Source organism: Salvelinus namaycush, chromosome 19 (assembly GCF_016432855.1).
Source record: "Salvelinus namaycush isolate Seneca chromosome 19, SaNama_1.0, whole genome shotgun sequence".
Taxonomy (NCBI): domain Eukaryota; kingdom Metazoa; phylum Chordata; class Actinopteri; order Salmoniformes; family Salmonidae; genus Salvelinus; species Salvelinus namaycush.
In genome coordinates, this window is record NC_052325.1 from 9,546,299 (window position 1) to 9,618,387 (window position 72,089).

The window sequence follows — 72,089 nt, forward strand, 5'->3', positions numbered from 1 at the left end:
AGGTCTCTGTTTTCACATCTCAATGTTAAGCCACACCCTCCACATCAACCTGGACTCAGGGGTAGATGTAACATAGTACATTTGAGTATGATATGTTACGAATTGCCATTCGTACATTATGTCACTAATAGCAATTTGTACAATATGTTACGAATTTACAAAACGCATGATATGTTATGAATTCCAATTTGTTGTGGCTAACATTAGCTTGGTGGCTAACACTAACGTTAGCTAGGTGGTTAATGTTAGCTAGGCTAGGGGCTAGCTTTAGGGGTTAAGGTTAGGGTTAAGGTTAGGTTTAGGGTTAGGGTTAGCTAACATGCTAAGTAGTTGCAAAGTAACTAAAGAGTAGTAAGTAGTTCCAAAGTTGCTAATGAGAAAAAATGCTAAAGTCATCCGCGATGAGATCTGAACATGCAGCCTTTGGGAAGCTAGACGTTCATGTTATATGCTGACCATCCATCCAAACCAATCACCCTACTTTCCTTTTTGCCTTAAGGATCTTCCCCTTTTTAAAATGTTCACCTAAAATGACATACCCAATTCTAACTGCCTGTAGCAACATGGTGTTCCAGGTAGACATCCTCTGGGCTTGGCTGTCAACATGGTGTCCCAGGTAGACATCCTCTGGGCTTGGCTGTCACCATGGTTGTTCCGGGGAGACATCTTCTGGTCTTGGCTGTCACCATGGTTGTTCCGGGGAGACATCTTCTGGTCTTGGCTGTCACCATGGTGTCCCGGGGAGACATCCTCTGGGCTTGGCTGTCACCATGGTGTCCCGCGGAGACATCCTCTGGGCTTGGCTGTCACCATGGTGTCCCGGGGGGACATCCTCTGGGCTTGGCTGTCACCATGGTGTCCCGGGGGGACATCCTCTGGGCTTGGCTGTCAACATGGTGTCCCAGGGAGACATCCTCTGGGCTTGGCTGTCACCATGGTTGTCCCGGGGAGACAGCCAGGAGGGAGGTTTCATGGTGAATAAAGATGGTTATGGCCCACCATTGGCAGACAGTGGCTCACAGAGATCATTACTGCCAGAGAAGGCTGCCTCTGTCCGGCAAGTCACAATGACAAACCCAAGGCTGAGGAGCCTTCCTATTGTCAGCTCAGCAGCCAGGATAGTCCTGGCCAAGCCATGGCATTGTACTGCTTCTTACTCAATACCTCTGGAAACACAATTCCTCTGCTTCAAAATGTTATCACTATTTATTGTAGGGAAATTAATTCAACTAAAGCATGGTTTTCAGAACCGACAACACTAGTATCCCACATCATAATATATTTCAAGTGAAAAAGATAATAATTCTGGTTTCAGTAAACAAGCTAGCATCTTATCTATATTTGAGGTATAGGGTTAGATGTGCACCTGATGAAGATAATTAAACTACAGGGAACATAACATTTACTTGGAGGCGATTCATGTAAAAACATTTAAACTTCAAAAAAGAGAAGATTGATGTTCTCAGGACTTACTGAAAGTCCTTAACCACACACGATTAAATCCAACCCATTTGCCAAAACCTGGTGAATCTTTCTAATGAAGTATATAGGCCTACCTTGAGGGTGGCAGGCAGCCTGGAGGGTTGCTGGATCAAGTCCCCGAGCTGACAAGGTAAAAATCTGTCGTTCTGCCCCTGAGAAAGGCAGTTAACCCCAAACAAGGCAGTTAACACGTTGTTGACGTGAATGTTGATTAAAGCAGCCCCCTGCACCTTTTCTGATTCAGAGGGGTTGGGTTAAATGGGGAAGACACATTTCAGTTGAAGGCATTCAGTTGTACAACTGACTAGGTATCCCCCCTTTCCCTTAACGCATATCACACAATCATAATATAGCTCTTCATAATCATTTAACTTATATAATTTACTTTAAATGTATATTTGTCCTTAAAAGCAAAAGCTCAAGAAGAGTAAAGACCTCCTTACATTCCTTTGGTTTGAGATGTTAATAGCTCTTCCTGAGTAAGCAGCCACAGAGGCAGGGCTCCAGTGAGACTGGATGCTAGTCCCTGGACAGGACCTTCCTCCCCACACCCAGCCTCCTAGTCTACCACACCCAGCCTCCCCCACACCCAGCCACCCAGCCTATCACACCCAGTCTACCACACCCACCTAGCCACCCAGTCTACCACACCCCACACCCAGCCACCCAGCCACCCAGCCTCCCCCACACCCAGCCACCCAGCCTACCCCAAAGCAGCCACCCAGCCTCCCCTACATCCACACCCCTGATACCCCCACATCCTCCATGTGGGCAGCTGCTTCTGCTCCTCATTAACACCATCATAATGAGGCGTTGCAGGTGAGGTAAATAAAACCCTGGGTCTGGATCTGGAGTCTACTGCTCTGCTCTCTACTCTGTCCCTCTCTCTCCTCCCTCTGAGAGAGAGGACATTAAATGTGGTCTGTGGAGAAGCTGCTGGCTACACAGGTTCCCTTTTCAGAAGCAAGGCCACAAAGCTGATAATGACTTCCATAAAACCGTCAGGAGGGAACAATAAATGTGCGTCAGATACGCTGCCCATAATTCAGATGTGCCCCTTAAGTAGCTGGAAGAATGATAAGAAACGGTTTTCTATGGCATTGATCAGACGAGCGTGCAGAAATACGAACGTGTTAAAAACATGGTAAGAGCCTGCAGTAACTCTCTATCCTGGTTCCACCGTGGCCTGCAGTAACTCTCTATCCTGGTTCCACCGTGGCCTGCAGTAACTCTCTATCCTGGTTCCACCGTGGCCTGCAGTAACTCTCTATCCTGGTTCCACCGTGGCCTGCAGTAACTCTCTATCCTGGTTCCACCGTGGCCTGCAGTAACTCTCTATCCTGGTTCCACCGTGGCCTGCAGTAACTCTCTATCCTGGTTCCACCGTGGCCTGCAGTAACTCTCTATCCTGGTTCCACCGTGGCCTGCAGTAACTCTCTATCCTGGTTCCACCGTGGCCTGCAGTAACTCTCTATCCTGGTTCCACTGTGGCCTGCAGTAACTCTCTATCCTGGTTCCACCGTGGCCTGCAGTAACTCTCTATCCTGGTTCCACCGTGGCCTGCAGTAACTCTCTATCCTGGTTCCACCGTGGCCTGCAGTAACTCTCTATCCTGGTTCCACCGTGGCCTGCAGTAACTCTCTATCCTGGTTCCACCGTGGCCTGCAGTAACTCTCTATCCTGGTTCCACCGTGGCCTGCAGTAACTCTCTATCCTGGTTCCACCGTGGCCTGCAGTAACTCTCTATCCTGGTTCCACTGTGGCCTGCAGTAACTCTCTATCCTGGTTCCACCGTGGCCTGCAGTTTGGAGCCAGGCCAAAGCCCAGCTTTCTTTATGTGCAGAAGTTAAGCTCTCTTTAAAGATTGAGGTAGTTTCACTGGATTCATCTTTTCTTTGGCAAGTGTTATGGAATATGATACGACTGCAACAAAGGCTATGTCTACAGTAGTTGTGTTAGCAATAACATATCTTATATGGAATATGGCTTTTAATTAACATTACTGACATTGACTTAAACATTTCTATTGAATGTATCTGAATGCAACTGCTGTTTTTCAAAATAACAAACGGTAAGACATAAGGGCTCACATTTGGTCAAGACGTAGGTAAATGAGATTTACAATTTCACACAATTGTATGAGTCTAATATTACCATAAATATGAAGTCAAAATAAAAAATAGACCCAAATGTGATTTACTTTGATCTGAAACAGTAGGCATCTCTGAACAGGTCTGTTTTGACAAATTAAAGTGATATGCAGAGGGGACATAATCTGACAGATGACAAATGAAGAGGAGAGATAGAATCTGAAATGCTGGACACCTGAAATATGACTAACTCCATTAAAATCATTCACTGAGGATATTGAATACGAGCTGAAAGACCTTAAATATCTGACACGATTTCCTGTAATTTGACAAAATAATTTTGATGATGATTAAATTAAAGACAAATCTTGGCAACAGGAGACAAATGTTTCCAACTACTATTTTGCTTGGCTGTTTGTCTTCTAAGCAGTACTTGTTATAGTGTTGTAAACATACTAGCCTAGCTACATGGCTTGCTACCTAAAGATCAGCTTGCTGCTAGATTCTATTCAGAATATGTACAGAGGAATGAAATAGCATATAAATGACAAGTACATATACTGTTCTGAGGCGCAGCACTGGACTTTTGTAGCGGGTAATGTCAAATAACAATAACGTAGTTGTGTAATATGGGCTGAGAACATGAGTTACTCTGAACATGTGAATATAATTGGATGATAGGGAGACGTTTCTATGAAAACTATATCATGTTATTCATTATAATACAATCTACCCAACACGTTTGAATTGACGTGATGGGGGCATTGGTATTTCTCCATGTTGCCGGAGATGTACAACTTGCAATGTATTTGAGGTTTAAAAAGGCTTCTGAAGTTTGTAATTTCCACTGAGAAAATTCAGACTGTATCAACTCCTACAAAAATGTCCATTAATTATAATCCACATAATAATTCAAGTTTTCTGTTGATGCAGGATTCTTTGTTTGCTGTAGCAAACTGGCCCAAAATTAAGATCCTGCATCTCTATCTACATGGTATGATATTAGATCCTGCATCTCTATCTACATGGTATAATATTAGATCCTGCATCTCTATCTACATGGTATGATATTAGATCCTGCATCTCTATCTACATGGTATAATATTAGATCCTGCATCTCTATCTACATGGTATGATATTAGATCCTGCATCTCTATCTACATGGTATGATATTAGATCCTTCATCTCTATCTACATGGTATGATATTAGATCCTGCATCTCTATCTACATGGTATGATATTAGATCCTGCATCTCTATCTACATGGTATGATATTAGATCCTGCATCTCTATCTACATGGTATGATATTAGATCCTGCATCTCTATCTACATGGTATAATATTAGATCCTGCATCTCTATCTACATGGTATGATATATGATCCTGCATCTCTATCTACATGGTATGATATTAGATCCTGCATCTCTATCTACATGGTATGATATTAGATCCTGCATCTCTATCTACATGGTATAATATTAGATCCTGCATCTCTATCTACATGGTATGATATATGATCCTGCATCTCTATCTACATGGTATGATATTAGATCCTGCATCTCTATCTACATGGTATAATATTAGATCCTGCATCTCTATCTACATGGTATGATATTAGATCCTGCATCTCTATCTACATGGTATGATATTAGATCCTGCAGCTCTATCTACATGGTATGATATTAGATCCTGCATCTCTATCTACATGGTATGATATATGATCCTGCATCTCTATCTACATGGTATGATATTAGATCCTGCATCTCTATCTACATGGTATGATATTAGATCCTGCATCTCTATCTACATGGTATGATATTAGATCCTGCATCTCTATCTACATGGTATAATATTAGATCCTGCATCTCTATCTACATGGTATGATATATGATCCTGCATCTCTATCTACATGGTATGATATTAGATCCTGCATCTCTATCTACATGGTATGATATTAGATCCTGCATCTCTATCTACATGGTATAATATTAGATCCTGCATCTCTATCTACATGGTATGATATATGATCCTGCATCTCTATCTACATGGTATGATATTAGATCCTGCATCTCTATCTACATGGTATAATATTAGATCCTGCATCTCTATCTACATGGTATGATATTAGATCCTGCATCTCTATCTACATGGTATGATATTAGATCCTGCAGCTCTATCTACATGGTATGATATTAGATCCTGCATCTCTATCTACATGGTATGATATATGATCCTGCATCTCTATCTACATGGTATGATATTAGATCCTGCATCTCTATCTACATGGTATGATATTAGATCCTGCATCTCTATCTACATGGTATGATATTAGATCCTGCATCTCTATCTACATGGTATAATATTAGATCCTGCATCTCTATCTACATGGTATGATATTAGATCCTGCATCTCTATCTACATGGTATGATATTAGATCCTGCATCTCTATCTACATGGTATGATATTAGATCCTGCATCTCTATCTACATGGTATGATATTAGATCCTGCATCTCTATCTACATGGTATAATATTAGATCCTGCATCTCTATCTACATGGTATGATATTAGATCCTGCATCTCTATCTACATGGTATGATATTAGATCCTGCATCTCTATCTACATGGTATGATATTAGATCCTTCATCTCTATCTACATGGTATGATATATGATCCTGCATCTCTATCTACATGGTATGATATTAGATCCTGCATCTCTATCTACATGGTATAATATTAGATCCTGCATCTCTATCTACATGGTATGATATTAGATCCTGCATCTCTATCTACATGGTATGATATTAGATCCTGCATCTCTATCTACATGGTATGATATTAGCTTGAATGCATATGCATGTTGTGTTTGAGGGTTTTAATTAATGAAGGGAGCATGTTTACTCTGGCCACTAGCGAGATTCCAGCTGTTGGCCATTCTTCCGCCCATATATAGTAGACCAGCACCAGGGTTAAAGGATGCCTAGTTCAACTCTGTGCAGACCTTATGACAAGATGCTGAAACACCAACCAAAGAGGCTAGAGCTTTAACTCCAAGAACTACAGTTTTCTAAGTCCATCTTAGAACTGCGGTGTGATGTTGCAATTATACAAGCGCAACTTGATCTGTAAAATGGCACTTTAACGTTTTTTATGAAACCTTCAATGAAACCTTGCTTTCCCCGATCAATGATCTCTGACAGCGCTATCAAATGAAGGACAACTTGTCTGTCTCTCTCTCGTGGACAGATCTACGTCGACATAACTGGTACCATATCATCTGTCAGGAAGGACTGGGATACGTGGGCTAACTAACAGCAGCAGTAGTTACGGTGTTTTGGGTTCCGTCAATGGTTATTTGGACAAATCATGATTTTCGCAGGGGTTAGTATCTTTCTAATTTCGGACGGAGAGGGGGACACTTGGCCCATAACCTGTAGAGATGGTGACGCTCCTGGTTCTACAGTCAGAGAGAGGGTTCTACAGTCAGAGAGAGGGTTCTACAGTCAGAGAGATGGTTCTACAGTCAGAGAGAGGGTTCTACAGTCAGAGAGTTGGTTCTACAGTCAGAGAGAGGGTTCTACAGTCAGAGAGATGGTGGCGCTCCTGGTTCTACAGTCACAGAGATGGTTCTAGAGTCAGAGAGAGGGTTCTAAAGTCAGAGAGAGGGAGGGTTCTAGAGTCCGAGAGAGGGTTCTATAGTCAGAGAGAGGGTTCGAGAGTCACGTATGGACCCAGAACTTAATCGAGCAGCTTACCACTTACGCAACACTTTAGTCTAAGGGATAACAGAGATGAATTTGTCTGTGTCACCGTAAGAGGATGTCTGACCTGTGGGGCCCAGGCCCAGACTGGAATCTTGCTTGGCAGACCTCTGCCTTTCAGCATGGGTTCTGAATGGGTTCTGATGAGCATGTTGCCCACTGTCAGGAAAAAGATCCTGTGTGCTGATAGACAGAACGTAAAGATGCACCTCCTCACCGTGTTACTCACATGGGAACATGAACATGAGTTTGTTAACCAACAGAACACCTCTACTAACCATTTTTATTTTGCAACTTTTCAACCTTTTTTCTGAAGCCCATAAGACTCAGGATAAGACCCAGGTGCAGACTCAGGATAAGACCCAGGTGCAGACTCAGGATAAGACCCAGGTGCAGACACAGGAGGCAGACCCAGGTGCAGACTCAGGATAAGACCCAGGTGCAGACTCAGGAGGCAGACCCAGATGCAGACTCAGGATAAGACCCAGGTGCAGACCCAGGAGGCAGACCCAGGTGCAGACTCAGGATAAGACCCAGGTGCAGACTCAGGATAAGACCCAGGTGCAGACTCAGGAGGCAGACCCAGGTGCAGACTCAGGATAAGACCCAGGTGCAGACTCAGGATAAGACCCAGGTGCAGACTCAGGATAAGACCCAGGTGCAGACTCAGGAGGCAGACCCAGGTGCAGACTCAGGATAAGACCCAGGTGCAGACTCAGGAGGCAGACCCAGGTGCAGACTCAGGAGGCAGACCCAGGTGCAGACTCAGGAGGCAGACCCAGGTGCAGACACAGGAGGCAGACAGTTCAGATCTCAGATGTTTATTACAGAAAAGGGGGCAGGCAGAGGTCAGTAATCCAAGGCAGAGTCAATCAGGGACAGAACGGCAGGCAGGGTCAGGGCTGGCAGAATGGTCAGAACCAGGAGGACTAGGAAACAGAAACTAGATATACTGGAAAATGGGAAAACACGCTGGTAAAACTTGACAAGACAAACTGGCAACAGACCAACAGAAAACACAGGGGATAATGGGGGAAATGGAAGACACCTGGTGGGGGGGGGTGGAGACAAGCACAATACAGGTGAAACAGATCAGGGTTTGTCAGCTCACCCTCAATCACTGCTGGTTTCTTGGTGAATCTGAAAGATTGAAAGATCAAAATAGTCATCATTCCTACTTTACAGAAGTAAAAACACTCGACCAAGAGACGCGCTAAAATACAGCTAGTTAAAGTTCTTGATGTGGTACTGTACGTAGTTTACTTGCATGTTTTCATAACAGCATCTCACATGAACAGCATGTCCCTTTTTTTCCTGAGCTGTATTGAAATAAAATGCATGATTTATGTCTGACTACGTGGTTGGTGGGCTATGTGTGGTAGGCGGGCTCTACAGAGCTGTGCTTGCTTTGATTGGACTATGCTACAGATTCCATCACACTCAGGGTTGACAACGTAGTCTTGACCACTCAGCTCAGCTAGGTTGGAATTTAAATATTTCAAATGTCCTTTTCAGCTGCATGTTACAGGATTGACAAAACTAACCTGTGAATTACTCCAACTTCAATAAACAGCTGGCATATAATTTACCTTTTGCCAAGTATATGACTTTTTGAGGTAATTTTCACGGCACACGTCTGCAACCCCCAAAATAAATGTGGGTAGAAATAAATGCGAAGGAATATGGAAGCAAAAATGTTGAATAGTTACATATGTTCACACATTCTAATTATCTTTTATGCATTGCTTTGTTTTCTCACTTTTGTTGTTTTTCAGATTCCCATGATTTACTCGTCGTGAATTTATGCAATAAGGGGGAAAGCAGGCTGGCTTGGAGGACATAACTCACAGGTATAAAGTCTGCCTGATTTACATTTGATATAATATAAACCTGATTTCTCCTTCTGTTTTATGCCTGCTGTGTAAGGGCTGTTTTCAGTCCGTAGCGCTGAAGATCTGTGCGACTGACAATTAAAGGCAATGTTCCCGTTGCATGTCGGCTCAATCGGAAATTACCTTAACATTTTAACACGGATCTTACGCGATACTTCAGCGAAATAGATTAAAACATGTGACATCTATCTTTCAGTTTTGAACAGCGGTTGAACTGTGTCCATTGTGTTTATAGCAACGTCCATATCAGCAATTCTTATAACAATATCATCATGGCAGACCTCTATACCAGGCGGTGTGAAAGTAAGGCCCGGAAAATCGTTAAAGACTCCAGCCACCCAAGCCATAGACTGTTCTCTCTGCTTCCGCATGACAAGTGGTACCGGTGCATCAAGTCGGACACCAATAAACCCCCGAAGAGCTTCCATCCCCAAGCCATGAGACTGCTAAATAGCTAATAAAATGGCTACACGGAATACCTGAGTTTTAAAAATTATTATTCTCTCACTTTATACACTCACGCACATACACACATGTTTATACTGACTCTACACACACACACTCACACACACACACACACATACACTCACACACACTCACATACAATCATCAGTTATGCTGCTGCTCAGTTTACATAATTTACATATTTTATCTACCTGTATCACTCCAGTATCCCTGCACATTGTTAATATGGAACTGACCCTGTATATAGTCACCTTACCCCTATACATATCTACCTGTATCACTCCAGTATCCCTGCACATTGTTAATAAGGTACTGACCCTGTATATAGTCACCTTACCCCTATACATATCTACCTGTATCACTCCAGTATCCCTGCACATTGTTAATATGGAACTGACCCTGTATATAGTCACCTTACCCCTATACATATCTACCTCCATCACTCCAGTATCTCTGCACATTGTTAATATGGTACTGACCCTGTATATAGTCACCTTACCCCTTTACATATCTACCTCCATCAATCCAGTATCCCTGTACATTGTTAATATGGAACTGACCCTGTATGTAGCTTCTTCCTTCTTATGTGTTTTTGTTCTACCTTGTTATATTTTAGTGATATATTGATTACTGCATTGTTGGGTTTAAAGCTTCAAGAAAGGCATTTCACTGTACTTGTGAGCGTGACATTAAAACTAGAAACCTTCACAATGTGATGAAAGTATCTGTAAAGACATAATGTGATGAAGGTATCTGTAAAGACACAATGTGATGAAGGTATGTGTAAAGACACAATGTGATGAAGGTATGTGTAAAGACACAATGTGATGAAGGTATCTGTAAAGACACAATGTGATGAAGGTATGTGTAAAGACACAATGTGATGAAGGTATGTGTAAAGACACAATGTGATGAAGGTATGTGTAAAGACATAATGTGATGAATGTATCTGTAAAGACACAATGTGATGAAGGTATCTGTAAAGACACAATGTGATGAAGGTATGTGTAAAGACATAATGTGATGAATGTATCTGTAAAGACACAATGTGATGAAGGTATCTGTAAAGACACAATGTGATGAAGGTATCTGTAAAGACACAATGTGATGAAGGTATGTGTAAAGACACAATGTGATGAAGGTATCTGTAAAGACATAATGTGATGAAGGTATGTGTAAAGACACAATGTGATGAAGGTATGTGTAAAGACACAATGTGATGAAGGTATCTGTAAAGACATAATGTGATGAATGTATCTGTAAAGACACAATGTGATGAAGGTATGTGTAAAGACACAATGTGATGAAGGTATGTGTAAAGACATATTGTGATGAAGGTATGTGTAAAGACACAATGTGATGAAGGTATGTGTAAAGACATAATGTGATGAAGGTATCTGTAAAGACATAATGTGATGAAGGTATGTGTAAAGACAATGTGATGAATGTATCTGTAAAGACACAATGTGATGAAGGTATGTGTAAAGACATAATGTGATGAATGTATCTGTAAAGACACAATGTGATGAAGGTATGTGTAAAGACACAATGTGATGAAGGTATCTGTAAAGACATAATGTGATGAAGGTATCTGTAAAGACATAATGTGATGAAGGTATGTGTAAAGAAATAATGTGATGAAGGTATGTGTAAAGACACAATGTGATGAAGGTATCTGTAAAGACACAATGTGATGAAGGTATCTGTAAAGACACAATGTGATGAAGGTATGTGTAAAGACATAATGTGATGAATGTATCTGTAAAGACACAATGTGATGAAGGTATCTATAAAGACACAATGTGATGAAGGTATCTGTAAAGACACAATGTGATGAAGGTATCTGTAAAGACACAATGTGATGAAGGTATGTGTAAAGACACAATGTGATGAATGTATCTGTAAAGACACAATGTGATGAAGGTATCTATAAAGACACAATGTGATGAAGGTATCTGTAAAGACACAATGTGATGAAGGTATCTGTAAAGACACAATGTGATGAAGGTATGTGTAAAGACACAATGTGATGAATGTATCTGTAAAGACACAATGTGATGAATGTCTCTGTAAAGACACAATGTGATGAATGTATCTGTAAAGACACAATGTGATGAAGGTATCTGTAAAGACATAATGTGATGAAGGTATCTGTAAAGACATGATGTGATGAAGGTATCTGTAAAGACATAATGTGATGAAGGTATCTGTAAAGACATAATGTGATGAAGGTATCTGTAAAGACACAATGTGATGAAGGTATGTGTAAAGACATAATGTGATGAAGGTATCTGTAAAGACATAATGTGATGAAGGTATGTGTAAAGACACAATGTGATGAAGATATCTGTAAAGACATAATGTGATGAAGGTATCTGTAAAGACACAATGTGATGAAGGTATGTGTAAAGACAATGTGATGAATGTATCTGTAAAGACACAATGTGATGAAGGTATGTGTAAAGACAATGTGATGAATGTATCTGTAAAGACACAATGTGATGAAGGTATGTGTAAAGACACAATGTGATGAAGGTATCTGTAAAGACACAATGTGATGAAGGTATGTGTAAAGACACAATGTGATGAAGGTATCTGTAAAGACATAATGTGATGAAGGTATCTGTAAAGACACAATGTGATGAAGGTATGTGTAAAGACATAATGTGATGAAGGTATCTGTAAAGACATAATGTGATGAAGGTATGTGTAAAGACACTTTGCTACACTTAACGGGTGAGCAAATGGTCCATCTGATCCAAATGTCATTTTAATATCTGATTTTGGCAGGCAGCCTTTAGTTTCATTAGGCCACATCTTCATTATTAATGCATTGATGGGAAGGCAGGGTTTTTGGGTAGGAGACATTGATTGATGGGAAGGCAGGGTTTTTGGGTAGGAGACATTGATTGATGGGAAGGCAGGGTTTTTGGGTAGGAGACATTGATTGATGGGAAGGCAGGGTTTTTGGGTAGGAGACATTGATTGATGGGAAGGCAGGGTTTTTGGGTAGGAGACATTGATTGATGGGAAGGCAGGTTTTTGGGTAGGAGACGTTGATCGATGGGAAGGCAGGGTTTTTGGGTAGGAGACGTTCATTGATGGGAAGGCAGGGTTTTTGGGTAGGAGACGTTGATTGATGGGAAGACAGGGTTTTTGGGTAGGAGACGTTGATCGATGGGAAGGCAAGGTTTTTGGGTAGAAGACGCCCATTGATGGGAAGGCAGGGTTTTTGGGTAGGAGACGTTCATTGATGGGAAGACAGGGTTTTTGGGTAGGAGACGTTGATCGATGGGAAGGCAAGGTTTTTGGTTAGAAGACGCCCATTGATGGGAAGGCAAGGTTTTTGGGTAGGAGACGTTCATTGATGGGAAGACAGGGTTTTTGGGTAGGAGACGTTCATCGTTAACATGGTGTGTTAGTCAGTCAGCCACAGGGGCAATGCAGAGCTAATGGATTCTAATGAAGAAGTCTTCTAAATGAGTTTGAAAAGGTGAGAAATCCAAGTTTGGTTTGAGATGGTGTGTGTAAATATTAAAGGCATTATATATTAATTGATAACAATAACATTTGATCTGTATCAATCATTCTCAAGAAGAATATTGATGATTTCATTTATTTGTTTGTGTTTCCATTTGTAATGAAAGGGATTCCTCAGGCTACGTACGGATCTCTTATTGATTGTTAATTCAATCGCAAACATATCCTCACTTTGATGGAGCAGACTCTTTTTTAGAATCATTGACAGAAAACAGGAAAGACAAAAAATAACTGACCATTTTAAACTCCCGCAACCAACAAAGAAGTACACGCTAAAATACTTTCTGTGATACTTCTAGAGGAAGACCATAAATGTTGTCAAAGACTCCAGCCACCCTAGCCATAGACTGTTCTCTCTGCTACCGCACGGCAAGCGGTACCGGAGTGCCAAGTCTAGGTCCAAGAGGCTTCTAAACAGCTTCTACCCCCAAGCCATAAGACTCCTGAACAGCTAATCAAATGGCTACCCAGACTATTTGCATTGTCCCCCCCCCCCCCCCCCCCCTTTTAATGCTGCTGCTACTCTCTGGATATTATCTATGCATAGCCACTTTAACTCGACCTACATGTACATATTACCTCAATTCCCCTGTATATAGCCTCAATATTGTTATTTTACTGCTGCTCTTTAACTATTTATTTAAAATCTTTATTATCTATTTTTTACTTAATTAACACTTATTTTTTCTTAAAACTGCATTGTTATTTAAGGGCTTGTAAGTAAGCATTTCACTGTAAGGACCTGTTGTATTCGGCGCATGTCACAAATAAAAATAGATTTTTAAAATGTTTGTTTTATTTATTTGTATTTAACCTTTATTTTGACTACGCAAGTCATTTAAGAACAAATTCTTATTTACAATGACGGCCAAACCTGAACAACGCTGGGCCCATTGTCCCTATGGGACTCCCAATCACAGCCGGATGTGATACAGCCTGGATTCGATTTGATGTGTATTCTAACTATAGCTATGTCAAGGCTATTCAAAGACACATAGCGAACACACACTACCATAACTGAACCAATATATGACCATTGAAATATGTTTCAAACTTGACACAATCTCTTGACCTTGACATATCCTGTTCATCCTGATACTCTGATATAGGGTCAGTAACCTCTGCCTGGTGTTTATCCACGGCAGAGAGGTGGAGTGGTTCTACCCAGCCAGAACAGAAATCTGTATACCAGATGTGGTGTGTTTGAGCCTGCCTCTCTCCCTCATGGAACTGGCTCACTGTGTGCCTGCAGGTCCACTCACATCTATTTGGTGTCCCCCTCGGGGTCCTCTAATTCCATCTTTTTATTTCAGCCACCATGAGGGACACCATCTGTCCTCCTGCTTTCTCCTCCCCCAACCCTCTGAGGGCAGGTTCTTCCCAGTCCACACACACAGACGTACACAGACGCGCGCGCACACACACACACACACACACACACACACACACACACACACACACACACACACACACACACACACACACACACACACACACACACACACACACACACACACACACACACACACACACACAGTTGAAAGAGCTGAAGATAGGAATGTTTGTCTGCAACTCCAGACAGGGATAACTCTCCACTAGGCTCAGCTACATCCTTCCAGACAGGGATAACTCTCCACTAGGCTCTGCTACATCCTTCCAGACAGGGATAACTCTCCACAAGGCTCAGCTACATCCTTCCAGACAGGGATAACTCTCCACTAGGCTCAGCTACATCCTTCCAGACAGGGATAACCCTCCACAAGGCTCAGCTACATCCTTCCAGACAGGGATAACTCTCCACAAGGCTCAGCTACATCCTTCTAGACAGGGATAGCTCTCCACTAGGCTCAGCTACATCCTTCCAGACAGGGATAACTCTCCACTAGGCTCAGCTACATCCTTCCAGACAGGGATAACTCTCCACTAGGCTCAGCTACATCCTTCCAGACAGGGGTAACTCTCCACTAGGCTCTGCTACATCCTTCCAGACAGGGATAACTCTCCACTAGGCTCAGCTACATCCTTCCAGACAGGGATAACTCTCCTCTAGGCTCAGCTACATCCTTCCAGACAGGGAAAACTCTCCACAAGGCTCAGCTACATCCTTCCAGACAGGGATAACTCTCCACTAGGCTCAGCTACATCCTTCCAGACAGGGATAACGCTCCTCTAGGCTCAGCTACATCCTTCCAGACAGGGATAACTCTCCACTAGGCTCAGCTACATCCTTCCAGACAGGGATAACTCTCCTCTAGGCTCAGCTACATCCTTCCAGACAGGGATAACTCTCCACAAGGCTCAGCTACATCCTTCCAGACAGGGATAACTCTCCACAAGGCTCAGCTACATCCTTCCGGACAGGGATAACTCTCCACTAGGCTCTGCTACATCCTTCCAGACAGGGATAACTCTCCACTAGACTCAGCTACATCCTTCCAGACAGGGATAACTCTCCACAAGGCTCAGCTACATCCTTCCAGACAGGGATAACTCACCACTAGGCTCTGCTACATCCTTCCAGACAGGGATAACTCTCCACAAGGCTCAGCTACATCCTTCCAGACAGGGATAACTCTCCACTAGGCTCAGCTACATCCTTCCAGACAGGGGTAACTCTCCACAAGGCTCTGCTACATACTTCCAGACAGGGATAACTCTCCACTAGGCTCAGCTACATCCTTCCAGACAGGGATAACTCTCCACTAGGCTCAGCTACATCCTTCCAGACAGGGATAACTCTTCACAACGCTCAGCTACATCCTTCCAGACAGGGATAACTCTCCACTAGGCTCAGCTACATCCTTCCAGACAGGGATAACCCTCCACAAGGCTCAGCTACATCCTTCCAGACAGGGATAACTCTCCACTAGGCTCAGCTACATCCTTCCAGACAGGGATAACTCTCCTCTAGGCTCAGCTACATCCTTCCAGACAGGGATAACTCTCCACTAGGCTCAGCTACATCCTTCCAGACAGGGATAACGCTCCTCTAGGCTCAGCTACATCCTTCCAGACAGGGATAACTCTCCACAAGGCTCAGCTACATCCTTCCAGACAGGGATAACTCTCCACAAGGCTCAGCTACATCCTTCCAGACAGGGATAACTCTCCACTAGGCTCTGCTACATCCTTCCAGACAGGGATAACTCTCCACTAGACTCAGCTACATCCTTCCAGACAGGGATAACTCTCCACAAGGCTCAGCTACATCCTTCCAGACAGGGATAACTCACCACTAGGCTCTGCTACATCCTTCCAGACAGGGATAACTCTCCACTAGGCTCAGCTACATCCTTCCAGACAGGGATAACTCTCCACTAGGCTCAGCTACATCCTTCCAGACAGGGATAACTCTCCACTAGGCTCAGCTACATCCTTCCAGACAGGGATAACTCCTTGCAAATTAGTAGATTTTTATTTATTGTTATTTATTTATTATTTTATAGGAGTCGTGATGATGTCCATGGTGCCATCAGTAAAAGGTACAATCTGAAGTACTTCTGACAATTCCATCTGCAGCAATCACTCTGCGCTGCAACAATTTTGAGATGGGATATTTTATAAAATGTTTACCAACCTAAGAGAATTACAGTACGTAGGTCACAATTGAATAGGGAACACAGTGATGTTCTCCATGTGTGTAGTAATCTCTGCTTGTCCATCTGCAGGTTGGTATCCCCCCCTTTAAGAGCAAAGCTTTATTGGTGCTATGTTTCCTACAGCCCCTGGGGAGGCCAGAGCCAAGCTGTTGGCAGCCAACATTGCCATGTGTTTTCTCCTGAGGTGGCCGTAAACTGTTGTGGAGACTGCAGCTTTGTTCCAGGGGACTACTGTCAGCTAGGGACGCTCCCGGTCGGCAGGACAGGTGCTGTGCAGGTTCCATTCCACCTCTCTTCCTGGAACCTCTGTTACTCACAGACTGACTACTCGACATGCAGGGTCTAAATGCCAAGACCTACCAAACAAATTACATCAACACTAATTTCCATCAACACAGTCAACACAGTCAAGGTCACTCAAACATGCCAACGTCAAAATGTTGTACAACAACATAACATGCCAACGTTAAAATGATGTACAACAACATAACATGCCAACGTTAAAATGATGTACAACAACATAACATGCCAACGTTAAAATGATGTACAACAACATAACATGCCAACGTTAAAATGATGTACAACAACATAACATGCCAAATAAAAAATGGAATTAAGCTCTGGTATTATTAGAGAATAACATTTTCGGACTTTATTTATTTGTGTGTGAGGGGACACCTTCCTTGTTGCTATATTCTAGACTGCAGCACCAGTGTGTGTGGCACCTGATTTAAATACCAGCCCATCTCATTAACATGCACAGATAGAGCTGCGAGGGCCAATTACATTCATCTTGTCATGTGGCGGTGCCTCTGAGTCATTAATATTTTATGGCAACACGCTCCCCTAGCCGCAGCCGTCACGCCGCCACAGCAGCAGCACGCTAGTGCTCTTACATTATTCTACAGCGTAGGACATCAAAAACATCCCCCCTGCAAACACAGATTTCTGGGTCTTCACAGCAGAAGCATGACAAATGAGGAGAGAGGGAACTTAATGGAAATTCTCTTCATGGTAATGCAACTTGTATGGTAACCCATCATGAACTACTGTCAACAGTATCAATGGAATCACTGAATGATTAACCGTCAACTAATCTCTTATTTATTTCAAAAGTCAGAACAGTCTAAACACAGGAAGTAATCCATGAAAATGAAAAGATGAGAAGGGACTTGCATCTGTTATAGGATCTTCCAGGCATTCCAATAATGCTGAGTGGGCTGAACCAAACCTGGGATAAAAATATTAATTAAAACTCCAAGTGAATTGAGATATCATGACAATTAACGCAAAGCAGTCGGAGGAGGAATTATGGGTCCTCTAGAATGGATGAGTGCATTCACTGCATCAGCAGCTCTAACGGCGAATAAGAGTCGACAACGGATGCCAGGCTGCAGAATCAAATCAAATGTTATTTGTCACATGTGCCGAATACAACAGTGTACAGTGAAATGCTTACTTACAAGCCTTTAACTTCTTATGGCTGCAGGGGCAGTATTGAGTAGCTTGGATGAAAGGTGCCCAGTGGTGCCCAGAGTAAACGGCCTGCTCCTCAGTCCCAGATGCTAATATATGCATATTATTATTAGTATTGGATAGAAAACACTCTGAAGTTTCTAAAACTGTTTGAATGATGTCTGTGAGTATAACAGAACTCATATGGCAGGCAAAAAGCTGAGAAGAAATCCAAACAGGAAGTGAGAATTCTGAGGCTGGTCGATTTTCAACTCATCGCCTATTGAAATCCCAGTGGGATATGGATTTGTTTGCACTTCCTACGGCTTCCACTAGATGTCAACAGTCTGTAGAACCTTGAATGAGGCTTCTACTGTGATGTGGAGCCGGAAGGGAGCTGTTTGAGTCAGTGGTCTGGCAGAGAGCCAGGTCCTGGTCATGCGCATTTCACATGATAGCGACATGTGTTCCATTGCTTCTCTACAGACAAGGAATTCTCAGGTTGGAACGTTATTGAATATTTATGATAACAACATCCTAAAGATTGATTCTATACTTAGTTTGACAAGTTTCTTCGACCTGTAATATAACTTTTTAAGGTTTTCGTCCGACGTTATGCGGGACCTGCACGAGCGTTTGGATTTGTGTACTAAACGCGCTAACAAAAGTAGCTACTTGGACATAAATAATGGACATTATCGAACAAAACAAACAGTTATTGTGGAACTAGGATTCCTGGGAGTGCATTCTGATGAAGATCATCAAAGGTAAGGGAATATTTATAATGTTATTTCTGATTTCTGTTGACTACAACATGGCGGATAATTTTTTTCTTCTTCTGAGTGCCGTCTCAGATTATTGCATGGTTTGCATTTTTCTGTAAAGTTTTTTTGAAATCTGACACAGCGGTTGCATTAAGAACAAGTGTATCTTTAATTCTATGTAAAACATGTATCTTTCATCAAAGTTTATGATGAGTATTTATGTTATTTGACGTGGCTCTCTGTAATTTCTCCGGATATTTTGGAGGCATTTCTGAACATGGCGCCAATGTAAACTGAGGTTTTTGGATATATATATATTAACTTTATCGAACAAAACATATATGTATTTTCTAACATGAAGTCCTATGAGTGTCATCTGATGAAGATCATCAAAGGTTAGTGATTAATTTTATCTCTATTTCTGCTTTTTGTGACTCCTGTCTTTGGCTGAAAAATTGCTGTGTTTTTCTGTGATTTTGCGGTGACCTAACATAATCGTTTGTGGCGCTTTCGCTGTAGAGCCTATTTGAAATCGGACACTTTGGTGGGATTAACAACAAGATTACCTTTAAAATGGTATAAGATACATGTATGTTTGAGGAATTGTAATTATGAGATTTCTGTTGTTTGAATTTGGCGCCCTGCATTTTCACTGGCTGTTGTCATATCATCCCGTTAACGGGATTGCAGCCATAAGAAGTTTTAACCAACAATGCAGTTTTTCTGGAAATACCTAAAAAAATAAAGTAAGAGATAAGAATAACAAATAATTAAAGAGCAGCAGTAAATAACAATAGCGGGGCTATATACAGGGGGTACCGGTACAGAGTCAATGTGCGGGGGCACCGGTGTCGAGGTAATTTAGGTAATATATAAATGTAGGTAGAGTTATTAAAGTGACAATGCATAGATAATAACAGAGAGTAGCAGCAGCGTAGAAGAGGGTGGGTGGGGGGTGGGGGGGGGGGGGGCAATGCAAATAGTCCAGGTTGCCATTTTATTAGCTGTTCAGGAGTCTTATGGCTTAGACCTAGACTTGGCGTTCCGGTACCGCTTGCCGTGCGGTAGCAGAGAGAACAGTCTATGACTGGGGTGGCTGGAGTCTTTGACCATTTTTAGGGACTTCCTCTGTCACCACCTGGTACAGAGGTCCTGGATGGCAGGAAGCTTGGCCCCGGTGATGTACTGGGCCGTACACACTACCCTCTGTAATGCCTTACGGTCGGAGGCCGAGCAGGTGCCATACCAGGCAGTGATGCAACCCGTCAGGATGCTCTCGATGGTGCAGCTGTAAAACCTTTTGAGGATTTGAGGACCCATGCCAAATCTTTTTAGTCTCCTGAGGGGAAATAGGTTTCACGACTGTCTTGGTGTGTTTGGACCATGATAGTTTGTTGGTGATGTGGAAGCCAAAGAATTGAAGCTCTCAACCTGCTCCAGTATAGCCCCATCGATGAGAATGGGGGCGTGCTCGGTCCTTTTCCTGTAGTCCACGATCATCTCCTTTGTCTTGATTACTTTGAGGGAGAGGCTGTTGTCCTTGCACCACACAGTCAGGTCTCTGACCTCCTCTCTATAGGCTGTCTCATCGTTGTCGGTGATCACTGTTGTGTCATCAGCAAACTTAATGATGATGTTGGAGTCGTGTCTGGCCGTGCAGTCATGAGTGAACAGGGAGTACAGGAGGGGACTGAGCACGCACCCCTGAGGCCCCCCCCGTGTTGAGGATCAGTGTGGCGGATGTGTTGTTACCTACCCTCACCACCTGGGGGCAGCCCGTCAGGATGTCCAGGATCCATTTGCAGAGGGAGGTGTTTAGTCCCAGGGTCCTTAACTCGGTGATGAGCTTTGAGGGCACTATGGTGTTGAACGCTGAGCTGTAGTCAATGAATAGCATTCTCACATTGGTGTTCCTTCTGTCCAGGTGGGAAAGGGCAGTGTGGAGTGCAATAGAGATTGCATCATCTGTGGATCTGTTTGGGCGTTATGCAAATTGGAGTGGGTCTAGGGTTTCTGTGATAATGGTGTTGATATGAGCCATGACCAGCCTTTCTAAGCATTTCATGGCTACAGACGTGAGTGCTACAGGTCGGTAGTTATTTAGGCAGGTTACCTTAGTGTTCTTGGGCACAGGGACTATGGTGGTCTGCTTGAAACATGTTGGTATTACAGACTCAGACAAGGAGAGTACGAGAAGGTCTCACTAGCTAGCAGTCAGAGAGAGAGAGAACAGGAGAGAGGAGAGGAGAACAGAGGAGCTGAGGCCTAAAGAGACGGAGCTTTCTGCTGTAATTATCATTACACACATCTATAAACCGATGACATCACATCTATCAACCCGATGACATCACTCCCATCAAGAGACAAAGCTCAAGTTTCCCATGTGCCTTTCTATCACTGACCCTGGTGCACCCTGGGAAACATGCATGGGAAACAGCTGATTGGACACAAACTTGATTGGTGCGAGGTGAGGGTTTTTTCTTCAATTGCGTTTTCATATGTGTGTCAAACGGTATTTAGGAGGTTGTTTAGGAAGTTAAACAATTTAAAGGCAATGCTACCAAATACTAATTGAGTGTACGTAAACTTCTGACCCACTGGGAATGTGATGTAAGAAATAACAGCTGAAATAAATCATTCTCTCTACTATTATTCTGACATTTCACATTCTTAAAATAAAGTGGTGATCCTAACTGACCTAAGACAGGGAAATTTTACTAGGATTAAATGTCAGGAATTGTGAAATACTGAGTTTAAATGTATTTGGCTTAGGTGTATGTAAACTTCCGACTTCAACTGTATATTGCGAAAGACAACAGTTCCTCTCTCAATTGAAAACATCTTTCCACCACTCCCCCTCGACAACCATCAAACCTCGTGTGAAATAGAACATTGTCATGCTCTGATCCCATATCTCCACATAGTTTTGCGAACAGGGGGCCGCGATGTAGTTTACAATCGAAGTTACCTGCTGCATATCTCCCAGTTCTGCACTCTGCACACAGTTCTGCTATTTTGCCGACAGTGTTCTCGGAGTATCCATTATTGCACAGTGGGTGTATCATAGAATGTGTCCATATGGCAGAGGGAGACACATTCATAACTAGAGTGTAGAGGCCAGCCCGTCATCCTTTGATAGATGGAGCCCCATCTGTGCAAAGCCCAACGTTCAATCCCATGGAATCTGTATTTCATCAATATAGCCACACAGCACACTGAACATCCCCTGAGCCGTTTCACAGTTGGGAATCGTGAGACAGAACAATATGTCCTCGTGAATAACATCCCCCGACACGTAGCAAACAAAAGTCAATGCATGGGCATCTCGGCCCTCACAGCTAACGTCCATTTGGAGAATTTAAGGTGGGGAGTTTTTTAGTCTTTCAGAGTCAGAGTTTCCTCTCGATTCAAATGAAATCAAATGTTATTTGTCACACACATGGTTAGCAGATGTTAATGTGAGTGTAGCGAAATGCTTGTGCTTCTAGTTCCGACAGTGCAGTAATATCTAACAAGTAATCTAACAATCTAACAAAGTGGCATTATTTAGAGTGCATTGTATAAAGTGACTAGTGATCCATTTATTAAAGTGGCCAGTGATTGGGTCTCAATGTAGGCAGCAGCCTCTCTGAGTTAGTGAATGCTGTTTAGCAGTCTGATCGCCTTGAGATAGAAACTGTTTTTCAGTCACTTTGTCTCAGCTTTGATGCACCTGTACTGACCTCGCATTCTAGATGGTAATGGTGTGAACAGACAGTGGCTCGTGTGGTTGATGTCCTTGATGATCTTTTTGGCCTTCCTGTGACATCGGGTGGTGTAGGTGTCATGGAGGGCAGGTAGTTTGCCCCGGTGATGCATTGTGCAGACCGCACCACCCTCTGGAGAGCCTTGCAGTTGAGGGTGGTGCTGTTGCCGTACCAGGCAGTGATACATCCCGGCAAATTTCTTCTGCCTCCTGAGGTTGAAGAGGCACTGTTGCGTCTTCTTCACCACACTGTCTGTGTGGGTGGAACATTTCAGTTTGTCTGTGATGTGTACACCGAGGAACTTAAAGCGTTCCACCTTATCCACTGCTGTCCCTTCGATGTGGATAGGGAGGTGTTCCCTCTGCTGTTTCCTGAAGTCCACGATCATCTCCTTTGTTTTGTTGACGTTGAGTGAGAGGTTGTTTTTTGACACCACACTCTGAGGGCCCTCACCTCCTCCCTGTAGGTTGTCTCGACGTTGTTGGTAATCAAGCCCACTACTGTTGTGTCGTCTGCAAACTTGATGATTGAGTTGGAGGCGTGCATAGCCACGCAGTCATGGGTGAACAGGGAGTACAGGAGGGGGCTGAGCATGCACCCTTTTGGGGCCCCAGTGGGGCGGCCCGTCAGAAAGTCCAGGACTCACTTGCACAGGGTGGAGTTGAGACCCAGGGCCTCCAGCTTGATGATGAGCTTGGAGGGTACTATGGTGTTGAATGCTGAGCTGTATTCAATGAACAGCATTCTTACATAGGTATTATTTTTGTCCAGATGTGATATGGCAGTGTGCAGTGTGATGGCGATTGCGTCGTATGTGGACCTGTTGGGGCGGTATGCAAACTGTGGTGGGTTTTGGGTGGCCGGTAAGGTGGAGGTGATATGATCCTTGACTAGTCTCTCAAAGCACTTCATGATGACAGAAGTGAGTGCTACAGGGCGGTAGTAATTTAGTTCAGTTAGCTTTGCCTTTTTTGGTACAGGATCAATGGTAGCCATCTTGAAGCATGTGGGGACAACAGACTGGGATAGGGAGCGATTGAATATGTCAATAAACACACCGGCCAGCTGGTCTGCGCATGCTTTGAGGATGCGGCTTGGGATCCCATCTGGGCCAGCAGCCTTGCGATTGTTAACATGTTTAAATGTGTAACGCTCGTCGTTAGGTGGAAGAGAGGAGGACCAAAGCGCAGCGTGGTAAGTGTTCATGTCTTTTTAATAAGCAACACGGAACACTGAAACAAAACAATAAACGAAGAATAACGAACGAAACAGTACCGTGTGGCGAACAAACACTGACACGGCAACAAACACCCACAAACCAAAAGTGAAACCCAGGCTGCCTAAGTATGATTCTCAATCAGGGACAACGATTGACAGCTGCCTCTGATTGAGAATCATACCAGGCCGAACACAAAACCCCAACATAGAAAAACACACATAGACAGCCCACCCCAACTCACGCCCTGACCATACTAAATAAAGACAAAACAAAGGAAATAAAGGTCAGAACGTGACAAAATGTTTTACTCATGTCAGCCACGGAGAAGGGGGGAGGGGGCGCAGTCCTTGTTAGCGGGCGGTGACGGTGGCACTGTATTATCCTCAAAGCGGGCAAAGAAGGTGTTTAGTTTGTCTGGAAGCGTGACGTCGGTGTCCGTAATTTCCTGGAGACCCTGCCACATATGTCTCGTGTCTGAGCCGTTGAATTGCGACTCCACGTTGTCCCTGTACTGGAATTTCGCTTGTTTGAATGCCTTGTTCGTCAAAAGAGAGATCAGGGTCCAGAGTAACGCCGAGGTCCTTCACAGTTTTATTTGAGACGACTGTACAACCATCAAGATTGTCTGTCAGATTCAACAGAAGATCTCTTTGTTTCTTGGGACCTAGAACAAGCATCATCTGTTTTGTCCGAGTTTAAAAGTAGAAAGTTTTCAGCCTTCCACTTCCTTATGTCTGAAACACAGGCTTCTAGCGAGGGCAATTTTGGGGCTTCACCATGTTTCATTGAAATGTACAGCTGTGTGTCATCCGCATAGCAGTGAAAGTTAACATTATGTTTTCGAATGACATCCCCAAGAGGTAAAATATAGAGTGAAAACAATAGTGGTCCTAAAACGGAACCTTGAGGAACACCGAATTTTACAGTTGATTTGTCAGAGGAAAAACCATTCACAGAGACAAATTGATATCTTTCCGACAGATAAGATCTAAACCAGCCCAGAACTTGTCCGTGTAGACCAATTTGGGTTTCCAATCTCTCCAAAAGAATGTGGTGATCGATGGTATCAAAAGCAGCACTAAGGTCTAGGAGCACGAGGACAGATGCAGAGCCTCGGTCTGACGCCATTAAAAGGTCATTTACCACCTTCACAAGTGCAGTCTCAGTGCTATGATGGGGTCTAAAACCAGACTAAAGCATTTCGTATGCATTGTTTGTCTTCAGGAAGGCAGTGAGTTGCTGCGCAACAGCTTTTTCAAAATGTTTTGAGAGGAATGGAAGATTCGATATAGGCCGATAGTTTTTTAAATATTTTCTGGGTCAAGGTTTGGCTTTTTCAAGAGAGGCTTTATTACTGCCACTTTTAGTGAGTTTGGTACACATCCGGTGAATAGAGAGCTGTTTATTATGTTCAACATAGGAGGGCCAAGCACAGGAAGCAGCTTTCAGTAGTTTAGTTGGAATAGGGTCCAGTATGCAGCTTGAAGGTTTAGAGGCCATGATTATTTTAATCATTGTGTCAAGAGATATAGTACTAAAACACTTGAGTGTCTCCCTTGATCCCAGGTCCTGGCAGAGTTGTGCAGACTCAGGACAACTGAGCTTTGGAGGAATATGCAGATTTAAAGAGGAGTCCGTAATTTGCTTTCTAATGATCATGATCTTTTCCTCAAAGAAGTTCATGAATTTATTACTGCTGAAGTGAAAACCATCCTCTCTTGGGGAATGCTGCTTTTTGTTAGCTTTGCGACAGTATCAAAAATAAATTTCGGATTGTTCTAATTTTTCTCAATTAAGTTGGAAAAATAGGATGATCGAGCAGCAGTGAGGGCTCTTCGATACTGCACGGTACTGTCTTTCCAAGCTAGTCGGAAGACTTCCAGTTTGGTGTGGCGCCATTTCCGTTCCAATTTTCTGGAAGCTTGCTTCAGAGCTCGGGTATTTTCTGTGTACCACGGAGCTAGTTTCTTATGATACATGTTTTTAGGGGTGCAACTGCATCTAGGGTATTGAGCAAGGTTAAATTGAGTTCCTCAGTTGGGTGGTTAACCTTTCTAGGACACACGTTCCGCTAGCGGAACCCCTCGACAACATTCCGCTGAAAAGGCAGCGAGGGAAATTCAAAAATATTTTGGGGAAATATGTAACTTTCACACATTAACAAGTCCAATACAGCAAATGAAAGATAGACATCTTGTTAATCTACCCTCGTGTCCGATTTCAAAAATATTTACAGCGAAAACACAACATATGAATTGTTGTTCTGTTCGATAATGTCCATTATTTATGTCCAAGTAGCTACTTTTGTTAGCACGTTTAGTACACATATCCAAACGCTCGTGCAGGTCCAGGCGAACTTCGGACTAAAACTTCAAAAAGTTATATTACAGGTCGAATGAACTTGTCAAACTAAGTATAGAATCAATCTTTAGGATGTTGTTATCATAAATAGTCAATAACGTTCCAACCGGAGAATTCCTTTGTGTCTATAGAATTACTGACTCAAACAGCTCCCATCCGGCTCAACATCACAGTAGAAGCTTCATTCAACGTTCTACAGACTGTTGACATCTAGTGGAAGCCGTAGGAAGTGCAAACAGATCCATATCCCACTGGGATTTCAATAGGCGATGAGTTGAAAATCGACCAGCCTCAGAATTCCCACTTCCTGTTTGGATTTTTTCTCAGGTTTTTGCCTGCCATATGAGTTCTGTTATACTCACAGACATCATTCAAACAGTTTTAGAAACTTCAGTGTTTTCTATCCAATAGTAATAATAATATGCATATATTAGCATCTGGGACAGAGTAGGAGGCAGTTCACTCTGGGCACGCTATTCATCCAAAGTGAAAATGCTGCACCCTATCCCTAAACAGTTTTAACTGATTTTTATCCTCTGACGTCCTTGGGTAGGCGGAGGGAGTCTGGAAGGGCATCAAGGAATATTTGGGTTGTCTGAGAATTTATAGCACGACTTTTGATGATCCTTGGTTGGGGACTGAGCAGATTATTTGTTGCGATTGCAAACATAATAAAATGGTGGTCCGATAGTCCAGGGTTATGAGGAAAAACATTAAGATCCACAACATTTATTCCATGGGACAAAACTAGGTCCAGAGTATGACTGTGGCAGTGAGTAGGTCCAGAGACATGTTGGACAAAACCCACTGAGTCGATGATGGGTCCGAAAGCCTTTTGGAGTGGGTCTGTGGACTTTTCCATGTGAATATTAAAGTCACCAAAAATTTGAATATTATCTGCTATGACTACAAGGTCGGTAGGAATTCAGGAACTCAGTGAGGAACGTTGTATATGGCCCAGGAGGCCTGTAAACAGTAGCTATAAAAAGTGACTGGGTAGGCTGCATAGATTTCATGACTAGAAGCCCAAAAGACGAAAACGTAGTTTTCTTTTTGTTTATTGAAATTTGCTATCATAAATTTGCCATCATAAATGTTAGCAACACCTCCGCCGGGAATATGGTCACCAGTGTAACCCGGAGGTGAGGCCTCATTTAACACAGTAAATTCATCAGGCTTAAGCCATGTTTCAGTCAGGCCAATCACATCAAGATTATGATCAGTGATTAGTTCATTGACTATAACTGCCTTTGAAGTGAGGGATCTAACATTAAGTAGCCCTATTTTGAGATGTGACGTATCACGATCTCTTTCAATAATGGCAGGAATGGAGGAGGTCTTTATTCTAGTGAGATTGCTAAGGCGAACACCGCCATGTTAAGTTTTGCCCAACCTAGGTCGAGGCACAGACACGGTCTTGATGGGGATAGCTGAGCTGACTACACTGACTGTGCTAGTGGCAGACTCCACTAAGCTGTCAGGCTGGCTAACAGCCTGCTGCCTGGCCTGCACCCTATTTCATTGTGGAGCTAGAGGAGTTAGAGCCCTGTCTATGTTGGTAGATAAGATGAGAGCACCCCTCCAGCTAGGATAGAGTCCGTCACTCCTCAACAGGCCAGGCTTGGTCCTGTTTGTGGGTGAGTCCCAGAAAGAGGGCCAATTATCTACAAATTCTATCTTTTGGGAGGGGCAGAAAACAGTTTTCAACCAGCGATTGAGTTGTGAGACTCTGCTGTAGAGGTCATCACTCCCTCTAACTGGGAGGGGGCCAGAGGCAATTACTCGATGCCAACACATCTTTCTAGCTGATTTACACGCTGAAGCTATGTTGTACAAAAAAAGTATGAATGTATGTACTTGTAAGTCGCTCTGGATAAGAGCGTCTGCTAAATGACTTAAATGTAAATGTAAATGTAATGTTGCGCTTGGTGACCTCTGACTGTTTCATCCTAACATTGTTGGTGCCGACGTGGATAACAATATCTCTATACTCTCTACACTCGCCAGTTTTAGCTTTAGCCCGCACCATCTTCAGATTAGCTTTAACGTCGGTAGCCCTGCCCCCTGGTAAACAGTGTATGATCGCTGGATGATTCGTTTTAAGTCTAATACTGCGGATAATAGAGTCGCCAATGACTAGGGTTTTCAATTTGTCAGAGCTAATGGTGGGAGGCTTCGGCGTCTCAGACCCCGTAACAGGAGGAGTAGAGGCCAGAGAAGGCTCGGCCTCTGACTCCGACTTGCTGCTTAATGGTGAAAACCGGTTGAAAGTTTGTCGGCTGAATGAGCGACACCGGTTGAGCATTCCTACAGCGTTTCCCTCCAGAAGCCATGAGAAAGTTGTCCGGCTGCGGGGAACGTGCGAAGGGATTTAAACTAACGTTACTATCTGTACTTACTAGTGGCACAGACGCTGTTTCATCCTTTCCTACACTGAAATTACCCTTGCCTAACGATTGCATCTGAAGCTGGGCTAGCAGCACAGCTATCCTCGCCGTAAGGCGATCGTTCTCCTGTATATTATGAGTACAGCGACTGCAATTAGAAGGCATCATGTTAATGTTACTACTTAGCTTCGGCTGTTGGAAGTCCTGACGAACCATGTCCAGATAAAATGTAAGGAGTGAAAAAGTTGAATGAAAAAAAGTTGAGTGAGGGAAAAACTAAAAATATAAACAGTAATTAAAAAGTGAAAACCGTAAAGTTGTCAGGTAGCAAAGTAAGGTTGGCAACAAAACGCACAGCAGCACGTAAACAAGTCTGCAAGTTGTGACCGGAAATGACAAGCAATCCTTATCCTCCTAGTTCTCCTCCTGGTTCTTCTCCTGGTTCTCCTCCTGGTTCTTCACCTTGTTCTCCTCCTGGTTCTCCTCCTGGTTCTCCTCCTGGTTCTCCTCCTGGTTCTCCCCCTTGTTCTCCACCTTTGTCTCCACCTTTGTCTCCTCCTGGTTCTCTTCCTGGCTCTCCTCCTGGTTCAACTCCTCGTTTTCCTCCTGGTTCCCCTACTTGTTCTCCACCTTGTTCTCCTCCTGGTTCTCCTCCTGGTCCTCCTCCTTGTTCTCCTCCTGGTTCTTCACCTTGTTCTCCTCCTGGTTCTCCCCCTTGTTCTCCACCTTTGTCTCCTCCTCGTTCTCTTCCTGGGTCTCCTCCTGGTTCAACTCCTCGTTCTCCTCCTGGTTCCCCTACTTGTTCTCCACCTTGTTCTCCTCCTGATTCTCCTCCTGGTTCTCTTCCTGGTTCTCCTCCTGGTTCAGCCCAGACTCACGCTGAGATTAATCTGTGTTCCTGTTTGACAAATGTTGAGAACGAGCATTTACATGTAAAAAAGCTGCTTGGTAAAGTGAGGGTCACTTCGCAGTACAATTTTCTTTCACTTCATCTCAGCAGAAGCAGCAATCACATCCGGAGAGAGTGTGCATTGGATTCAAAATGTACAGTAGCATACCCTGTACAGAAACTACAGTATTGAGAACACTTGGCATAATTTCTATTAGAAACACCATGGCCTGGTCCTAAATGACTTTGTTGAATGGTGTGACGAAGCACACTTGACGAAGCACACACTCAATACGAGACCAAAGAGATGTGCATAGACTTCAGGAAGCGTACAACACCTACCTCTGCAACATCTGTCAGAGGTCAGAACATAGAGATTGAAGAGGAATACAAATATCTGGGTGTCCTCTTGGACAATAAGCTTCAGTGGAGTAAATGTACAGACCTGATCTACAAAAAGAGTCAACAGAGACTGTACTTTCTCAAAAAGCTGGGATCTTTTAATGTTGAGTGGACTATACTGACTCTGTTTTACAAATCTTTCATTGAGAGTATTTTAACTTGTTGTATTGTTTGTTGGTTTGGCAATGCCAGGGTCAGGCAGAGAAATACGCTGAGAAGGATTAACACCACAGTAAACAAGGTACTTGGAGTCAAACAGACAGGCCTGGATGAGCTTGGGCTAATGTTGCTATCCACGCGGTAAGGCCAGCAGGCTAGTCTCTTTTTATAGTTATGTAACTGTGATAAATGTTGTATTGTCAATTTGTTGTCTACTGTATTTAAACACCACTTTAATCGTGTACATGATACTGTGTCACGCCCTGACCATAGAGAGCTTTTTATTCTCTGTGTTTGTTAGGTCGGGGTGTGATTAAGGGTGGGTTATCTATGTGAATTATATTTCTATGTTGGCCGGGTATGGTTCCCAATCAGAGACAACTGTTTATCGTTGTCTCTGATTGGAGATCATATTTAGGTAGCCATTTCCCCATTGTGCTTTGTGGGATCTTGTCTAGGTATAGTTGCCTGTGAGCCCTACTCTGAGCTTCACAGTTTGTTTGTTCGCTTTATTGTTTTTGTTCTTTGAGTTTTTCTCTACCTAATAAAAGGGATGGTAACATACCACGCTGCATCTTGGTCCAATCATTATGACGATCGTGACATACTGGAACAAAATTTCCCCATGGGGACAATAAAGTCAGAACAGTATTAGATAAAAAAAGAGTCATACAGTACATATATTTAGGTATTTTTACATATGTGTGAATTACAATCATTAAATGTTGAAAAACCAACAGGTTAAACAGCTGAAGAAGACTTTGAATACATTTATATGACACCGTGAATATATTAATTAACATTTGGGTGATAATTGTGCAGAATGTCAAGCAGTAAATGGTATGAATGGTGCAGATTTGTGATAAATAATGGTTCATTAATAACGTGACTGCATGCTGCAAATTAATTCATACTCCAGTGAGCATAGCTATAAACCTTCGCCTTTGCAATATAGGCAGGTCCAATTCTCATTCCATTGTAATTTCCACATTATTAATTTTTCTATTTAGCAAATAAATTTATGATTTGATATACTATATAGGAGCTACACTAAGTGTTGCTTGAACAAAAAAGAGAATACAAGTTCTCGGTATCACAATTAATTCACAACTTGTAAATTGCACACATGCAGCCAGAGTTCAATCTAAATTCCATTAGAAACGTCAATCTGATGATCTATTCTTTATTCAACAAAGACATTTGTTATCAACGTCGGAGCATCAATTTGAACATGGCAATTGAAATTCCTCATAATCACAATTTGAAAATAATGTTTGGGCTCCAGAGACATCAAGCGTCTTCAAACACAGTCGGTAACAAATGGAAAACAATAAAGTCATAATGGTAAAATCTTCTGCACATTACTCATTGCTGTTATCTAGCCTATCCAACCAGTACAAGCCTCGGATCTCATTACACAAACAGCTGGGATTGCCTCAGCGTAATGTGTGAATGGCACGTTCTGCATATCAACCATCTTCCTCCTGACAAATGGTGGATTTAATCAAACCAGTGAGGTAGGCAAGCAAGGACTGTATCAGAGCACAGTCCAGAGAACAGGACTGGAGCCGAGACGACAGAGACGACTCCTCAGGAAATGAAAAAGTCGACTGGTGTGGGATGGGAAACATCATCATCATCATAATCATTCGTCAAACAATGATCTCTATCTTTACCACACAGGAGATTGTATGGAGCCCTGCTCTAACTGGGACCCAAAACAGACGAGGTTGACGTTCACATTTTTAGATGTTTAACCACGATTGTTTTTGGTGTGTTTAACTAGAGAAATGGTCCAGGGAGAGACGTTACTGGGCCTTACAGCCATTCATTGATCCACTGGATAACTGCATGCCATCACACTAATCACTATGTGTACTATGTCTGTCATATCACTCAGCTGCCAAGGTAAACCCACCACTGCGACCTGTATGCTCTCATTGGCTGGCTCTCGCTTCATATGCATCGCCAAACCCACTGGCTCCAGGTCATCTATAAGTCTTTGCTAGGTAAACCTCCGCCTTATCTCAGCTCACTGGTCACCATAGCAGCACCCACCCGTAGCACACGCTCCAGCAGGTATATTTCACTGGTCACCCCATAAGCCAATTCCTCCTTCGGCCGCCTTTCCTTCCAGTTCTCTGCTGCCAATGACTGGAACGAACTGCAAAAATCACTGAAGCTGGAGACTCATATCTCCCTCACTAGCTTTAAGCACCAGCTGTCAGAGCAGCTCACAGATCACTGTACCTGTACATAGCCCATCTGTAAATAGCCCATCCAACTACCTCATCCCCATACTGTTATTATTTTTATTTATTTTGCTCCGTTGCACCCCAGTATCTCTACTTGCACATTAATCTTCTGCACATTGATCACTCCAGTGTTTAATTGCTATATTGTAATTATTTTGCCACTATGGCCTATTTATTGCCTTACCTCTCTTATCCTACCTCATTTGCACACACTGTATATATTATTTTTCTATTGTATTATTGACTGTATGTTTGTTTATTCCATGTGTAACTCCGTGTTGTTGTTTGTGTCGCACTGCTTTGCTTTGTCTTGGCCAGGTCGCAGTTGTAAATGAGAACTTGTTTTCAACTAGCCTACCTGGTTAAATAAAGGTTAAATAAATAAAAATAAAAAGGTTGACAGAGTCCTCAGTCATATCACCCAGCTCCCAGGGTAAAGCTGACAGAGTCCTCAGTCATATCACCCAGCTCCCAGGGTAAAGCTGACAGAGTCCTCAGTCATATCACCCAGCTCCCAGGGTAAAGCTGACAGAGTCCTCAGTCATATCACCCAGCTCCCAGGGTAAAGCTGACAGAGTCCTCAGTCATATCACCCAGCTCCCAGGGTAAAGCTGACAGAGTCCTCAGTCATATCACCCAGCTCCCAGGGTAAAGCTGACAGAGTCCTCAGTCATATCACCCAGCTCCCAGGGTAAAGCTGACAGAGTCCTCAGTCATATCACCCAGCTCCCAGGGTAAAGCTGACAGAGTCCTCAGTCATATCACCCAGCTCCCAGGGTAAAGCTGACAGAGTCCTCAGTCATATCACCCAGCTCCCAGGGTAAAGCTGACAGAGTCCTCAGTCATATCACCCAGCTCCCAGGGTAAAGCTGACAGAGTCCTCAGTCATATCACCCAGCTCCCAGGGTAAAACTGACAGAGTCCTCAGTCATATCACCCAGCACCCAGGGTAAAGCTGACAGAGTCCTCAGTCATATCACCCAGCTCCCAGGGTAAAGCTGACAGAGTCCTCAGTCATATCACCCAGCTCCCAGGGTAAAGCTGACAGAGTCCTCAGTCATATCACCCAGCTCCCAGGGTAAAACTGACAGAGTCCTCAGTCATATCACCCAGCTCCCAGGGTAAAGCTGACAGAGTCCTCAGTCATATCACCCAGCTCCCAGGGTAAAGCTGACAGAGTCCTCAGTCATATCACCCAGCTCCCAGGGTAAAGCTGACAGAGTCCTCAGTCATATCACCCAGCTCCCAGGGTAAAGCTGACAGAGTCCTCAGTCATATCACCCAGCTCCCAGGGTAAAACTGACAGAGTCCTCAGTCATATCACCCAGCTCCCAGGGTAAAGCTGACAGAGTCCTCAGTCATATCACCCAGCTCCCAGGGTAAAGCTGACAGAGTCCTCAGTCATATCACCCAGCTCCCAGGGTAAAGCTGACAGAGTCCTCAGTCATATCACCCAGCTCCCAGGGTAAAGCTGACAGAGTCCTCAGTCATATCACCCAGCTCCCAGGGTAAAGCTGACAGAGTCCTCAGTCATATCACCCAGCACCCAGGGTAAAGTTGACAGAGTCCTCAGTCATATCACCCAGCTCCCAGGGTAAAGCCCTGTGGCCAGGAGAGACAGGAGTCTGTCACAAAGAAGTTTAAGACGTCTACAGCTGCTTTGAATAGGAAGTGTGAAGCACCAGAGACCCTAGGCACACAAAGCTAGTAAAATAGCATCTACTGTAGAGGTACTTTCTGCTCCTCATCAGGTTGTCCTTTAAATAGTAAAGTAAACATATTTTCTCTGCAGTGAGAGTAACTGCGTAACTATACAGTACTGTACATATTCTGGGGACGACTGACTTAAACTTCAAACAAGGCACGTGGAACAAAGTCAACTCCACCATTTGTTTAATGAGGAAATGAGTCCAGCATGAGGCAAATGCATTGTACGATAATGAATCAGGTAAAAAAAAACATTTCAATATGTGGGCCATTTCCACCTGGACAGAGTTAAGCCGGTGATAACAGGAACACTCACAGTCACAACACGGGCCAGGATGTATGGCTGGTTCTCCTCTCCCAGTGAGGATATTACATCCTGATAAAGGCATGTTAACCAAACAGCCTTGAGCCTTCAGACAAGCAGGTTGCTTCCCATGTCTGGCCAACAGGGCCCTCTGTTAATTGCCATAATGGAGAAAGGTGGAGCTGGATGTATGATCTGTGATAAGCCAACCATCTGTTTGTGCAGGGCTGCAGCAGCAGGTAGCAGGCAGGCAATGGAAGCTGCTGAGGGGAGGACGGCTCATAATAACGTCTGGAACGGTGCGAATGGAACGGCATCAAACACATAGAAACCACGTATTTGACACCCTCCCACCGATTCGTCTCCAGTCATTACCACGAGCCCGTTCTCCCCAATTAAGGTGCCACCAACCTTCTGTGCAGGCAGGTGACTGGATGATGAGAGGCATGCCTGTCTGTCTGCAGCACACAACACAACCAGGACAGGCTCTACACACACACAACACAACCAGGACAGGCTCTACACACACAACACAACCAGGACAGGCTCTACACACACACAACACAACCAGGACACGCTCTACACACACAACACAACCAGGACAGGCTCTACAGCACACAACACAACCAGGACAGGCTCTACACACAATACAACCAGGACAGGCTCTACACACAATACAACCAGGACAGGCTCTACACACAATACAACCAGGACAGGCTCTACACACACAACACAACCAGGACAGGCTCTACAGCACACAACACAACCAGGACAGGTTCTACACACACAACACAACCAGGACAGGCTCTACAGCACACACCACAACCAGGACAGGCTTTACACACAACACAACCAGGACAGGCTCTACAACACACAAAACAACCAGGACAGGCGCTACACACACCCAGGACAGGCTCTACATCACACAACACAACCAGGACAGGCTCTACAACACACAACACAACCAGGACAGGCTCTACACAAACAACACAACCAGGACAGGCTCTACACAAACAACACAACCAGGACAGGTTCTACAAGACACAACACAACCAGGACAGGTTATACAGCACACAACACAACCAGGACAGGCTCTACACACAATACAACCAGGACAGGCTTTACACACAACACAACCAGGACAGGCTCTACAACACACAAAACAACCAGGACAGGCTCTACACAAACAACACAACCAGGACAGGTTCTACAAGACACAACACAACCAGGACAGGTTCTACAGCACACAACACAACCAGGACAGGCTCTACAGCACACAACACAACCAGGACAGGCTCTACACACACAACACAACCAGGACAGGCTCTACACACACAACACAACCAGGACAGGCTCTACACACACAACACAACCAGGACAGGTTCTACAAGACACAACACAACCAGGACAGGCTCTACACACACAACACAACCAGGACAGGCTCTACACACACAACACAACCAGGACAGGCTCTACACACACAACACAACCAGGACAGGCTCTACAGCACACAACACAACCAGGACAGGCTTTACACACAACACAACCAGGACAGGCTCTACAACACACAAAACAACCAGGACAGGCTCTACACACACCCAGGACAGGCTCTATATCACACAACACAACCAGGACAGGCTCTACACACACGACACAACCAGGACAGGCTCTACAACACACAACACAACCAGGACAGGCTCTACACAAACAACACAACCAGGACAGGCTCTACAAGACACAACACAACCAGGACAGGTTATACAGCACACAACACAACCAGGACAGGCTCTACACACAACACAACCAGGACAGGTTCTACACACACAACACAACCAGGACAGGCTCTACACACACAACACAACCAGGACAGGCTCTACACACACACAACACAACCAGGACAGGCTCTACACACACAACACAACCAGGACAGGCTCTACACACAACACAACCAGGACAGGCTCTACACACACAACACAACCAGGACAGGCTCTACAGCACACAACACAACCAGGACAGGCTTTACACACAACACAACCAGGACAGGCTCTACAACACACAAAACAACCAGGACAGGCTCTACACACACCCAGGACAGGCTCTACAGCACACAACACAACCAGGACAGGTTCTACACACAACACAACCAGGACAGGCTCTACACACACAACACAACCAGGACAGGTTCTACAGCACACAACACAACCAGGACAGGGTCTACAGCACACAAGACAACCAGGACAGGGTCTACAGCACACAACACAACCAGGACAGGCTCTACACACACAACACAACCAGGGCAGGTTCTACACACAACACAACCAGGACAGGCTCTACACACACAACACAACCAGGACAGGCTCTACACACACAACACAACCAGGGCAGGTTCTACACACACACCACACAACCAGGACAGGCTCTACACACAACACAACCAGGACAGGCTCTACAGCACACAACACAAATGAGACAGGCTCTACACACACACACACCACACAACCAGGACAGGCTGTACACACACAACACAACCAGGACAGGCTTTACAACACACAAAACAACCAGGACAGGCTCTACACAAACAACACAACCAGGACAGGCTCTACACACACAACACAACCAGGACAGGCTTTACAACACACAAAACAACCAGGACAGGCTCTACAACACACAACACAACCAGGACAGGCTCTACACAAACAACACAACCAGGACAGGTTCTACAAGACACAACACAACCAGGACAGGTTCTACAGCACACAACACAACCAGGACAGGCTCTACAGCACACAACACAACCAGGACAGGCTCTACAGCACACAACACAACCAGGACAGGCTCTATACTAGGTGCAGGGGTATTTCTCCAACACAATGTTTATCCCAGTTTTAATTTGGACTGTGAGGTGTAGCAAGGTATTAGAAGGTCAATAGCTAAGAACTAGTTTATTTCACTGAAGATATGACTGTTTAATATAAGTAGAAGACATGGCGGCTTAACAATTTGCTACATAAGCTCTTAGACTATTTCTCAAATTTTCTCCACTGTTTTAGCTCCATACGTCTTATTGTTCTAGGACAGCATAATATCATTCCCCCACAATCCTCTGGTATAAATATCCCACATAACAAACAAAACACCATATGACGTTCATCAGCACCACAATAATCATATCACAGTGAATGGGAAGTGGGCGAAATTGGATTCCTGTCTTAATGATGTCCTAATAGTACAAACTCTCAGCTTAACTTCCAGACAGGTTGCCAGGGGGAGACCCCTTGGTGGGAAAGAAAATAACATTTCCCTTTGACTACCCCCTGCTGAGGGGGGTAGTCAAAGCGCTAGTGAGTGGAGGGGGCGGGTTATTAGACAGAGAAAAAGAGCAGGCTAGGCCATGCTGCCTTTTAAAATGGCCTCTGTCAGCCGCACCACAGCACAGCACAGGACCAATGACATATCTTCCTGCATCCTGTGGTTCTAACACTTGGCAATTCTTTGGTCACATTTATCAAAACAAGACTATCATGGCTTTTCTGGGTAGTTATCAGGTGATGAGGAACTATTATGATGGTGAGGAACTCTTATGATGGTGAAGAACTCTTATGGCGCCGACAGAGATTGTCGCCTCGCTTCAAGTCCTTAGGAAACTATGCAGTAATTCGTTTTTTTATGTATTATTTCTTACGTTGTTACCCCAGAAAATCTCAAGTGTGATTACATACAGCCGGAAAGAACTATTGGATATAAAAGCGACGTCAATTTACCAACATTACGACCAGGAGTATGACTTTCCCGAAGCAGATCCTTTGTTCGGACCTCCACCCTGGACATGGGATCTAATCCCAGAGGCCGACCCAAAACAACGCGGTCGCCGCAGGAGAAGCGGACGGAGCGGCCTACTGGTCAGACTCAGAAGGCGAGCACACCATACACCGCTTCCGAGCATATTACTCGCCAATGTCCAATCTCTAGACAACATGGTGAACGAAATTAGGGCACGAGTTGCCTTCCAGAGAGACATCAGAGATTGTAACATTCTCTGTTTCATGGAAACATGGCACACTCAGGATATGTTATCAGAGTCGGTACAGCCACCCGGTTTCTTCACGCATCGCGCCGACAGAAACAAACATCTCTCTGGTAAGAAGAAGGGTGGGGGTGTTTGCTTTATGATTAACGACTCATGGATTGATCATAACAACATACAGGAACTCAAGTCCCTTTGTTTACCTGCCATAGAATTCCTCATAATTAAATGCCAACCGCATTATCTACCAAGAGAATTCTCTTCGATTATATTCACAGCCGTGTATATCCCCCCCAAGCAGATCCCTCAACGGCCCTGAAAGAACTTCACTGGACTCTGTGTCAACTGGAAACCATATATCCTGAGCTTGCATTTATTGTAGCTGGGGATTTTAACAAAGTTAATCTGAGAACAAGGCTTCCTAAATTCTATCAGCATATCGAATGCGCAACACGGGCTGGAAGCATTCTGGACCATAGCTACTCCAACTTCCACGATGCATGCAAAGCCCTCCCCCGCCCTCCCTTCGGCAAACCTGACCATGACTCCATTTTGTTGCTCCCAGCCTATAGACAGAAATTTAAACAGGAAATGCCTGTGCTCAGGTCTATCCAATGCTGGTCTGACCAATCGGATTCCAAGCGTCAAGATTGCCTCGATCACGTGGACTGGGATATGTTCCAGCTAGCATCAGACAATAACATAGATGTATACGCTGACTCGGTGAGCGAGTTTATTAGCAAGTGCATCGGTGATGTTGTACCCACTGTGACTATTAAAACCTTCCCTAACCAGAAACCGTGGATTGATGGCAGCATTCGCGCAAAACTGAAAGCTCTAACAACGCTTTTAATCATGGCAAGGTGACTGGAAACATGACCGAATACAAACAGTGTAGCTATTCCCTCCGCAAGGCAATCAAACAAGCAAAGCGTCAGTATAGAGACAAAGTAGAGTCGCAATTCAACGGCTCATACACGAGACATATGTGGCAGGGTCTACAGTCAATCACGAATAACAAAAAGAAAACCAGCCACGTCGCAGACACCGACGTCTTGCTCCTAGACAAATTAACTTCTTGCGACTACAGGGGGTGCTGTTCCGAATTAGCATTTTGTCGTCTCCAAATTAAACTGCCTAGTACTCAATTCTTGCTCGTACAATATGCATATTATTAATTCTATTGGATAGAAAACACTTTCTAGTTTCATACAAAGTTGGAATGATGTCTGTGGGTGACCCAGAACTCTTTCTACAGCGAAATCCATGACAGACAGTGAAAGGTCTGAGAGCGAAGCTCTGATTTCAGATCAGTTTTAAAAGTCTGTGTATATCCTATGGAACGACACGAACTGCACCCGCCTTCCCCTGGATGTCAGTAACCAATGAGAAGTGGAATGGGCCTTCTGCGTAGCTCTCAGAGGTTATAAAGGACCAAGGAGTGAGGGTAGCCCCCCTTTCGACGCTCGCCTTTACGCAGGAAGACACCTCCGGATGCCATTTTCAAAGGCTCGGTTATCAACGTAAAATGTATCCGTCTGTAATTTAATTCGATATAGGACTTAGAAACATCATAAGGTAGTTAATTTAAACCGTTTTATAGCAATTTATATCCGTTTAGTGCGATTTTGATGCATTTCTATGTGAAGCACCGGGCACATTTCGGGGTCCCGGTCGAACGTTAGCGGGCATTTAGACGGACAAAGGACATCTTTCGACCAAAAGAAGATTAAACCCAAGAAAGAATACATTGCCCAAGAATCTGATGGAAGAACAGCTCAAAGTAAGCAATATTTAATATGATAAATCGTTGTTCTGTCGAAATATTTTAAACGCATATTTCGCCATTTTGTTTGGTATAGCTTCACTTGGCGAACCCTGTATTGAAAAGTAAGGATAATTTTAAAAATGTAAGTCAGCGGTTGCATTAAGAACTAATTTGTCTTTCGATTCCTGTCAACTCTGTATTTTTTAGTCAAGTATATGATTAGCTTTCGATTAAACTAGATCACTCTGAAAGCTGACGTCCCTCATTTTGATGCTTGAGTTGTGACTATTTCCATTGTATAACCACGGTTTTGTATGGCTAAATATGCACCTTTTCGAACAAACTGTATATGTATGTTGTAAAATGATGTTACAGGAGTGTCATCGGAAGAATTCTGAGAAGGTTAGTGAAAAAATTAATATATTTTGGCGATGATAACGTTATAGCTCCCTTTGCCTTGAATTCATACTCTACTAACGTTTTCACATGTGGTATGCTAACTTATCGATTTATTGTGTTTTCGCTGAAAAACGCTTAGAAAATCTGAAATATGGTCTGAAATCACAAGAACTGTGTCTTTCCATTGCTATGCTTTGTCTATTTTTATGAAATGTTTTATGATGAGTAAATTGGTCATACACGTTGCTCTATCTAGTAATTCTAGTCGATTTGTGATGGTCGGTGCAATTGTAAACTGTGATTTCTACCTGAAATATGCACTTTTTTCTAACAACACCTATCCTATACCATAAATATGTTATCAGACTGTCATCTGATGAGTTTTTGTCTTGGTTTGTTGCTATCAATATCTTAGTTTAGCCGAATTGGTGATAGCTAGTGGTGGAGAGAGAAAATGGTGGACAAAGAAAGATGGTGTATTTTGCTAACGTGGTTAGCTAATAGATTTACATATTGTGTCTTCCCTGTAAAACATTTTAAAAAACAGAAATGATGGGTTTATTCACAAGATCTGTATCTTTCATCTGGTGTCTTGGACTTGTGATTTAATGATATTTAGATGCTACTATTTACTTGTGAAGCTATGCTAGCGATGCTAATCAGTGTGGGGGGGGTGGGGGGTGATCCCGGATACGGGGTTGATACTCGTGAAAGGTTAAACAACTTCTTTGCTCGCTTTGAGGACAATACAGTGCCACTGACATGGCCCGCTACCAAAACCTGCAGGCTCTCCTTCACCGTGGCCAACCTGAGTAAAACATTTAAACGTGTTAACCCTCGCAAGGCTGACGGCCCAGACGGCATCCCTAGCCGCGTCCTCAGAGCATGCTCAGACCAGCTGGCTGGTGTGTTTACGGACATATTCAAGAATAATGGCCACCATTATTCTTGTTCCCAAGAAAGCTAAGGTAACTGAGATAAATGACTACTGCCCCGTAGCTCTCATTTCCGTCATCATTAAGTGCTTTGAGAGACTAGTCAAGGATCATATCACCTCCACCCTACCTGATACCCTAGACCCACTCCAATTTGCTTACCACCCCAATAGGTCCACAGACGACGCAATCGCCATCACACTGCACACTGCCCTATCCCATCTGGACAAGAGGAATACCTATGTAAGACTGCTGTTCAAATCAAATCAAATCAAAGTGTATTTGTCATCTGCGCCGAATACAACAGGTGTAGACCTGACAGTGAAATGCTTACTTACAGGCTCTAACCAAAAGTGCAAAAAAGGTATTAGGTGAACAATAGGTAAGTAAGAAATAAAAACAACAGTGAAAAGACAGTGAAAAATAACAGTAGCGAGGCTATAACAGTAGCGAGGCTACATACAGGCACCGGTTAGTCGGGCTGATCGAGGTAGTATGTACATGTAGGTATGGTTAAAGTGACTATGCATATATGATGAACAGAGAGTAGCAGTAGTGTAAAAGAGGGGTTGGCGGGTGGTGGGTGGCAAGACACAATGCAGATAGCCCAGTTAGCCAATATGCGGTTAGCCAATCTACACTGGTTGGTCGAGCCAATTGAGGTAGTATGTACATGAATGTATAGTTAAAGTGACTATGCACATATGATAAACAGAGAGTAGCAGCAGCGTAAAAAGAGGGGTTGGGGGGGGGCACACAATGAAAATAGTCCAGGTATCCATTTGATTACCTGTTCAAGAGTCTTATGGCTTGGGGGTAAAAACTGTTGAGAAGTCTTTGACAATTATTAGGGCCTTCCTCTGGCATGGCCTGGTGTAGAGGTTCTGGATGGCAGGCAGCTTAGCCCCAGTGATGTACTGGGCCGTACGCACTACCCTCTGTAGTGCCTTGCGCTCGGAGGCCGAGCAATTGCCGTACCAGGCAGTGATGCAACCAGTCAGGATCTCGATGGTGCAGCTGTAAAATTTAATAGGCTTTGTTGTGCCCTCTTCACGACTTCATTGACTACAGCTCAACATTTAACACCACAGTACCCTTCAAACTCGTCATTAAGCTCGAGACCCTGGGTCTCAACCCCGCCCTGTGCAACTGGGTCCTGGACTTTCTGACGGGCCGCCCCCGGTGGTGAAGGTAGGAAACAACATCTCCACCCCGCTGATCCTCAACACTGGGGCCCCACAAGGGTGCATTCTCAGCCCTCTCCTCTACTCCCTGTTCACCCATGACTGCGTGGGCACGAACGCCTCCAACTCAATCATCAAGTTTGCAAACAACACTACAATGGTAGGCTTGATTACCAACAACGACGAGACGGCCTACAGGGAGGAGGTGAGGGCACTCAGAGTGTGGTGTCAGAAAAACAACCTCTCACTCAACGTCAACAAAACAAAGGAGATGATTGTGGACTTCAGGAAACAGCAGAGGGAGCACCCCCCTTCCCACATCGATGGGACAGTAATGGAGAAGGTGGAACGTTTTAAGTTCCTCGGCGTACACATCACGGACAAACTGAAATGGTCCACCCACACAGACAGCGTGGTGAAGAAGGCGCCACAGTGCCTCTTTAACCTCAGGAGGCAGAAGAAATTCGGCTTGTCACCTAAAACACTCACAAACTTTTACAGATGCACAACCGAGAGCTTCCTGTCGGGCTGTATCACCACCTGGTACGGCAACTGCTCCGCCCACAACCGCAAGGCTCTCCAGAGGGTGGTGCGGTCTGCACAACGCATCACCGGGGGCAAACTACCTGCCCTCCAGGACACCTACACCACCCGATGTCACAGGAAGGCCATAAAGATCATCAAGGACAACAACCACCCGAGCCACTGCCTGTTCACCCCGCTATCATCCAGAAGGCGAGGTCAGTACAGGTGCATCAAAGCTGGGACCGAGAGACTGAAAACAGCTTCTATTTCAAGGCCATCAGACTGTTAAACAGCCATCACTAACATAGAGTGGCTGCTGCCAACATACTGACTCAAATCTCTTGCCACTTTAATAAATGTAATAAATGGATTTAATAAAGTTATCACTAGTCACTTTAAATAATTCCACTTTAATAATGTCTACATGTCCTACATTACTCATCTCATATGTATATACTGTACTGTATACCATCTACTGCATCTTGCCTATGTCGCACAGCCATTGCTCATCCATATATTTATATGTTCATATTCTTATATATTCTCCTTTACATTTGTGTGTATAAAGTAGTCATTGTAAATTTGTTAGATTACTTGTTAGATATTACTGCGCTGTCGGAACTAGAAGCACAAGCATTTCGCCACACTCGCGTTAACATCTGCTTACCATGTGTATGTGACCAATAAAAATGTGATTTGATTTGAACAGCAACCCTGCACCAATGTGGGTTGATATTCTTGAGGAAATATCACTAGCATACGGTAGGGAGGAAACCAACTGAAACAAATGACTGGATCGTAGCAGTGGGCAGAGACCACGGCTCCTCGTGTTGTGTTTCAACCGAACCAACTGGATGCAAGATAAATTATAAAAGTTCATCATATTTTCTATGCAATTTTTCCCCTGTTGATTGACTGCTATTTGTTAATAAGGGGCTTTGCTTGAAAGAAATCTCTGAACATTCAAGAGCTGTTACTTGTTCTATTCCAGTCACATATTCCCCTGGTCTCTAGTGGCTAGTTATATTGTTTTCGGTGAGGCGAGTTAAACTTTCTAAACTGGATCTATTGTTGCTGTCCATTCTCCAATATGTCTGACACTAGAGGATTGTTAGAGCTTGGCTTTAATTGTTCTGTAGCCTGCTGTATTCCAACGGGACAACACAGTCCCCCGTACTCTGTTTTTTTCAGCAAAGTGGTTTAGCTAGCTAGATATAAACAGAAATGTGGCCAGTCTCATAAATAAATCCTGGGGGGTAAGTGTTTCTCTCCTTAAAATTCTACACTCCGGTAAACAAACTAGGAACTATGCATCCCTTAAGGCATCTGTAAACTCTAGCTCTGGAGCGTCTGCTGTGAATGACAAATGTATTTGATGTAGCTCCGACATTGATGACTATTGTCTATATGGCTGGCTGCTGTGGAGATGCCTTGATTATCACCACAGCCTGACAGAATGAATCCATTATCAACTTGGGTTAGTGTTGTTTGCCCAGAGAGATGGATGGTGCTTTGAGGATCATGACGAGATGCAATATATTGACCAGGGGGCCTCATTATTTATAAATGTTGCGTATACACAGAATATTCCCCAAAACATTCTGGCACCACTTTATAAAAACTGAACTTGACGTGAGAATGTGCTTATCCTCCCGCAAACTTTAGACAATGAGTTTCTAGTGGTTGAAGTATTGCAACAGTAGCCTAGTAGCCCTGTGCAGGAATATATGATGAAACTCTTATTCAGAACAACAACAAAACACAGGCAGCTAAATATAATAAAACGATGCAATCATTTGTCATTAGTGAGAAGAGCAAAGATTTATTTATTTTACTTTTCAATCAATCAATCAAATGTATTTATAAAGCCCTTTTTTACATCAGCCGATGTCACAAAGTGCTGTACAGAAACCCAGCCTAAAACCCCAAACAGCAAGCAATGCAGATGTAGAAGCACGGTGGCTAGGAAAAACTCCCTAGAAAGGCCAGAACCTAGGAAGAAACCTAGAGAGGAACCATGCTCTGAGGGGTGGCCAGTCCTCTTCTGGCTGTGCCGGGTGGAGACTGTAACAGAACATGGCCAAGATGTTAAAACGTTCATAGATGACCAGCAGGGTCAGATAATAATAATCACAGTTGTAGAGGGTGCAACAGGTCAGCACCTCAGGAGTAAATGTCAGTTGGCTTTTCATAGCTGATCATTCAGAGTTAGAGACAGCAGGTGCGGTAGAGAGACAGTCCAAAACAAAAGGTCCGGGACACGGCGGGAACCACACATGCGGAGATCATCCATTCACCTACTCTGCGTCTCACAAAGACACGGCGGTTAGATGCAAAATCTCAAATTTGGACTCATTAGACGAAAGGACAGATTTCCACTGGTCTAATGTCCATTGCTCATGTTTCGGCCCAAGCACGTCTCTTCTTCTTATTGATGTCCTTAAGTAGTGGTTTCTTTGCAGCAATTCAACCATGAAGGCAATTCGACCTCTGAACAGTTGATGTTGAGATGTGTCTGTTACTTGAACTCTGTGAAACATTTATTTGGGCTGCAATCGGAGGTGCAGTTAACTCAAATGAATTTATCCTCGCAGCAGAGGTAACTCTGGGTCTTCCTTTCCTGTGGCGGTCCTCATGAGAGCCAGTTTCATCATAGTGCTTGATGGTTTTTGCGACTGCACTTGAAGAAACTTTCTTGACATTTTCCGAATTGACTGACCTTCATGTCTTAAAGTAATGATGGACTGTCATTTCTCTTTGTTTATTTGAGCTGTTCTTGCCATAATATGGACTTGGTCTTTCACCAAATAAGGCTATCTGCTGTACATAGAATAACCAATAATGACAAAGTGAAAACCTGTTTTTAGAATTTTTTGCTACTTTATTTGAAATTAAATGCAGAAATATTCTAATTATATTCTATTCAAATTCAATTATTCAACTTTTATTTCCTTGGAGGGAACTTCATGTGTGGTGACAAAGGCTACATCCAAGACACATAACAACCTACAACACTAAAACATGTGAGCTGCAGTACAAAGAATACAATCCCAGGGTAAATACACATACAGTATGTTCTGTAGATGTATGCAACTACTAACTACTGTACTGTACTGTGTGTAACTACTAACTACTGTACTGTAGATGTATGTAACTACTAACTAATATACTGTACTGTGTGCAACTACTAACTACTGTACTGTAGATGTATGAAACTACTAACTAATATACTGTACTGTGTGCAACTACTAACTACTGTACTGTAGATGTATGAAACTACTAACTAATATACTGTACTGTGTGTAACTACTAACTACTGTACTGTAGATGTATGTAACTACTAACTAATATACTGTACTGTGTGTAACTACTAACTACTGTACTGTAGATGTATGTAACTACTAACTAATATACTGTACTGTGTGTAACTACTAACTACTGTAGTGTAGATGTATGTAACTACTAACTAATATACTGTACTGTGTGTAACTACTAACTACTGTACTGTAGATGTATGTAACTACTAACTAATATACTGTACTGTGTGTAACTACTAACTACTGTAGTGTAGATGTATGTAACTACTAACTAATATACTGTACTGTGTGTAACTACTAACTACTGTACTGTAGATGTATGTAACTACTAACTAATATACTGTACTGTGTGTAACTACTAACTACTGTAGTGTAGATGTATGTAACTACTAACTAATATACTGTACTGTGTGTAACTACTAACTACTATAGTGTAGATGTATGTAACTACTAACTAATATACTGTACTGTGTGTAACTACTAACTACTGTACTGTAGATGTATGTAACTACTAACTAATATACTGTACTGTGTGTAACTACTAACTACTGTAGTGTAGATGTATGTAACTACTAACTAATATACTGTACTGTGTGTAACTACTAACTACTGTAGTGTAGATGTATGTCACTACTAACTAATATACTGTACTGTGTGTAACTACTAACTACTGTACTGTAGATGTATGTAACTACTAACTAATATACTGTACTGTGTGTAACTACTAACTACTGTAGTGTAGATGTATGTAACTACTAACTAATATACTGTACTGTGTGTAACTACTAACTACTGTAGTGTAGATGTATGTAACTACTAACTAATATACTGTACTGTGTGTAACTACTAACTACTGTAGTGTAGATGTATGTCACTACTAACTAATATACTGTACTGTGTGTAACTACTAACTACTGTACTGTAGATGTATGTAACTACTAACTAATATACTGTACTGTGTGTAACTACTAACTACTGTAGTGTAGATGTATGTAACTACTAACTAATATACTGTACTGTGTGTAACTACTAACTACTGTAGTGTAGATGTATGTAACTACTAACTAATATACTGTACTGTGTGTAACTACTAACTACTGTACTGTAGATGTATGTAACTACTAACTAATATACTGTACTGTGTGTAACTACTAACTACTGTAGTGTAGATGTATGTAACTACTAACTAATATACTGTACTGTGTGTAACTACTAACTACTGTACTGTAGATGTATGTAACTACTAACTAATATACTGTACTGTGTGTAACTACTAACTACTGTAGTGTAGATGTATGTAACTACTAACTAATATACTGTACTGTGTGTAACTACTAACTACTATAGTGTAGATGTATGTAACTACTAACTAATATACTGTACTGTGTGTAACTACTAACTACTGCACTGTAGATGTATGTCACTACTAACTAATATACTGTACTGTGTGTAACTACTAACTACTGTAGTGTAGATGTATGTAACTACTAACTAATATACTGTACTGTGTGTAACTACTAACTACTGTAGTGTAGATGTATGTAACTACTAACTAATATACTGTACTGTGTGTAACTACTAACTACTATAGTGTAGATGTATGTAACTACTAACTAATATACTGTACTGTGTGTAACTACTAACTACTGTAGTGTAGATGAATGTCACTACTAACTAATATACTGTACTGTGTGTAACTACTAACTACTGTACTGTAGATGTATGTAACTACTAACTAATATACTGTACTGTGTGTAACTACTAACTACTGTACTGTAGATGTATGTAACTACTAACTAATATACTGTACTGTGTGTAACTACTAACTACTGCACTGTAGATGTATGTAACTACTAACTAATATACTGTACTGTGTGTAACTACTAACTACTGTAGTGTAGATGTATGTAACTACTAACTAATATACTGTACTGTGTGTAACTACTAACTACTGTAGTGTAGATGAATGTCACTACTAACTAATATACTGTACTGTGTGTAACTACTAACTACTGTAGTGTAGATGTATGTCACTACTAACTAATATACTGTACTGTGTGTAACTACTAACTACTGTACTGTAGATGTATGTAACTACTAACTAATATACTGTACTGTGTGTAACTACTAACTACTGTAGTGTAGATGTATGTAACTACTAACTAATATACTGTACTGTGTGTAACTACTAACTACTGTAGTGTAGATGTATGTAACTACTAACTAATATACTGTACTGTGTGTAACTACTAACTACTGTACTGTAGATGTATGTAACTACTAACTAATATACTGTACTGTGTGTAACTACTAACTACTATAGTGTAGATGTATGTAACTACTAACTAATATACTGTACTGTGTGTAACTACTAACTACTATAGTGTAGATGTATGTAACTACTAACTAATATACTGTACTGTGTGTAACTACTAACTACTGTACTGTAGATGTATGTAACTACTAACTAATATACTGTACTGTGTGTAACTACTAACTACTGTAGTGTAGATGTATGTAACTACTAACTAATATACTGTACTGTGTGTAACTACTAACTACTGTACTGTGAGTTGAGTTGACCCCCCCAAGAACAGCCTCAATTCGTCGGGGAATGGACTCTACAAGGTGCCGAAAGCGGTCCACAGGGATGCTGGCCCATGTTGACTCCAATACTTCCCAAAGTTGTGTCAAGTTTGCTGGATGTCCTTTGGGTGGTGGACCATTCTTGATACACACGGGAAACTGTTGAGCGTAAAAAAAACAGCATTGTTGCAGTTCTTGACACAAACCGGTGCTCCTGGCACCTACTACCATACCCTGTTCAAAGGCACTTAAATATTTTGTCTTGTTCATTCACCCTGTGAATGGAACACATTCTCAATGGATGTTTCCATTGTCTCAAGGCTTAGTAATAATTGTTTAACCTGTCTCCTCCCCTTCATCTACACTGCTTGAAGTGGATTTAACAAATGACATCAATAAGAGATCATAAAATCAGCAAAAAAAGAAACGTCCCTTTTTTAGGACCCTGTCTTTCAAAGATAATTTGTGAAAATCCAAATAACTTCACAGATCTTCATTGTAAAAGGGTTTAAACACTGTTTCCCGTGCTTGTTCAATGAACCATAAACAATTAATGAACATGCACCTGTGGAACGGTCGTTAAGACACTAACATCTTACAGACGATAGGCAATTAAGGTCACAGTTATGAAAACTTAGGACATCCCAAGAGAGCTCATGAAATCTACACAAAACATGAATGTACGCTGGTGTGGAAAAGGCAAAGCTATCTTTGTAAATGGAATGTGCAGACGAATGGCATTAGTTATTGAGAAAATGGGTCACCTGGAATATGAGGTGTTTGCAGGTGTAGTTAATGGGGGGGTATTAGTTGGGTTAAGGGCTAATATGAATCACCAATAGTATGTTCCACATACTGTCTGCCAGCATACCTCAACATCGCTTCAACCAGGCTGGATTGATAGGTTCACACAACTGACATATTGAGGTCATGCTTCCCAACCACTAAGGACCAGTGAACGGAGGCACATTGAAATGGAGAACATGGTCTCACATTAAAAGGTAATAGGAAATGAGAGGAATCCAGGTACCTGGGTAAACTAAAGGCTTACTGAACATGTTGTGGTTAGTTATTATTTCCACAAGCAGAAACCCCCTCCATGATCCTCCTTAGAGAGCATTCATTCATGCACACACACACACACACACACACACACACACACACACACACACACACACACACACACACACACACACACACACACACACACACACACACACACACACACACACACACACACGCGCACACACACACGCGCACACACACACACACACACACACACACGCACACACACGCACACACACACACGCACACACACGCGCACGCACGCACACACACACACACACACACACTCAGTATTTAATGCAGTTGCATCTCCCAGAGGGAAAGAGTCATTTCTCCAGCTCTGAAATAAGGGTCTCCCTGCTTCTGTCATCAGGATGATGGAAAACATTCAACCATGCTGCTAATGAAAATAACATTCAGGATGTTTCATATTATTCCATCATCCTCAGCTACTGAGTCCTGGTCCACCACAGGTCTACACCACAGGTCTACACCACAGGTCCACCATGGGTCTACATCACAGGTCCACCATGGGTCTACATCACAGGTCCACCATGGGTCTACACCACAGGTCTACACCACAGGTCGACCATGGGTCTACACCACAGGTCGACCATGGGTCTACACCACAGGTCTACACCACAGGTCCACCATGGGTCTACATCACAGGTCCACCATGGGTCTACACCACAGGTCTACACCACAGGTCGACCATGGGTCTACATCACAGGTCGACCATGGGTCTACATCACAGGTCCACCACAGGTCTACACCACAGGTCTACACCACAGGTCGACCATGGGTCTACATCACAGGTCCACCACAGGTCTACCATGGGTCTACATCACAGGTCCACCATGGGTCTACATCACAGGTCCACCATGGGTCTACACCACAGGTCTACACCACAGGTCGACCATGGGTCTACACCACAGGTCCACCACAGGTCTACACCACAGGTCTACACCACAGGTCGACCATGGGTCTACATCACAGGTCCACCACAGGTCTACACCACAGGTCTACACCACAGGTCGACCATGGGTCTACATCACAGGTCCACCATGGGTCTACACCACAGGTCCACACCACAGGTCCACCACAGGTCTACACCACAGGTCTACACCACAGGTCCACCATGGGTCTACATCACAGGTCCACCATGGGTCTACACCACAGGTCCACACCACAGGTCCACCACAGGTCTACACCACAGGTCTACACCACAGGTCCACCATGGGTCTACACCACAGGTCCACCATAGGTCTACACCACAGGTCCACACCACAGGTCCACCACATGTCTACACCACAGGTTTACACCACAGGTCTACACCACAGGTCCACCATGGGTTTACACCACAGGTCCACACCACAGATCCACCACAGGTCTACACCACAGGTTCACCACAGGTCCACACCACAGGTCTACACCACAGGTCTACACCACAGGTCCACACCACAGGTCCACACCACAGGTCTACACCACAGGTCTACACCACAGGTCAACACCACAGGTCTACACCACAGGTCCACCACAGGTCTACACCACAGGTCCACCATGGGTCTACACAACAGGTCCACCATGGGTCTACACCACAGGCCCAACATGGGTCTACACCACAGGTCTGCCACAGGTCCACACCACAGGTCTACACCACAGGTCTACACCACAGGTCTACACCACAGGTCCACACCACAGGTCTACACCACAGGTCTACACCACAGGTCCACCATGGGTCTACACCACAGGTACACCATAGGTCTACACCACAGGTCCACACCACAGGTCCACCACAGGTCTACACCACAGGTTTACACCACAGGTCTACACCACAGGTCCACCATGGGTTTACACCACAGGTCCACACCACAGATCCACCACAGGTCTACACCACAGGTTCACCACAGGTCCACACCACAGGTCTACACCACAGGTCTACACCACAGGTCCACACCACAGGTCCACACCACAGGTCTACACCACGGGTCTACACCACAGGTCTACACCACAGGTCCACCATGGGTCTACACCACAGGCCCAACATGGGTCTACACCACAGGTCTGCCACAGGTCCACACCACAGGTCTACACCACAGGTCTACACCACAGGTCTACACCACAGGTCAACACCACAGGTCTACACCACAGGTCTACACCACAGGTCAACACCACAGGTCTACACCACAGGTCAACACCACAGGTCCACCACAGGTCTACACCACAGGTCCACCATGGGTCTACACCACAGGCCCACCATGGGTCTACACCACAGGTCTGCCACAGGTCCACACCACAGGTCTACACCACAGGTCAACACCACAGGTCTACACCACAGGTCAACACCACAGGTCCACCACAGGTCTATACCACAGGTCCACCATGGGTCTACACCACAGGCCCACCATGGGTCTACACCACAGGTCCACACCACAGGTCTGCCACAGGTCCACACCACAGGTCCAATACAGGTCTACACCACAGGACCACCACAGGTCCACACCACAGTTCCACACCACATGTCCACCACAGGTCCACACCACAGGTCCACCACAGGTCCACCACAGGCCCCCACCACAGACCCACGATAGGTCCACCACTGGTCTACACCACAGGTCCACCACAGGTCTACACCAGAGGAGAGGGCTATGGCTTTTCAGACCCTCTCGTTTCAGAGGATCCTGTGGTAGGCCAGGCCTGCCACTCGCACATTTCCCCTTCATTTATTCCACAGGAATTCGGCTCCCATTTCCTGACTGCATACTGGGCCTGATTCAAGTGAAACAAGCACACCCTGTAAACAGTCTCATTACTGAACTCCAACACTTCGTTATGCAGCAGGCAAACGTCCCAATACCAGGCAGGGAGGAGATGATGGTGTGAAGCATGGTTTTTACAGCCAGGTCACCCGTGATATAAGTCAGTATTCAACGTCCATCCATGTCTGAGGACGTCGGTAGATGACGTTTGCAACAACTTCGAAATGTGACATTTGAAAAACATCGATGAATGTCTAATTCTGATGTAAGACTGTGAGAGCTAGTTGGGTTTGTAACCACTATGACTGAAATAGATGTATAGCAATGTAGAGTCATTTAGATACGTGTATCTCCATGAAGTCATATATATCGAAATGATAAGCTATATCTGATACCTGTCGATTGAGGAATGCCCTAATTCCATTGTCATAGGTTATATCATAGGATATAAAGCTCATGGACTATGCCAGAAGGAATTCAATGGAATGATACATTGGTCTTTAGCATCATGGGGGCAGGACCTAGGTGGACCACTGACCATGGACCAGAGCTAGGTGGACCACTGACCATGGTCCAGAGCTAGGTGGACCACTGACCATGGACCAGAGCTAGGTGGACCACTGACCATGGACCAGAGCTAGGTGGACCACTGACCATGGACCAGAGCTAGGTGGACCACTGACCATGGACCAGAGCTAGGTGGACCACTGACCATGGACCAGAGCAAGGTGGACCACTGACCATGGACCAGAGCTAGGTGGACCACTGACCATGGACCAGAGAAAGGTGGACCACTGACCATGGACCAGAGCAAGGTGGACCACTGACCATGGACCAGAGCTAGGTGGACCACTGACCATGGTCCAGAGCTAGGTGGACCACTGACCATGGACCAGAGCTAGGTGGACCACTGACCATGGACCAGAGAAAGGTGGACCACTGACCATGGACCAGAGCAAGGTGGACCACTGACCATGGACCAGAGCTAGGTGGACCACTGACCATGGACCAGAGCTAGGTGGACCACTGACCATGGACCAGAGCAAGGTGGACCACTGACCATGGACCAGAGCTAGGTGGACCACTGACCATGGACCAGAGCTAGGTGGACCACTGACCATGGACCAGAGCTAGGTGGACCACTGACCATGGACCAGAGCAAGGTGGACCACTGACCATGGACCAGAGCTAGGTGGACCACTGACCATGGACCAGAGCAAGGTGGACCACTGACCATGGACCAGAGCTAGGTGGACCACTGACCATGGACCAGAGCTAGGTGGACCACTGACCATGGACCAGAGCTAGGTGGAGGAAGCGCAGTCAAACCCCAAGCTCTTCATTCCATAAAAAGTTCAAAATACACATTGTAGCATCCTCAAGCAAACCACTCCCACAATAATGTCTACTTCGTACCCTCTGCCCTTTCAAAACGCTGCAATCATCATGATAATTTGTAATACTACAATTAAACTCGTGTAATTTCATGTTTAAATTGCAGTTGTGACAGGAATAGACTCTATATTGGTACCCCCTGTATATAGCTTCACTACTGTTATTTTACTGTTGCTCTTTAATGATTTGTTATTTGTTATTTTATTTTTTACTTATCTATTTTTACTTAACACTTATTTTTCTTAAAACTGCATTGTTGATTAAGGGCTTGTAAGTAAGCAATTCAGTGTAAGGAATACCTGTTGTATTCGGCGCGTGTGACAAAGAAAAATTGGTTTGATTTGAACTAACCACATTATGCTCATCATCACGTTGAGTATCATACATTACCTCATATCCTCTGTCATTTAATCTCTGGCATTTTCACAACAGGCATCTTGGAGGGAATCATTGCTACTTTAAATGTATTTGTCACATCTCTCCAACTTGGTGCTCTCTCCGCTGTGTCTCAACTGTAATTTGTAATGTTAAATAAAGGCCAATTCATTTCCTGCAGGCCTGACTAATCGCCAAGGTGCCTCCGATTCTAATTCCTTACCTTGCTCTTCTCCTGCTCTAACACACAGAATACAGACTGTTTAGAACACACAGAACACAGACGGTTTAGAACACAGAACACAGACTGTTTAGAACACACAGAACACAGACTGTTTAGAACACACAGAACACAGACTGTTTAGAACACACAGATCACAGACTGTTTAAAACACACAGAACACAGACTGTTCACACCTGTGGTGCCAGAGAATGTGCATTACAGCAACCCCAGATGTAAAATAGTTGACTACTATAAATTACTTCTCAGAAAGTATTGAGCTTTTAAGAGGAGTAAAACAAGGCTATCTGTTGTCTCCATATCTATTTATTATGGCCATTGAAATGCTAGCTATTAAAATTAGATCCAACAAGAACATCAAGGGGTTATAAATACAGGGGATAAAAACTGAAGTGTCAATGTATGCCGATGACTCTAGTTATTTTCCTAAGTCCACAATCTGGATCTCTGCACAGTCTCATTGAAGATCTTGATCACTTTTCTAGCCTCTCTGGATTAAAACCTAATTATGACAAGTGTACCATATTACGTATTGGATCGTTGAAAGACACAGTGTTTACACTACCTTGTAGTTTGCCAATAAAATGGGCGGATGGTGAAGTAGACATACTTGGTATTCACATCTCAAAAAATATAAATTAACTTACCACAATCAATTTCAATAGAAAGTTTGCAAAAATAGATATGATTCTGCAACCATGTAGAGGTAAATACTTGTCTATTTATGGAAAAATCACATTGATTAACTCTTTGGTCCGATCACAGTTTACTTACTAATGGTGCTGCCTACTCCAGACGACTCGTTTTTTAAATCATATCAGCAAAAAATATTTCATTTTATTTGGAATGCTAAGGAAGACAAAATTAAATGTGCCTATTTATATAATGAATATGAGTTTGGGGGGCTAAAATGATTACATATTAAAGCTTTAAACATCTCACTAAAAGCTTAAGTAACATAACTTATACTTAAACCCCAAATGGTTCTCCAGTAGATTATTAAGAAAGGCTCATCCTTGGTTCAAAAATGGCCTTTTTGCCTTTATACAGATTACAACTTCTCATTTCCGACCAATTGAAAATTACATTTTGTTTAAAGTGTTGCCCTTTTTTAAACAAGCCATACAAAGATGGTTACAATTTCAGTTTTGTCCTCCTGAAACATACAGGTTGCAAAATAAATGGGAAGAGATTTTTGAATTACCGATTCCATGGCACATGGTTTATGAACTGGTATAAAAAACAACATTTGATTCAACATTTTGAGTTTTTCAATTTAAATTATTATACAGAATTCCTGCCACCAACAGAATGCTATATATATGGGCATACGACAATCTCAGCTCTGTAGATTTTACTGCAAAGGGACAGACACAATAGATCATTTATTCTGGTATTGCCCCATGTAGCTGGTCACAGGTTCAGGAACGGTTAAAAAATCACAACATGCACTTAACATGAACCTTACAAATAGCAGTGTTGGGCGATCTGGAAAGCCATAGTCAGTCAATAAATAATATAATAATACTCGTAGGAAAGGTATTCGTCTTTAGCTCACAATCTGTGGATACTATACAATTAGAAAGGTTGAAAACCTATGTAAAACATCACAGCACAATGGAAAAATATATGCCACATGGAAACCAAACGAGGTCTATGGTGATAGGTGGGATGGGCTGAGAGTGGCTGAGGGTTGGGGTTAAAGAGTTTATGTTTGGTCAAATGCATTATTATTATGAGACTGCTTTATACAAAAGTACCATGTATGTAAAATGTACGTATATGTAGCAGAAAAGCTGTAAAAAACAAACAAGATATGTGTCCTCTGAAGAGGGGGTGATTGGGATAATAAAAAATGAAATACAAAAAATGTCTGCTTCGTAGCCTCTGCCCTTCCAAAACGCTGTAATCATCAAGATCATTTGTAATACTACAATTAAACTCATGTAATTTCATATTTAAATTGTAATTGTGACAGGAATAGACATATTCATTACCAACTAACCACATTATGCTCATCATCACGTTGAGTATCATACATTACCTCATATCCTCTGTCATTTAATCTCTGCCATTTTCACAACAGGCATCTTCTAGGGAATCATTGCTACTTTAAATGTATTTGTCACATCTCTCCAACTTGGTGCTCTCTCCGCTGTGTCTCAACTGTAATTTGTCATTTTAAATAAAGGCCAATTCATTTCCTGCAGGCCTGACTAATCGCCAAGGTGCCTCAGATTCTAATTCCTTACCTTGCTCTTCTCCTGCTCTAACACACAGAATACAGACTGTTTAGAACACACAAAACACAGACTGTTTAGATCACACAGAACACAGACGGTTTAGAACACACAGCACACAGAACACAGATGGTTTAGAACACACAGCACACAGAACACAGACGGTTTAGAACACACAGCACACAGAACACAGACGGTTTAGAACACACAGAACACAGACGGTTTAGAAAACACAGAACACAGACGGTTTAGAACACACAGCACACAGAACACAGACGGTTTAGAACACACAGAACACAGACGGTTTAGAACACACAGAACACAGACGGTTTAGAAAACACAGAACACAGATGGTTTAGAACACACAGCACACAGAACACAGACGGTTTAGAACACACAGCACACAGAACACAGACGGTTTAGAAAACACAGAACACAGACGGTTTAGAACACACAGAACACAGATGGTTTAGAACACACAGCACACAGAACACAGACGGTTTAGAAAACACAGAACACAGACGGTTTAGAACACACAGAACACAGATGGTTTAGAACACACAGAACACAGACGGTTTAGAAAACACAGAACACAGACGGTTTAGAACACACAGAACACAGATGGTTTAGAACACACAGAACACAGACGGTTTAGAAAACACAGAACACAGACGGTTTAGAACACACAGAACACAGATGGTTTAGAACACACAGAACACAGACGGTTTAGAACACACAGAACACAGACTGTTTAGAACACACAGAACACAGACTGTTTATATCAAACATAACACAGACTGTTTAGATCAAACAGAACACAGACTGTTTAGAACACACAGAAAGAACACAGACGGTTTAGAACACACAGAACACAGAACACAGACGGTTTAGAACACACAGCACACAGACTGTTTAGATCAAACATAACACAGACTGTTTAGAACACACAGAAAGAACACAGACGGTTTAGAACACACAGAACACAGAACACAGACGGTTTAGAACACACAGCACACAGACTGTTTAGATCAAACATAACACAGACTGTTTAGAACACACAGAACACAGAACACAGACTGTTCAAAACACACAGAACACAGACGGTTTAGAACACAGAGAACACACAGAACACTGACTGTTTAGAACACACAGAACACAGACTGTTTAGAACACACTGAACACAGACTGTTTAGAACACACAGAACACAGGCTGTTTAAAACACATAGAACACACAGAACACAGACTATTTAAACCACACAGAACACAGACTGTTTAGAACACACAGAACACAGACTGTTTAGAACACACTGAACACAGACTGTTTAGAACACATATAACACAGGCTGTTTAAAACACACAGAACACACAGAACACAGACTATTTAAACCACACAGAACACAGGCTGTTTAAAACACATAGAACACACAGAACACAGACTGTTTAGAACACACAGAACACAGACTGTTTAGAACACACAGAACACAGACTGTTTAGAACACAGAACACAGACTGTTTAGAACACACAGAACACAGACTATTTAAACCACATATAACACAGGCTGTTTAAAACACACAGAACACATAGAACACAGACTGTTTAGAACACACAGAACACAGACTGTTTAGAACACATATAACACAGGCTGTTTAGAATACACAGAACACACAGAACACAGACTGTTTAGAACACACAGAACACAGACTGTTTAGAACACACAGAACACAGACTGTTTAGAACACACATAACACACAGAACACTGACTGTTTAGAACACACAGAACACACAGAACACTGACTGTTTAGAACACACAGAACACAGACTGTTTAGAACACACAGAACACAGACTGTTTAGAACACACATAACACACAGAACACTGACTGTTTAGAACACACAGAACACACAGAACACAGACTGTTTAGAACACACAGAACACACAGAACACTGACTGTTTAGAACACACAGAACACACAGAACACAGACTGTTTAGAACACACAGAACACAGACTGTTTAGAACACACAGAACACAGGCTGTTTAGAACACACAGAACACACAGAACACTGACTGTTTAGAACACACAGAACACTGACAGTTTAGAACACACAGAACACAGACTGTTTAGATCAAACATAACACAGACTGTTTAGATCAAACATAACACAGACTGTTTAGAACACACAGAAAACGGGCTGTTTAGAGCACACAGAACACAGACTGTATAGAACACATATAACACAGACTGTTTAGAACACATATAACACAAGCTGTTTAAAACACACAGAACACAGACTGTTTAGAACACACAGAACACACAGAACACTGACTAATTAGAACACACAGAACACACAGAACACAGACTGTTTAGAACACACAGAACACAGACTGTTTAGAACACACAGAACACAGGCTGTTTAGAACACACAGAACACAGATGGTTCACACCTGTGTTGCCAGAGAATGTGCATTTAGAGGATATACTAAGAAAGTGTGTCATACTAGGTTTGCGGAAAATCAATTCACAAATCTTTATTGTCTATTCTAAAATGTTCTTTGGCACTAAGCTCACATGCAGCACATAAAAACACATCCTCTTAAAGGACAACAGCATCTTAGTATGACCATCTCAGAATAACTGTTTATACTGTAGTCTGAAACTGTAATTTATAAGTAATTTACTAATCATTTAGACAAACAAGATATTCAACAGAAAAGTATGTGGAGTCTGTGGTTACTTCACTGCTTAATTATCTAAACGATTGTAAACTATGACATCATCTGTTCCATGGCTTCTCTTGGACAGAAACATGTATGTTAATTAAACTACAGTGAAGGCTGATTTTCCAATAGTCTCTGGCCCATCTCTTACCCCTGCTGCAGAGAGATGACTGTGCTGCTGTCCGGCTATATTCACCTGAGCCAAACAAATGGTTGTGTCGTTTACCCCTCCGATCCAGAGCGCTCCAGCTGAACACTGCTGGCAAACTGTACGGAGGGAAGTGCGTGACTCTGATGACTTCAGTGGCATCACTTCGAAATTGATTTAGAAAATAGTGTTCAGGGGACTGAGATTTGTAATCTAGTATCAAAGATATAGGAACAAACAAATGTGTGTGAAACAACACACCTTCTGAGATCCGAATGAGCAAGGGGAAGTAGTCACCATACCCTACCTATCCCATGAATGGGCCTACACCCTACTGTACTTCAGATGCACACTACTGTACTTCAAATTAACTCTACTGTAAGTCAGAGGAACCCTACTGTACCTCAGATAATTCCTACTGTATCTCAGAGGGACCCTACTGTATCTCAGAGGGACCCTACTGTAACTCAGAGGGAGTGAGTCGACTGGGCCTGTTTATTCCTCTACTGTAACTCAGAGGGAGTGAGTCGACTGGGCCTGTTTATTCCTCTACTGTAACACAGAGGAAGTGAGTCGACTGGGCCTGTTTATTCCTCTACTGTAACTCAGAGGGAGTGAGTCGACTGGGCCTGTTTATTCCTCTACTGTAACTCAGAGGGAGTGAGTCGACTGGGCCTGTTTATTCCTCTACTGTAACTCAGAGGGAGTGAGTCGACTGGGCCTGTTTATTCCTCTACTGTAACTCAGAGGGAGTGAGTCGACTGGGCCTGTTTATTCTTCTACTGTAACTCAGAGGGAGTGAGTCGACTGGGCCTGTTTATTCCTCTACTGTAACTCAGAGGAAGTGAGTCGACTGGGCCTGTTTATTCCTCTACTGTAACTCAGAGGGAGTGAGTCGACTGGGCCTGTTTATTCCTCTAATGTAACTCAGAGGAAGTGAGTCGACTGGGCCTGTTTATTCCTCTACTGTAACTCAGAGGGAGTGAGTCGACTGGGCCTGTTTATTCCTCTACTGTAACTCAGAGGGAGTGAGTCGACTGGGCCTGTTTATTCCCCTACTGTAACTCAGAGAGAGTGAGTCGACTGGCCCTGTTTATTCCTCTACTGTAACTCAGAGGGAGTGAGTCGACTGGGCCTGTTTATTCCTCTACTGTAACTCAGAGTGAGTCGACTGGCCCTGTTTATTCCTCTACTGTAACTAAGAGGGAGTGAGTTGACTGGGCCTGTTTATTCCTCTACTGTAACTCAGAGAGAGTGAGTCGACTGGGCCTGTTTATTCCTCCACTGTAACTCAGAGGGAGTGAGTCGACTGGGCCTGTTTATTCCTCTACTGTAACTCAGAGGGAGTGAGTCGACTGGGCCTGTTTATTCCTCTACTGTAACTCAGAGAGAGTGAGTCGACTGGGCCTGTTTATTCCTCTATTGTAACTCAGAGGGAGTGAGTTGACTGGGCCTGTTTATTCCTCTACTGTAACTCAGAGAGAGTGAGTCGACTGGGCCTGTTTATTCCTCTACTGTAACTCAGAGGGAGTGAGTCGACTGGGCCTGTTTATTCCTCTACTGTAACTCAGAGAGAGTGAGTCGACTGGCCCTGGTTATTCCTCTACTGTAACTCAGAAGGAGGGAGTCGACTGGGCCTGTTTATTCCTCTACTGTAACTCAGAGAGAGTGAGTCGACTGGCCCTGTTTATTCCTCTACTGTAACTCAGAGGGAGTGAGTCGACTGGGCCTGTTTATTCCCCTACTGTAACTCAGAGGGAGTGAGTCGACTGGGCCTGTTTATTCCTCTACTGTAACTCAGAGGGAGTGAGTCGACTGGGCCTGTTTATTCCTCTACTGTAACTCAGAGGGGGTGAGTCGACTGGGCCTGTTTATTCCTCTACTGTAACTCAGAGGGAGTGAGTCGACTGGGCCTGTTTATTCCTCTACTGTAACTCAGAGGGAGTGAGTCGACTGGGCCTGTTTATTCCTCTACTGTAACTCAGAGGGAGTGAGTCGACTGGGCCTGTTTATTCCTCTTCTGTAACTCAGAGGGAGTGAGTCGACTGGGCCTGTTTATTCCTCTACTGTAACTCAGAGGGAGTGAGTCGACTGGGCCTGTTTATTCCTCTACTGTGACTCAGAGGGAGTGAGTCGACTGGGCCTGTTTAGTCCTCTACTGTAACTCAGAGGGAGTGAGTCGACTGGGCCTGATTATTCCTCTACTGTAACTCAGAGGGAGTGAGTCGACTGGCCCTGTTTTTTCCTCTACTGTAACTCAGAGGGAGTGAGTCGACTGGGCCTGTTTATTCCTCTACTGTAACTCAGAGGGAGTGAGTCGACTGGGCCTGTTTATTCCTCTACTGTAACTCAGAGGGAGTGAGTCGACTGGGCCTGTTTATTCCTCTACTGTAACTCAGAGGGAGTGAGTCGACTGGGCCTGTTTATTCCTCTACTGTAACTCAGAGGGAGTGAGTCGACTGGGCCTGTTTATTCCTCTACTGTAACTCAGAGTGAGTCGACTGGGCCTGTTTATTCCTCTACTGTAACTCAGAGGGAGTGAGTCGACTGGGCCTGTTTATTCCTCTACTGTAACTCAGAGGGACTGAGTCGACTGGGCCTGTTTATTCCTCAAAAAAACCAACATGGCAGGTTTGTTTGATGTAATTTACACTCATTCCCTCAATGAGCAAAATCTCTGTCAATATTAATTGAGGGATTACAATTTGTAATCTAACTTGGACAGTAACAAAAAACAGCAGATAGAGTCCAAGCCTGGGATCTTGACTACTATCAGGCTCCATATAAATCCTGACTACTATCAGGCTCCATATAAGTTCTGACTACTATCAGGCTCCATATAAATCCTGAACAATATCAGACTCCATATAAATCTTGACCACTATCAGGCTCAATATAAATCCTGACCACTATCAGGCTCCATATAAATCCTGACCACTATCAGGCTCCATATAAATCCTGACCACTATCAGGCTCCATATAAATCCTGACCACTATCAGGCTCCATATAAATCCTGACCACTATCAGGCTCCATATAAATCCTGACCACTATCAGGCTCCATATAAATCCTGACTAATAGCAGGCTCCATATAAATCCTGACTACTATCAGGCTCCATATAAATCCTGACTACTATCAGGCTCCATATAAATCCTGACCACTATCAGGCTCCATATAAATCCTGACCACTATCAGGCTCCATATAAATCCTGACCACTATCAGGCTCCATATAAATCCTGACCACTATCAGGCTCCATATAAATCCTGACCACTAGCAGGCTCCATATCAATCCTGACCACTATCAGGCTCCATATAAATCCTGACCACTATCAGGCTCCATATAAATCCTGACCACTATCAGGCTCCATATAAATCCTGACCACTATCAGGCTCCATATAAATCCTGACCACTATCAGGCTCTATATAAATCCTGACCACTATCAGGCTCCATATAAATCCTGACCACTATCAGGCTCCATATAAATCCTGACCACTATCAGGCTCTATATAAATCCTGACCACTATCAGGCTCCATATAAATCCTGACCACTATCAGGCTCTATATAAATCCTGACCACTATCAGGCTCCATATAACTCCTGACCACTATCAGGCTCCATATAAATCCTGACCACTATCAGGCTCCATATAAATCCTGACCACTATCAGGCTCCATATAAATCCTGACCACTATCAGGCTCCATATAAATCCTGACCACTATCAGGCTCCATATAAATCCTGACCACTACCAGGCTCCATATAAATCCTGATCACAATCAGGCTCCATATAAATCCTGACCACTATCAGGCTCCATATAAATCCTGACTACTATCAGGCTCCATATAAATCCTGACCACTATCAGGCTCCATATAAATCCTGACTACTATCAGGCTCCATATAAATCCTGACCACTATCAGGCTCCATTATAAATCCTGACTACTATCAGGCTCCATATAAATCCTGACCACTATCAGGCTCCATATTAATCCTGACTACTATCAGGCTCCATATAAATCCTGACCACTATCAGGCTTCATATAAATCCTGACCACTATCAGGCTCCATATAAATCCTGACCACTATCAGGCTCTATATAAATCCTGACCACTATCAGGCTCCATATAAATCCTGACCACTATCAGGCTCCATATAAATCCTGACCACTATCAGGCTCCATATAAATCCTGACCACTATCAGGCTCCATATAAATCCTGACCACTATCAGGCTCCATATAAATCCTGACCACTATCAGGCTCCATATAAATCCTGACTACTATCAGGCTCCATATAAATCCTGAATACTATCAGGCTCCATATAAATCCTGACTACTATCAGGCTCCATATAAATCCTGACCACTATCAGGCTCCATATAAATCCTGACCACTATCAGGCTCCATATAAATCCTGACCACTATCAGGCTCCATATAAATCCTGACCACTAGCAGGCTCCATATCAATCCTGACCACTATCAGGCTCCATATAAATCCTGACCACTATCAGGCTCCATATAAATCCTGACCACTATCAGGCTCTATATAAATCCTGACCACTATCAGGCTCTATATAAATCCTGACCACTATCAGGCTCCATATAAATCCTGACCACTATCAGGCTCCATATAAATCCTGACCACTATCAGGCTCTATATAAATCCTGACCACTATCAGGCTCCATATAAATCCTGACCACTATCAGGCTCTATATAAATCCTGACCACTATCAGGCTCCATATAAATCCTGACCACTATCAGGCTCCATATAAATCCTGACCACTATCAGGCTCCATATAAATCCTGACCACTATCAGGCTCCATATAAACCTAGACCCAGCCTAGTTTAGGTACACCATCCCCCAGCCTAGACCCAGCCTAGTTTAGGTACACCATCCCCCAGCCTAGACCCAGCCTAGTTTAGTTACACCATCCCCCAGCCTAGACCCAGCCTAGTTTAGGTACACCATCCCCCAGCCTAGACCCAGCCTAGTTTAGGTACACCATCCCCCAGCCTAGACCCAGCCTAGTTTAGGTACACCATCCCCCAGCCTAGACCCAGCCTAGTTTAGGTACACCATCCCCCAGCCTAGACCCAGCCTAGTTTAGGTACACCATCCCCCAGCCTAGACCCAGCCTAGTTTAGTTACACCATCCCCCAGCCTAGACCCAGCCTAGTTTAGGTACACCATCCCCCAGCCTAGACCCAGCCTAGTTTAGGTACACCATCCCCCAGCCTAGACCCAGCCTAGTTTAGGTACACCATCCCCCAGCCTAGACCCAGCCTAGTTTAGTTACACCATCCCCCAGCCTAGACCCAGCCTAGTTGAGGTACACCATCCCCCAGCCTAGACCCAGCCTAGTTTAGGTACACCATCCCCCAGCCTAGACCCAGCCTAGTTTAGTTACACCATCCCCCAGCCTAGACCCAGCCTAGTTTAGGTACACCATCCCCCAGGCTAGACCCAGCCTAGTTTAGGTACACCATCCCCCAGCCTAGACCCAGCCTAGTTTAGGTACACCATCCCCCAGCCTAGACCCAGCCTAGTTTAGGTACACCATCCCCCAGGCTAGACCCAGCCTAGTTTAGGTACACCACCCCCCAGCCTAGACCCAGCCTAGTTTAGGTACACCATCCCCCAGCCTAGACCCAGCCTAGTTTAGGTACACCATCCCCCAGCCTAGACCCAGCCTAGTTTAGTTACACCATCCCCCAGCCTAGACCCAGCCTAGTTTAGGTACACCATCCCCCAGCCTAGACCCAGCCTAGTTTAGGTACACCATCCCCCAGCCTAGACCCAGCCTAGTTTAGTTACACCATCCCCCAGCCTAGACCCAGCCTAGTTTAGTTACACCATCCCCCAGCCTAGACCCAGCCTAGTTTAGTTACACCATCCCCCAGCCTAGACCCAGCCTAGTTTAGTTACACCATCCCCCAGCCTAGACCCAGCCTAGTTTAGGTACACCATCCCCCAGCCTAGACCCAGCCTAGTTTAGGTACACCATCCCCCAGCCTAGACCCAGCCTAGTTTAGTTACACCATCCCCCAGCCTAGACCCAGCCTAGTTTAGTTACACCATCCCCCAGCCTAGACCCAGCCTAGTTTAGGTACACCATCCCCCAGCCTAGACCCAGCCTAGTTTAGGTACACCATCCCCCAGCCTAGACCCAGCCTAGTTTAGTTACACCATCCCCCAGCCTAGACCCAGCCTAGTTTAGTTACACCATCCCCCAGCCTAGACCCAGCCTAGTTTTGTTACACCATCCCCCAGCCTAGACCCAGCCTAGTTTAGGTACACCATCCCCCAGCCTAGACCCAGCCTAGTTTAGTTACACCATCCCCCAGCCTAGACCCAGCCTAGTTTAGGTACACCATCCCCCAGCCTAGACCCAGCCTAGTTTAGTTACACCATCCCCCAGCCTAGACCCAGCCTAGTTTAGTTACACCATCCTCAGACCCAGCCTAGTTTAGTTACACCATCCCCCAGCCTAGACCCAGCCTAGTTTAGTTACACCATCCCCCAGCCTAGACCCAGCCTAGTTTAGGTACACCATCCCCCAGCCTAGACCCAGCCTAGTTTAGTTACGCCATCCCCCAGCCTAGACCCAGCCTAGTTTAGTTACACCATCCTCAGACCCAGCCTAGTTTAGTTACACCATCCCCCAGCCTAGACCCAGCCTAGTTTAGTTACACCATCCCCCAGCCTAGACCCAGCCTAGTTTAGTTACACCATCCCCCAGCCTAGACCCAGCCTAGTTTAGTTACACCATCCCCCAGCCTAGACCCAGCCTAGTTTAGGTACACCATCCCCCAGCCTAGACCCAGCCTAGTTTAGTTACACCATCCCCCAGCCTAGACCCAGCCTAGTTTAGTTACACCATCCTAAGGCCCAGCCTAGTTTAGGTACACCATCCTAAGGCCCAGCCTAGTTTAGTTACACCATCCTCAGACCCAGCCTAGTTTAGTTACACCATCCATCCCTAGGTCCAGCCTAGTTTAGTTACACCATCCCCAGGCCCAGCCTAGTTTAGGTACACCATCCTAAGGTCCAGCCTAGTTTAGTTACACCATCCCCAGGCCAAGCCTGGTTTAGTTACACCATCCCCAGGCCAAGCCTGGTTTAGTTACACCATCCCCAGGCCAAGCCTGGTTTAGTTACACCATCCCCAGGCCAAGCCTGGTTTAGTTACACCATCCCCAGGCCAAGACTGGTTTAGTTACACCATCCCCAGGCCAAGCCTGGTTTAGTTACACCATCCCCCAGCCTATACCCAGCCTAGTTTAGTTACACCATCCCGGTTTAGTTACACCATCCCCAGGCCCATCCTGGTTTAGTTACACCATTCTCAGGCCCATCCTGGTTTAGTTACACCATCCCCAGGCCCATCCTGGTTTAGTTACACCATCCCCAGGCCCATCCTGGTTTAGTTACACCATTCTCAGGCCCATCCTGGTTTAGTTACACCATCCCCAGGCCCAGCCTAGCTTAGTTAAAAGTAACTTTACAGTGAAACACATACCAGTCTTATGGTGCTTACTGTGTAGCCTAAGCTATTTTAAAAGGTACAAAAAGGCAATAATGTTTTCCAACATGAATGTGGGTTAACCTAGTCTTTAACCATGATGATCTTGATGAAAAAACCAAGGAGGCGTATTGTGTTGTTTCGACCATCTATCCCAACGCAGTAAGATGTGTCTCTTCCTCTGCCTTGCAACGTTTATCAAACACCTCGACCACAGCCTGTCAGCACGTGTCCGCTTCCTCACCATGAGAGATAGATCAAAAAGGAAGACAGATATAAAAAATAATGAATTTATGAAGTATTGTTGCCTACTGGATAATACCTCATAAATTCATTTATTGATGTCTTCATACCATGACAAAGTGCTACTGAAAAACAACATGGCAGAAACACTAAAGGAATGTGATTTATATTTGTGGAGTCATATTGCAGAGGAGAAACTGGTGATAGAACAGTAACCATTAGTGGGGACAGTTTCTCCACTTTCACTCTCACAGCACCATGTAGCCCCTGTTGGTTGGGTTGGGCAAGAGCAACTAAACCACTCTCCAGAACATTCTGGACCCCACCACCAGAGGGTTCAATCCCTGGACCCCACCACCAGAGGGTTCAATCCCTGGACCCCACCACCAGAGGGTTCAATCCCTGGGCCCCACCACCAGAGGGTCCAATCCCTGGACCCCACCACCAGAGAGTCCAATCCCTGGACCCCACCACCAGAGGGCTCAATCCCTGGACCCCACCACCAGAGTCCAATCCCTGTACCCCACCACCAGAGAGTCCAATCCCTGGACCCCACCACCAGAGTCCAATCCCTGGACCCCACCACCAGAGTCCAATCCCTGGACCCCACCACCAGAGAGTCCAATCCCTGGACCCCACCACCAGAGAGTCCAATCCCTGGACCCCACCACCAGAGGGTTCAATCCCTGGACCCCACCACCAGAGTCCATCCCTGGACCCCACCACCAGAGGGCTCAATCCCTGGACCCCACCACCAGAGGGTTCAATCCCTGGACCCCACCACCAGAGGGTTCAATCCCTGGACCCCTCCACCAGAGGGTTCAATCCCTGGACCCCTCCACCAGAGGGTTCAATCCCTGGACCCCACCACCAGAGTCCATCCCTGGACCCCACCACCAGAGGGCTCAATCCCTGGACCCCACCACCAGAGGGTTCAATCCCTGGACCCCACCACCAGAGGGTTCAATCCCTGGACCCCACCACCAGAGTCCATCCCTGGACCCCACCACCAGAGGGCTCAATCCCTGGACCCCACCACCAGAGGGTTCAATCCCTGGACCCCACCACCAGAGTCCATCCCTGGACCCCACCACCAGAGGGCTCAATCCCTGGACCCCACCACCAGAGGGCTCAATCCCTGGACCCCACCACCAGAGAGTCCAATCCCTGGACCCCACCACCAGAGGGTTCAATCCCTGGACCCCACCACCAGAGAGTCCAATCCCTGGACCCCACCACCAGAGGGTCCAATCCCTGGACCCCACCACCAGATAGTCCAATCCCTGGACCCCACCACCAGAGGGTCCAATCCCTGGACCCCACCACCAGAGAGTCCAATCCCTGGACCCCACCACCAGAGGGTTCAATCCCTGGACCCCACCACCAGAGGGTGCAGATTAATTCTCATGTTCAGGCCATCACAGACACCCATAGGCTGCTTGACTTTCCAGACAGCTGTACACTGTAACTGTACATGTGGATGACATCACTAGAATATCACTAGAATGTTTCAACGTGGTCAGCCTATGAAATCCTTTATCTGACTATTTATAAAAACAAAAGACACATTGAACATTGAACACAAATAGGTTCCTGTTGACAACATATGGCTGTGGGACCTGTATGATTCTCTTAAACCTCTGTGAAAAAAACCCATCTCAACTATACAAAAGAAACAACGTAATTTGATGTGTTTGTATAGTTGAGATGGATTTACATAAAAGCCATGCGTTGCACCAATAAATGTTTTAATGTAATGAAGGAGATCTGTTCTTCCTGAGAGGACCACAGTGCTGAGTAGGAGAGCTGTTCTTCCTGAGAGGACCACAGTGCTGGGCAGGAGAGCTGGTCTTCCTGAGAGGACCACAGTGCTGGGCAGGAGAGCTGTTCTTCCTGAGAGGACCACAGTGCTGGGCAGGAGAGCTGTTCTTCCTGATAGGACCACAGTGCTGGGCAGGAGAGCTGTTCTTCCTGATAGGACCACAGTGCTGGGCAGGAGAGCTGTTCTTCCTGAGAGGACCACAGTGCTGGGCAGGAGAGCTGTTCTTCCTGAGAGGACCACAGTGCTGAGTAGGAGAGCTGTTCTTCCTGAGAGGACCACAGTGCTGGGCAGGAGAGCTGTTCTTCCTGATAGGACCACAGTGCTGGGCAGGAGAGCTGTTCTTCCTGAGAGGACCACAGTGCTGGGCAGGAGAGCTGTCCTTCCTGAGAGGACCACAGTGCTGGGCAGGAGAGCTGTTCTTCCTGATAGGACCACAGTGCTGGGTAGGAGAGCTGTCCTTCCTGAGAGGACCACAGTTCTGGGCCACAAGGTGGTGCCAAAAGAAGAAATGTGGTTGACATAGGCTTAGGCTGTGGGTAAAGGGTAGGAAATGTATTAGTCTGCGTAGTACGCTCAATCTACAGGACCCAGCAGCATATGATCAGCATATTATTGGTATGTTTCTCTGCCATGACTGCTTCTTCACACCTCATAGTCTAGTCGTTTGTTTTATAACATGGCATTGAGCTACCCTTTACATTCTATTTCTATAGTCATTCTGTCTTCATGCTGGGCAAGAAGCCTCATGGCAAAACAAAAGGGATCAGCCAGTATGGTCAGGAAACATGTTGTGTCTGGCTGTCAGCAAAGACCTTTAGTACCAATAACAGGACAGGATGTGCAGAGAGGCTGGAGGAACCCAATGAGACTGTGTTGGAATGACGCTGGTGAACAATGTAGCAGGGCGGTTGCCAGGCTTTATGGTCTAGGCTCACGCTCCCTACTCAACCCCCCCCACCCAGCCCCTCTTCCTTCCTGCTAGGTACTTCAGCCAATAGGAACTGTGAAACAATGACTGGAACCTTCATAGAAGCCCTGGGGTGGTGTTAGTGTGTTGTTAGCTACGCCACAGCCACCTCAATAAGAATCCCTTTGAGGAAAATAAAGCACACCATTGGTTTTGCTGAAATGAATTGACTATAGAAAGTGTTTTCATCACAAACATACAATGCTATCAGCCACAACAATATATAATTACCATTTTATTGCTTATCTGTGGAGCAATGACCTCTGTGTATGGTTTCCTGTAGGGCTCCTCTGTGTATGGTTTCCTGTAAGGCTCCTCTGTGTATGGCTGCCCGTAGGGCTCCTCTGTGTATGGCTGCCCGTAGGGCTCCTCTGTGTATGGCTGCCTGTAGGGCTCCTCTGTGTATGGTTTCCTGTAGGGCTCCTCTGTGTGTATGGTTGTTTGTAGGGTTCCTCTGTGTATGGTTTCCTGTAAGTCTCCTCTGTGTATGGTTTCCTGTAAGTCTCCTCTGTGTATGGCTGCCTGTAGGGCTCCTCTGTGTATGGCTGCCTGTAGGGCTCTTCTGTGTATGGCTGCCTGTAGGGCTCCATAACGGTGCTCTTGGCCATAGTGGGAGCGGGATGCCATTGATGCACACTTCAGAGACACATACAGTACAGCATCATGTGCCAGGTAACGTCAGGACGTGTCAGCGACACCCCACCAACAGTGGGCCAACAGTCATCCGTCAGAACTGGCTTTGATATTGAAGGGAGCTCCCTAGTCGACCACTGACACTGAATGACAAACCTGTCTGAAGGAGTTATAGAGCTGCCAATCCCTGTCCCCCACAGTATTCATGCAGCTGACAAGCAGCCAATGAGAGACTGGGTTGTAGAACCCTATTCCATCTCATTAAATATTCAGCTACTGCAGCAATGTTCTATACTTCCGGCGACGACAGAGATGGCCGCCTGGCTTCGCGTTCCTAGGAAGCTATGCAGTATTTGTTTTTTTTTACGTGTTATTTCTTACATTGGTACCCCAGGTAATCTTAGGTTTAATTACATACAGTCGGGAGGAACTACTGGATATAAGAGCAACGTCAACTCACCAACATTGCGACCAGGAATACGACTTTCCCGAAGCGGATCCTCTGTTTTGCCCACCACCCAGGACAATGGATCGGATCCCAGCCGGCGAACCAAAACAACGACGCCGTAGAAGGGGCAGACGGAGCGGTCTTCTGGTCAGGCTCCGGAGACAGGCACATCGCGCTCCACTCCCGAGCATTCTACACGCTAATGTCCAGTCTCTTGACAACAAGGTTGATGAAATCCGAGCAAGGGCAACATTCCAGAGAGACATAAGAGACTGTAACGTTCTTTGCTTCAC